General features: G+C 47.9%; 3 protein-coding genes across 3 annotated transcripts in view; 2 read left to right on the forward strand and 1 right to left on the reverse strand.

Annotated features, from left to right (window-relative positions):
* Positions 1-2,661: 2,661 nt before the first annotated feature.
* Positions 2,662-19,915, reverse strand: LOC120921926 (probable alpha-ketoglutarate-dependent hypophosphite dioxygenase). Its single transcript, XM_040334434.1, has 6 exons — positions 19,505-19,915; positions 13,383-13,599; positions 12,464-12,555; positions 10,902-11,041; positions 10,678-10,782; positions 2,662-3,090 (listed from the first exon to the last, which is right to left on the reverse strand). The coding sequence occupies exons 1-6, from the start codon at positions 19,710-19,712 to the stop codon at positions 2,983-2,985; spliced, it is 870 nt and encodes a 289-aa protein (XP_040190368.1). The 5' UTR covers positions 19,713-19,915; the 3' UTR covers positions 2,662-2,982.
* Positions 19,916-25,390: 5,475 nt separating this feature from the next.
* On the forward strand, positions 25,391-34,337 carry LOC120921928. Its single transcript, XM_040334436.1, has 9 exons — positions 25,391-25,454; positions 25,536-25,649; positions 27,553-29,205; positions 31,130-31,229; positions 32,020-32,168; positions 32,397-32,509; positions 32,749-32,838; positions 33,813-33,935; positions 34,021-34,337. Exons 1-9 carry the CDS (start codon positions 25,397-25,399, stop codon positions 34,210-34,212), a joined length of 2,592 nt encoding a protein of 863 aa, XP_040190370.1. The 5' UTR covers positions 25,391-25,396; the 3' UTR covers positions 34,213-34,337.
* A 33,457-nt stretch (positions 34,338-67,794) lies between these two features.
* LOC120921925 (cis-aconitate decarboxylase-like) overlaps positions 67,795-71,721 on the forward strand; it is an 11,945-nt gene continuing 8,018 nt past the window's right edge. The window contains exon 1 of the mRNA XM_040334432.1: positions 67,795-68,094. Coding sequence (XP_040190366.1) covers positions 68,074-68,094 — 21 coding nt within the window. The 5' untranslated portion in view covers positions 67,795-68,073. The remainder of the gene's footprint in view (positions 68,095-71,721) is intronic.

The following is a 71,721-nucleotide window of genomic DNA, read 5'->3' on the forward strand; positions in this document are numbered from 1 at the left end:
GGAAAATGTTAAGAGGTGGGAAAAGGGTGGAAACAAGGAACGGTGCTGAGAGGTAGGTAAGGGGTGAAACCAAGGAACGGTGCTCGGAGGTGGGTAGGGGGTGGAACAAAGGAACGGTGCTCAGAGGTGAGTAGGGGGGTGGAACCAAGGAATGGTGCTCAGAGGTGGAACCAAGGAACAATGCCCGGAGGTGGGTAGGGGGTGGAACCAAGGAACGATGCTTGGAGGTGGGTAGTGATGGAACCAAGGAACGGTGCTTGGAGGTGGGTAGTGGGTGGAACCAAGGAACAGTGCTTGGAGGTATGTAGCGGGTGGATCCAAGGGAGGGGTGCTTGGAGGTGGGTAGTGGGTGGAACCGAGGAACATGTTAAGAGGTGGGTAAAGGGTGGAAACAAGGAACGGTGCTGAGAGGTAGGTAAGGGGTGGAACCAAGGAACGGTGCTCGGAGGTGGGTAGTGATGGAACCAAGAAACGGTGCTTGGAGGTGGGTAGTCGGTGGAACCAAGGAACGGTGAGTGGAGGTGGGTAGTGATGGAACGCAGGAACGGTGCTTGGAGGTGGGTAGTGATGGAACCCAGGAACGGTGCTTGGAGGTGGGTAGTGATGGAACCAAGGAACGGTGCTCGGAGTTGGGTAGTGATGGAACCAAGGAACGGTGCTTGGAGGTGGGTAGTGGGTGGAACCAAGGAACGGTGCTCGGAGGTGGGTAGTGGGTGGAACCAAGGAACATGTTAAGAGGTGGGTAAAGGGTGGAAACAGGGAAGGGTGCTGAGAGGTAGGTAAGGGGTGGAACCAAGGAACGGTGCTGAGAGGTAGGTAAGGGGTGGAACCAAGGAACGGTGCTCGGAGGTGGGTAGTGATGGAACCAAAAAACGGTGCTTGGAGGTGGGTAGGGGGTGGAACCAAGGAACGGTGCTTGGAGGAACCAAGGAACGATGCTCGGAGGTGGGTGGTGATGGAACCAAGGAACGGTGCTCGGAGGTGGGTAGTGATAGAACCCAGGAACGGTGCTTGGAGGTGGGTAGTGATGGAACCCAGGAACGGTGCTTGGAGGTGGGTAGTGATGGAACCAAGGAACGGTGCTCGGAGGTGGGTACTGATGGAACCCAGGAACGGTGCTTGGAGGTGGGTAGGGGGTGGAACCAAGGAACGATGCTTGGAGGTGGGTAGTGATGGAACCAAGGAACGGTGCTTGGAGGTGGGTAGTGGGTGGAATCAAGGAACAGTGCTTGGAGGTGGGTAGCGGGTGGATCCAAGGGAAGGGTGCTTGGAGGTGGGTAGTGGGTGGAACCAAGGAGCGATGCTCAGAGGTGGGTAGTGGGTGGAACCGAGGAACATGTTAAGAGGTGGGTAAAGGGTGGAAACAAGGAACGGTGCTGAGAGGTAGGTAAGGGGTGGAACCAAGGAACAGTGCTCGGAGGTGGGTAGTGGGTGGAACCAAGGAACGGTGCTTGGAGGTGGGTAGTGGGTGGAACCAAGGAACGGTGCTTGGAGGTGGGTAGTGGGTGGAACCAAGGAACGGTGCTTGGAGGTGGGTAGTGATGGAACCTAGGAACGGTGCTCAGAGGTGGGTAGTGGGTGGAACCAAGGAACGGTGCTCAGAGGTGGGTAGTGGGTGGAACCAAGGAACGGTGCTTGGAGGTGGGTAGTGGGTGGAACCAAGGAACGGTGCTTGGAGGTGGGTAGTGATGGAACCCAGGAACGGTGCTCGGAGGTGGGTAGTGATGGAACCCAGGAACGGTGCTTGGAGGTGGGTAGGGGGTGGAACCAAGGAACGGTGCTTGGAGGTGGGTAGTGATGGAACCAAGGAACGGTGCTTGGAGGTGGGTAGTGATGGAACCCAGGAACGGTGCTCGGAGGTGGGTAGTGATGGAACCCAGGAACGGTGAGTGGAGGTGGGTAGTGATGGAACCCAGGAATGGTGCTCGGAGGAGGTAGGGGGTGGAACCAAGGAATGGTGCTTGGAGGTGGGTAGTGATGGAACCAAGGGACGGTGCTTGGAGGTGGGTAGGGGGTGGAACCAAGGAATGGTGCTTGGAGGTGGGTAGTGATGGAACCAAGGGACGGTGCTTGGAGGTGGGTAGGGGGTGGAACCCAGGAACGGTGCTCGGAGGTGGGTAGTGATGGAACCCAGGAAAGGTGAGTGGAGGTGGGTAGTGATGGAACCCAGGAATGGTGCTCGGAGGAGGTAGGGGGTGGAACCAAGGAACGGTGCTTGGAGGTGGGTAGTGATGGAACCCAGGAACGGTGCTCGGAGGTGGGTAGTGGGTGGAACCAAGGAACGGTGCTCGGAGGTGGGTAGTGATGGAACCCAGGAAAGGTGAGTGGAGGTGGGTAGTGATGGAACCCAGGAATGGTGCTCGGAGGAGGTAGGGGGTGGAACCAAGGAACGGTGCTTGGAGGTGGGTAGTGATGGAACCCAGTAACGGTGCTCGGAGGTGGGTAGTGGGTGGAACCAAGGAACGGTGCTTGGAGGTGGGTAGTGGGTGGAACCAAGGAACGGTGCTTGGAGGTGGGTAGTGGGTGGAACCATGGAACGGTGCTTGGAGGTGGGTAGTGGGTGGAACCAAGGAACGGTGCTTGGAGGTGGGTAGTGGGTGGAACCAAGGAACGGTGCTTGGAGGTGGGTAGTGGGTGGAACCAAGGAACACACACAGTTCATGTTTATAGAAAAAACTTTATTTCACAGACAATCGATTGGTCAGAGAGAAAATGCCGTTCTATAATCATTATGAAGGAGAAGAGTTCGCTCAGCTCCGGGAATGGATGGAAGCCAATCATGTGCCAGGGAATGGACAATACAGCATTTGCCAGCATTTGATTGGCCGGTTGAAGTGAACGCAGCCTCACTATACTTACGAGATACAAATAAATACAACTTGATCAATAAATAATAAATAACACAGAAGACAGAATCGGGATTTTCCATGAAGAAGAAACGATCAGCACTGGGGGGCCCATCGGGTCCTAAAGAGAGACGCATTACAGCGTCTTGGTGAAGAAGTTGGGGGCGTGGTCCTGGAAATGATTGTATTCATTGGTTCCGGCCACCAGGACGGTCGCGGGGAAAGTCCGGGGTCGCTCGGGATCCTGGAATAGAAGGTCACACCATTGTTAGTATGCATAAGAAATCCAACATCTGAATCCGCCCGTCGTGTCTACAGAGGTGTGTGCAGGTATTGGGGGCTCCATAGGTGTGCACCCCAAAACTCAAACACCCGCCTTTCTCTGCAGCCTCAGCTGCACTGCACAGGGAATGAATGGGAGGAGCTCTGTGCTGAGCGGCTTCCTTCATTCACAAACTCAAGCATAGGAAACCTAAGAATGAACACAGTGAGTGAGTGAGACATATTTGTTAGCCACTTCCCCCACTCTCCATCCTGAAACAGCAGCTGGGGGGAGAGGAGGGAGGCCAGCAGCACTGGGAGAAGTCTGGGGAGTAGTGGGAATCGGCACGTAGTGATTAGGGTGTGCCCAGGCACACCTGGCACACCCCTTGCACACACCTACATGGAGCTCCCAGTCAGATCATGTGAGAATCAGGTTTTTACTGCTACCAGGGGCTTCACTAGGGAGGATTCACCTCACTTCCTGTCCTGGTGACAACATATCAACAGACAGGAAGTGAGGGGGAATCTCCAACAGGGACATAGACAGGAAAAGGAATGGGTTTTGTTTAGTGGACTATTTGTGGAATCAGAGCGCTGAACCCCTTGTGACATCATATGTGGTGGGCGGTCCTGAAGGCCCAACAGCCATGGTGACCTGCGGGACCCCAATAAAAAATATAGTTATGTGTAGAAATATTTCTGTTCTTTTCTTTATTATCCTGATTTTGGCCCTGATGAAGTGTGTGGAGTCCCTGAAACGTGGCGGATTTTGTTGCAGAATAAAATGTTATGGACCAGAGTGCGGCTCCCATCGCTTTCATTTTACAGAATGGGACCCCCAACATATCTATAGATCTATGACTTGTGATGTCAAACATACGCTATATTGCCAAAAGTATTGGGACGCCGGCCTTTACACACACATGAACTTTAATGACCCCCCAGTCTTAGTCCGGAGGGTTCAATATTGAGTTGGCTCCGCCCTTTGCAGCTATAACACCTTCACCTCTTCTGGGAAGGCCGTCCACAAGGTTTAGGGGTGTGTCTATGGGAAGGCCGTCCACAAGGTTTAGGGGTGTGTCTATCGGAAGGCCGTCCACAAGGTTTAGGGGTGTGTCTATGGGAAGGCCATCCACAAGGTTTAGGAGGGTGTCTATGGGAAGGCTGTCCACAAGGTTTAGGGGTGTGTCTATGGGAAGGCCGTCCACAAGGTTTAGGGGTGTGTCTATGGGAAGGCCATCCACAAGGTTTAGGGGTGTCTCTATGGGAAGGCAGTCCACAAGGTTTAGGGGTGTGTCTATGGGAAGGCCGTCCACAAGGTTTAGGGGTGTGTCTATGGGAAGGCCGTCCACAAGGTTTAGGGGGGTGTCTATGGAAGGCCGTCCACAAGGTTTAGGGGTGTGTCTATGGGAAGGCCGTCCACAAGGTTTAGGGGTGTGTCTATGGGAAGGCCGTCCACAAGGTTTAGGGGTGTGTCTATGGGAAGGCCATCCACAAGGTTTAGGAGGGTGTCTATGGGAAGGCCGCCCACAAGGTTTAGGGGTGTGTCTATGGGAAGGCCGTCCACAAGGTTTAGGGGTGTGTCTATGGGAAGGCCGTCCACAAGGTTTAGGGGTGTGTCTATCGGAAGGCCGTCCACAAGGTTTAGGGGTGTGTCTATGGGAAGGCCATCCACAAGGTTTAGGAGGGTGTCTATGGGAAGGCTGTCCACAAGGTTTAGGGGTGTGTCTATGGGAAGGCCGTCCACAAGGTTTAGGGGTGTGTCTATGGGAAGGCCATCCACAAGGTTTAGGGGTGTGTCTATGGGAAGGCCGTCCACAAGGTTTAGGGGTGTGTCTATGGGAAGGCCGTCCACAAGGTTTAGGGGTGTGTCTATGGGAAGGAGGTCCACAAGGTTTAGGGGTGTGTCTATGGGAAGGCCGTCCACAAGGTTTAGGGGTGTGTCTATGGGAAGGCCGTCCACAAGGTTTAGGGGGGTGTCTATGGGAAGGCCGTCCACAAGGTTTAGGGGTGTGTCTATGGGAAGGCCGTCCACAAGGTTTAGGGGTGTGTCTATGGGAAGGCCGTCCACAAGGTTTAGGGGTGTGTCTATGGGAAGGCCATCCACAAGGTTTAGGGGGGTGTCTATGGGAAGGCCGCCCACAAGGTTTAGGGGTGTGTCTATGGGAAGGTCTGTCCACAAGGTTTAGGGGTGTGTCTATGGGAAGGCCGCCCACAAGGTTTAGGGGTGCGTCTATGGGAAGGCCGTCCACAAGGTTTAGGGGTGTGTCTATGGGAAGGCCGTCCACAAGGTTTAGGGGTGTGTCTATCGGAAGGCCGTCCACAAGGTTTAGGGGTGTGTCTATGGGAAGGCCATCCACAAGGTTTAGGAGGGTGTCTATGGGAAGGCTGTCCACAAGGTTTAGGGGTGTGTCTATGGGAAGGCCGTCCACAAGGTTTAGGGGTGTGTCTATGGGAAGGCCATCCACAAGGTTTAGGGGTGTGTCTATGGGAAGGCCGTCCACAAGGTTTAGGGGTGTGTCTATGGGAAGGCCGTCCACAAGGTTTAGGGGTGTGTCTATGGGAAGGAGGTCCACAAGGTTTAGGGGTGTGTCTATGGGAAGGCCGTCCACAAGGTTTAGGGGAGTGTCTATGGGAAGGCCATCCACAAGGTTTAGGGGTGTGTCTATCGGAAGGCCGTCCAGAAGGTTTAGGGGTGTGTCTATGGGAAGGCTGTCCACAAGGTTTAGGGGTGTGTCTATGGGAAGGCCATCCACAAGGTTTAGGAGGGTGTCTATGGGAAGGCCGTCCACAAGGTTTAGGGGTGTGTCTATGGGAAGGTCGTCCACAAGGTTTAGGGGTGTGTCTATGAGAAGGCCGTCCACAAGGTTTAGGGGTGTGTCTATGGGAAGGCCGTCCACAAGGTTTAGGGGTGTGTCTATGGGAATGTTTGACCATTCGTCCAGAAGAGCATTTGTGAGGTCAGGCACTGATGTTGGATGAGAAGGCCTGACTCACAGTCTCCGCTGTAATTCATTCCAAAGGTGTTCTATCAGTTTGAGGTCAGGACTCTGTGCAGGCAAGTTTCTTCACCCCAAACTCGCTCCTCCATGTCTTTATGGACCTTGATTTGTGCACTGGTCCAAATCGTTTGGTGGAGGGGGAATTATGGTGTGGGGTGGAGGGGGAATTATGGTGGGGTTTTTTTTTTTAAGGGGCTTTGTTGGCGCCTTTGTTCCAGTGAAGGGAACTCTTAAGGCGTCAGCATACCAAGACATTTTGCATAATTTTATGGGATGTCATTAAGGTTCATGTGCGTGTAAAGGCAGGCGTCCCAATACTTTTGGGAACATTTAAGTGGACCTTGCCAGGATATACATAAAACACGGGGCGACTAGTGACTGTGAATGCAACTATTTGAGCGTACCAACGTCCCGATAACATGGAAATGGAAATGAATCGCGACTAATAAAGTGGACTTTTGGCGGTACCAGTAATTAAAGGGTCACTGAAGGAAATTTTTTTTTTAGCTAAATAGCTTCCTTTACCTTACTGCAGTACTGGTTTCATGTCCTCATTGCTCGTTTTTGCTTTGATGTTGCTGTAATTCTGCTGTAATCTCCACACTTCCTGCTTGTCTGTTTCCTTATAACCATGGTACTGGGAGATTTCTCACGGTGGTCTAAGCTGTGTGTCTAAAACTCCTCAGAACCAATCAGATTCATTTTAAAAACAAAACACTGCCCTGGATTTGTTTGTTTTTGTTCTGTGTGTCTCTTTACTTCACAGAAACATGAAACCAGTTTAAAACCGAAAGTGAAACTAGAGGCACATTATATGATTGAATTTAAAGCGGGAGTTCACCCATAAATGCCGTTTTTACTCTTTTACCCTTAGTCTGAGGCTCGTTTTCTCTAGGGGAATCGGCTAGTTGTTTTAAAATATGAGCAGTACTTACCCGTTTTCGAGCTGCATCTTCTCCGCCACTTCCGGGTATGGGTCTTCCAACAGGCTTCCGAGAGGCTTCCGACGGTCGCATCCATCGCGTCACGAGTAGCCGAAAGAAGCCGAACGTCGGTGCGGCCCTATACTGCGCCTGCGCACCGACGTTCGGCTTCTTTCGGCTACGAGTGACGCGATGGATGCGACCGTCGGAAGCCTGTTGGAAGACTGTCAATCAAGAAGGAACGCCCGCTCCCGAAGACCCATACCCGGAAGTGGTAGAGAAGATCGCCCTCTACAACGGTAAGTAATGCTCGGATTTTAAAACAACTAGCCGATTCCCCTAGACTAAATGAGCCTCCATCTGAGGCCCCGTACACACGAGAGGATCCATCCGCTGGAATTGATCCGCGGACCGGCTCCAGCGGATAGATCCCCTGGTGTGTACAATCCAGCGGATCTGTTTCCGCGGATATTTCTCCCCTGGGATGGATTCCAGCAGATCGAATATTCGCTGACATGCTAAACAAATCTATCTGCTGGAATCCATCCCAACGGATGGATCCGCTGGTCTGTATAGACTCACCGGATCCATCCGTCCGAAGGGATCCCCCGCATGCGTCGTAATGATTCGACGCATGCGTGGAATTCCTTATATGACAGCGTCGCGCACGTCGCCGCGTCATAATCGCGGCAACGGCGCGACACATCATCGCCAGAGGATTTCGGCGCGGATTTCGATCCTATGGTGAGTACACTCCATCGGATCCAAATCCGTGGAAATCCTCGAGAGGATTTATCCGCGGAAACGGTCCGTTGGACCGTATCCGCGGATAAATCCTCTCGTGTGTACTAGGCCTAAGGGTAAAAACAGCATTTTAGCGGCGAACCTCCGCTTTAATCTATTTTTAATCATTTTTAAAAGGAATCAGTTAACTTTTATGTCTCTATACCCTGTAAACAGTCATTTCAGCAAAAAAAAAATTTCCTTTAGTGACCCTTTGATGTAAAAGATCTATAAATATTTATCCATAAAAAAGGCATATATGAAGGAAATTGTATACATAACTGTGAGAAAAGAGTATAGTATCAGCATATGATCTCCGTACATATTACATAGAAAAGCTTATGCAGATATACTCATAACATGAGAACCTATAGCATCAGAGAGTGTATAGAAACATGAGAACCTACAGCATCAGAGAGTGTATAGAAACATGAGAACCTATAGCATCAGAGAGTGTATAGAAACATGAGAACCTACAGCATCAGAGAGTGTATAGAAACATGAGAACCTACAGCATCAGAGAGTGTATAGAAACATGAGAACCTATAGCATCAGAGAGTGTATAGAAACATGAGAACGTATAGCATCAGAGAGTGTATAGAAACATGAGAACCTACAGCATCAGAGAGTGTATAGAAACATGAGAACCTATAGCATCAGAGAGTGTATAGAAACATGAGAACGTATAGCATCAGAGAGTGTATAGAAACATGAGAACCTATAGCATCAGAGAGTGTATAGAAACATGAGAACCTATAGCATCAGAGAGTGTATAGAAACATGAGAACCTATAGCATCAGAGAGTGTATAGAAACATGAGAACCTATAGCATCAGAGAGTGTATAGAAACATGAGAACCTATAGCATCAGAGAGTGTATAGAAACATGAGAACCTACAGCATCAGAGAGTGTATAGAAACATGAGAACCTATAGCATCAGAGAGTGTATAGAAACATGAGAACCTACAGCATCAGAGAGTGTATAGAAACATGAGAACCTATAGCATCAGAGAGTGTATAGAAACATGAGAACCTATAGCATCAGAGAGTGTATAGAAACATGAGAACCTATAGCATCAGAGAGTGTATAGAAACATGAGAACCTACAGCATCAGAGAGTGTATAGAAACATGAGAACCTACAGCATCAGAGAGTGTATAGAAACATGAGAACCTATAGCATCAGAGAGTGTATAGAAACATGAGAACGTATAGCATCAGAGAGTGTATAGAAACATGAGAACCTACAGCATCAGAGAGTGTATAGAAACATGAGAACCTATAGCATCAGAGAGTGTATAGAAACATGAGAACCTATAGCATCAGAGAGTGTATAGAAACATGAGAACCTACAGCATCAGAGAGTGTATAGAAACATGAGAACCTACAGCATCAGAGAGTGTATAGAAACATGAGAACCTATAGCATCAGAGAGTGTATAGAAACATGAGAACCTATAGCATCAGAGAGTGTATAGAAACATGAGAACGTATAGCATCAGAGAGTGTATAGAAACATGAGAACCTATAGCATCAGAGAGTGTATAGAAACATGAGAACCTATAGCATCAGAGAGTGTATAGAAACATGAGAACCTATAGCATCAGAGAGTGTATAGAAACTTTTAATTCTTGAAACTGAGTTCCATATGCGAAATGGTAGATCTTCATGAGGACAACAGGTAACAGCGCTGTATATACCCTACTTTACTATTAATGGTCTGATCCACATACTTTTGCGGAGACCTGATTAATCTGTACGTGGAAAACCGACTTTACGTCTTATCTGTTGAAATGTTTTTTCTCTCGCTATTCTCTAAATAGATTAGAAAAGTTTGCGTGTTTTATGTATAAACTGGTTTAACTAATTGACATCTTTTGATGTTCCTTGTCCGTGTTATGTATGTTTGTCATTAGACCTCTATGCTCCTGATGAAGCGTCCTGTACGCGAAACAAGTCGAGAGTAAAAGCAAGATCTACCATTTCGCATATGTAACTCAGTTTCAAGAATTAAAAGTTTCTATACACTCTCTGATGCTATAGGTTCTCATGTTTCTATACACTCTCTGATGCTATAGGTTCTCATGTTTCTATACACTCTCTGATGCTATAGGTTCTCATGTTTCTATACACTCTCTGATGCTATAGGTTCTCATGTTTCTATACACTCTCTGATGCTGTAGGTTCTCATGTTTCTATACACTCTCTGATGCTATAGGTTCTCATGTTTCTATACACTCTCTGATGCTATAGGTTCTCATGTTTCTATACACTCTCTGATGCTATAGGTTCTCATGTTTCTATACACTCTCTGATGCTATACGTTCTCATGTTTCTATACACTCTCTGATGCTATAGGTTCTCATGTTTCTATACACTCTCTGATGCTATAGGTTCTCATGTTTCTATACACTCTCTGATGCTATACGTTCTCATGTTTCTATACACTCTCTGATGCTATAGGTTCTCATGTTTCTATACACTCTCTGATGCTGTAGGTTCTCATGTTTCTATACACTCTCTGATGCTATAGGTTCTCATGTTTCTATACACTCTCTGATGCTATAGGTTCTCATGTTTCTATACACTCTCTGATGCTATAGGTTCTCATGTTTCTATACACTCTCTGATGCTATAGGTTCTCATGTTATGAGTATATCTGCATAGTATAAGCTTTATTTGAAGCATTCTATGTAATATGTACGGAGATCATATGCTGATACTATACTCTTTTCTCACAGTTATGTATACAATTTTCTTCATATATGCCTTTTTTATGGATAAATATTTATAGATCTTTTACATGAATTACCTGTACCGCCAAAAGTCCACTTTATGAGTCGAGATTTGGTGTCACTGACCTGTACTGGGTAAGCCGTAGTGGGAACATAGCGGATGACGAATCCGCAGCGCCTTCTGTCGGACATGTTTGGCTCGCTGGCGTGAACTGTCAGTCCGTCATGAACCTGCCAATAGAAAGAAGAGGGCAGTGAGGACTCGGCGCCGGGACGGATCGATATCTTTGGTATGATCTGGATCTTTCATGTGATATGATCAGATTACCCCGCAGGAGGATTTCACTTACCGACATTTGTCCGGCTTTCAGCGGACACTCCACCAGATCCTCCGCGTTCACCAGGTGCTTCGGAATCTCCTGATTGGCTGTCAGCATATTCCCGGGAACTTCCGCCACTCTGTGCTCCAGGATCCCCTGCTTGTGGCTCCCTGGAAGGGGAACAATCATCAGCATACTAATAAACTCAGAATAATAATATAATAATAACAATAATAAGGATACAAATAATAAGAAAATAGTAATAATCATAATAAAATAATAATTAGAAATAATAATAAAAAAAACAATAATAATAACAGCAATAGTGATAATAATAATAATAATAAAACAATTATAATAATCATATTAAAAATATTAATAATAACAATAACTAACCATACTAATAATAATAATAATAATAATAATAATAATAATAATAAAAATAATAAAATAATAATAATATACTACTAATAATAATAGTTATACAAATAATAATAAAACGGTAATAATCATAATAAAATAATAATTAGAAATAACAATCATAAAAAAAACAATAATAATAACAGCAATAGTGATAATAATAATAATAATAATAATAATAATAATAATAATAATACAACAATTATAATAATCATATTAAAAATATTAATAATAACAATAACTAACCATACTAATAATAATAATAATAATAATAGTGATAATAATAATAATAATAATAATAAAAAAATAAATAATAATAATAATAATATTAACAATAACTAACCCTACTACTACTACCTACTACTAATAATAATAATAATAATAATAATAATAATAATAATAATAATAATAATAATAATAAAAGTGATAATAATAATAATAATAATAATAAAAAAATAAATAATAATAATATTAACAATAACTAACCCTACTACTACTACTACTACTACTACTACTACTAATAATAATAATAATAATAATAATAATAATAATAAAAGTGATAATAATAATACAACAATTATAATAATCATATTAAAAATATTAATAATAACGATAACTAACCATACTAATAATAATAATAATAATAATAATAGTGATAATAATAATAATAATAATAATAATAATAAAAAAAATAATAATAATAATAATAATATTAACAATAACTAACCCTACTACTACTACCTACTACTAATAATAATAATAATAATAATAATAATAATAATAATAATAATAATAAAAGTGATAATAATAATAATAATAATAATAATAATAAAAAAATAAATAATAATAATATTAACAATAACTAACCCTACTACTACTACTACTACTACTAATAATAATAATAATAATAATAATAATAATAAAAGTGATAATAATAATAATAATAATAATAATAACAATAAATAACAATGCTAATAAAAATATTAACAGAAATAGTGATAATAATGTTGCTAATAATAATAATAATAATAATAATAATAATAATAATAAGAGCAGCAATAGTGATAATAATGTTTTAGTCATAATATAATAATAATATGAATGATAATAATAATCACAGTGTGTGGGAATGTGTATACAATGTAACATTGCGGACACAGCGGTGAGATTACCTGGAATAATTTGCAGAACTCCATTTTCGGCGTCCACGTCATCGAATGCCAACCACACTGAGGCCACGGGACCGCCCTCGAATCCCCAATATCTGCAAAGGACACCATTGTTGTAAAGATCATTCGTCAATCTTTGGAGGGGATTTACTAAAACCAGAGAATTCAAAATCTGGGGAAGCTCTGCATAGAAACCAATCAGCTTCATTGAAGAAGCTGAAGTTAGAAGCTGATTGGCTGCCATGCAGAGCTGCCCCAGATTGATCTTCAAATATAAATTATTCATCAATTACAATGCGTGGATTATTCATTGATTATTATGTATTGATCCTTCATCAATCTACATGTATTGATAATTTATTGATCGTTTGTTGATCATTATGTATTGATCATTCATCGATCCCTATATACTGATCATCAATCATTATGTATTGATCATTCATCGATTTTCATATACGGATCATTCATCAATCATTATGCATTGATCATTCATCGATCTCTATAAGCTGATTCATCATCAATCATTATGTATTGATTATCCATCGATCTCTATATACTGATCATTCATCAATCATTATGTATTGATCATTCATCGATCTCTATAAGCTGATCATTCATCAATCATTATGTATTGATTATCCATCGATCTTTATATACTGATCATTCATCAATCATTATGTATTGATCATTCATCGATCTCTATATACTGATCATTCATCAATCATTATGTATTGATTATCCATCGATCTCTATATACTGATCATTCATCAATCATTATGTATTGATCATTTATCGATCTCTATATACTGATCATTCATCAATCATTATGTATTGATCATTCATCGATCTCTATATACTGATCATTCATCAATCATTACGTATTGATTATCCATCGATCATTGACACATCCTTCTCCACTTACTTTATGTCTTGATGCCAGGCCACATATGGTGCCGTATCCTCTTTGTGAGGGACATCCCTGGCGGGATACTTGCAGATAAACCTGGAGTCCAGGAGGATGACGTTGGGGCCCAGCACAGCGGTGATGGCTTCCAGCAGATTGGGGTGGGTGGTTAGGTTCATCACCCATTCATACTCCAAGTGGACGTTGTGTAGACTGTACTGAGTGTACTCCTTCCCTGAAAGATAAATGCCGGTTTGTACAAATCAAAAGGGATAAAAATGGCTGCACTTTGAAGAAAATTTAAACACGGGTAACTTTATTCATCCGGACAACTTGGACAGAGTCCCTGCCTGGGACCTCCCCCCCCCGGGGCGCTCAGTCATAGAGTCTCTCTGTCTGCGAAGGACGGGCACCTGAATCATAACAACAGGTTCTCTTTACTGCCCCTCCCCGAGGCACACACATTTCCATCCCCCGTGGTGGTTGGAGTTCCCCCTGGTGGTGACAGATGACCTCCTCAGGTAACATGGTGACTCGGGCCCCTGTGTATCATGGGCCCCAAGTGTTTGGATTGACGCTGGGATCTCTGACCTGAACCAGGAGTAAAACACGGGCCCTTGTAGGTAGGGGCTCTGGGCACTAAGGGGGCGAAGGACCTGTGACCAGGACGATGAGAGAGATTGGCCGATGAATGGCGCCCCTTGGTGTGGGAGCTTGGTGGAGGAACCAATGAAGTGCCTGAAGATCTGTCTGTAGCCGCCATTGAAAAGGGGGTGTTGTATCCGGCTCACCCTTGCTCGTTGATTTGGGGCGCCCCTTTATCCCTAGATCCTATTTTTAAGCGTCAATGCACGGCCCCAATGGTTTTCACTTTAGCCATCTGGCATAAATGTCTCAAAAGCCACTCCCTTGCCTCACCCTGCCCTCCACATTGGCGAATGTTTTGTTTAACCCAGTTATACCTGATAGCATCTCATTGGGTAGGATATCTCCGTGGCTCGACGTACCTCTATTTCAACTCCGAAACTTAGTGCATCCTGTGACACGGAGATTGTATAGCTTTGATATTTTACGCAAAAAATTCAATATACCCAACCACCTTTTTTATTTTTACCTGCAGGTGAGGCATTTCTTTCAATCCAAATCTTCTACCCTGACTCTCGACAAACCGACGGCTTTTGAGTTTCTATGTGCCCAGGGCCCCCACCAATTACACCTAATATCCTCTATTCACCGTATCCTCCATGGGTCAATCCCTCTTTCTGAAACCACACACCTTTACATGAGAAAGTGGTCCCACCTATTGGGTAAGCCTATTACGGTCCAAAACTGGGATAAGATTTGGTCCTCTACCTTTAAATCCTCTAAATGTGTGATCCATCGGGAAACGTCTATTAAAAGTCTCATGTTTTGGTATAAAACTCCTGATGTAATTCACACATATACGTTCCCTCAGTTCTGCCGCATTGTTGGTGTTGTGGAAATGATATTGGCTCTTTGTTTCATATTTTTTGGAGATGTTCCCTGGTTCAACCCTTCTGGCAGGAGGTGAGGGTGCTGGTACAGGAGGTGATAGAAGTTTCTCTTCCATTTGATCCATTGAACTTTCTTTTGGGCCTCCCATTCCCAGGTCTAACCAAAAAAGCTAACCGCTGGCCGCCTATATTCTATTGGCCGCCAAGAGGCTCGTACCGTTGTGTTGGTTGTCTAGTGCTCCGCCTCCATGGCCCAGATTTCTCCACCTGGTGGCTGAAATTCGGAGGATGGAATATTTGACGGCCTCTGTTAACGATTCCATACCACAATTTGATAAAGTCTGGGAACCTTGGGATCTCTCGAGATACGGGACCCCTGTGTCACTGCCCTCACCTTAGTATATGCTTTCCCCTTGTGTTTTTTTTTTTTTCTCTGTTTGTACCTCTAATGTATACCTGAGAGTTGTTTTATATGATCCTGTAGATTCATGCAGATCACTTCTGTGTTCTGCGTTCCTGGACACTATGTATATGTCATTTACTTTCATGTTCTTTTTTTTCTCTTTGTACAATTTCTGTATCATCATTGTGTTGAACGTTTCAATACTTTGTACTTTGATACTGTGATGTCTTACTTGTTTTTATAACCCAATAAAAATACAATTTTGCAAAAAAAAGATCTGTCTGTAGGGGGGGCACTGCATGGGCAGGGGCCTGGACGTGTATGGACAGAGCAGCCTGTCTACACGCTCAGTGACACAGTCATGTGGCCAATCAGCTCTGTTATACAGAAAGTCTTTGTCCAATGGAAGACTCTGCTGACCCTCAGGAGCCCTCCGTCCTGATGCTCATGGGAGGAGTTATGCAAATATCAAAATGCGAGGAGGGAAGTGCTCATAGGTGTGCGCAGCCTATGGCATAAGGGTGTGCACCCTAAAGCTCAAACACACGCTACAGATCACTCACAATGTTCATTCAGAAAGGGAAGGGGTTGGTAAATTATATATTTACTGGCCCTTTCCCCCACTCATCCTAAAACATCCTGCAGCAACAGCTGGCCGGAGAGGAGGGAAGCCAGCAGTGCTTCGGGGGTGAGCCAGGTCAGGAGGGGGAACCTCTACCACACAGGGTGATTAGGGTGTGCCTGGGCACACCTGGCACACCCTGTGCACACGCCTATGAAAGTGCTAGATGACAATGGATGTCCTACAACCAGAAATTGAGGCGGGGCTCTATCTGACTTACTGCAGCTTCTAATGCACTTTGTGAGAAGCTCACAGTGTGCAGTAAAATCAAAGGAAGGTATTTCAGTCCAGGAGAGGAGGCGGTACACCTGTGCAAGACTGAAGAGGAGGCTGGGGGTCAGATATAAGACTGAAGGGGAGGCGGGGGGATAGCTATACGACTGAAGGGGGAACTTGGGGGTCAGATATAAGACTGAAGGGGGGCTGGGGTCAGATATAAGACTGAAGGGGGGCTGGGGGTCAGATATAAGACTGAAGGGGAGGCTGGGGGATAGCTATAAGACTGAAGGGGGGCTGGGGTCAGATATAAGACTGAAGGGGGGCTGGGGGTCAGATATAAGACTGAAGAGGAGGCTGGGGGTCAGATATAAGACTGAAGGGGGGCTGGGGGTCAGATATAAGACTGAAGAGGAGGCTGGGGGTCAGATATAAGACTGAAGGGGGGCTGGGGTCAGATATAAGACTGAAGGGGAGGCTGGAGGTCAGATATAAGACTGAAGAGGAGGCTGGGGGTCAGATATAAGACTGAAGGGGGGCTGGGGTCAGATATAAGACTGAAGGGGGGCTGGAGGTCAGATATAAGACTGAAGGGGGGCTGGGGGTCAGATATAAGACTGAAGGGGGGCTGGGGGTCAGATATAAGACTGAAGGGGGGCTGGAGGTCAGATATAAGACTGAAGAGGAGGCTGGGGGTCAGATATAAGACTGAAGGGGGGCAGGGGGTCAGATATAAGACTGAAGGGGAGGCTGGGGGATAGCTATAAGACTGAAGGGGGGCTGGGGTCAGATATAAGACTGAAGGGGGGCTGGGGGTCAGATATAAGACTGAAGAGGAGGCTGGGGGTCAGATATAAGACTGAAGGGGGGCTGGGGTCAGATATAAGACTGAAGGGGAGGCTGGAGGTCAGATATAAGACTGAAGAGGAGGCTGGGGGTCAGATATAAGACTGAAGGGGGGCTGGGGTCAGATATAAGACTGAAGGGGGGCTGGAGGTCAGATATAAGACTGAAGGGGGGCTGGAGGTCAGATATAAGACTGAAGAGGAGGCTGGGGGTCAGATATAAGACTGAAGGGGGGCTGGGGGTCAGATATAAGACTGAAGGGGGGCTGGGGGTCAGATATAAGACCGAAGGGGGGCTGGAGGTCAGATATAAGACTGAAGGGGGGCTGGGGGTCAGATATAAGACTGAAGGGGGGCTGGAGGTCAGATATAAGACTGAAGAGGAGGCTGGGGGTCAGATATAAGACTGAAGGGGGGCAGGGGGTCAGATATAAGACTGAAGGGGAGGCTGGGGGATAGCTATAAGACTGAAGGGGGGCTGGGGTCAGATATAAGACTGAAGGGGGGCTGGGGGTCAGATATAAGACTGAAGAGGAGGCTGGGGGTCAGATATAAGACTGAAGGGGGGCTGGGGTCAGATATAAGACTGAAGGGGAGGCTGGAGGTCAGATATAAGACTGAAGAGGAGGCTGGGGGTCAGATATAAGACTGAAGGGGGGCTGGGGTCAGATATAAGACTGAAGGGGGGCTGGAGGTCAGATATAAGACTGAAGGGGGGCTGGAGGTCAGATATAAGACTGAAGAGGAGGCTGGGGGTCAGATATAAGACTGAAGGGGGGCTGGGGGTCAGATATAAGACTGAAGGGGGGCTGGGGGTCAGATATAAGACCGAAGGGGGGCTGGAGGTCAGATATAAGACTGAAGGGGGGCTGGAGGTCAGATATAAGACTGAAGAGGAGGCTGGGGGTCAGATATAAGACTGAAGGGGGGCTGGGGGTCAGATATAAGACTTGAGGGGGGCTGGGGGTCAGATATAAGACTGAAGGGGGGCTGGAGGTCAGATATAAGACTGAAGAGGAGGCTGGGGGTCAGATATAAGACTGAAGGGGGGCTGGGGGTCAGATATAAGACCGAAGGGGGGCTGGAGGTCAGATATAAGACTGAAGGGGGGCTGGGGTCAGATATAAGACTGAAGGGGGGCTGGGGTCATATACAGTGGCGGTGTGTCCATAGGGACGCAGGAGCGCCGCCCCCTCTGGCTCGCTCACAGCCAGTAGAATATACAGATTCATACACTGTATGAATCTGTATATTTTCGCCGCTGCCGCCCACTATTCAGCTGGCCGGATGTTGAGTGCCAGTCAGCTGAATAGCGGCAGCTGACTGGCTGTGTGGAAGTGCATATCAGGGCCAGCCCTGACGCTGTAGTCGGCTTCCTGAAGCTCATCCTCGGGACGTACCGGCCGTACGTCCGAGGATAAGACTGACAGGCGTCTCAGCCAATCAGGTAACCTGATTGGCTGAAGCGTCATCGAGGGCGGGACGAGGGACATCGAGGGACGTAGAAGCCATAAAGGTAAGTGCCAGGGGGGGTACTGAGCACAGTGGCTACAAGTGGGGGCATAGTGGCTACAAGTGGGGGCACAGTGGCAACAAGTGGGGGCACAGTGGCTACAATTGGGGGCACAGTGGTGACAATTGGGGGCACAGTGGCAACAATTGGGGGCACAGTGGCGACAATTGGGGGCTGTGTTTGATGGCATAGTGGTGACAATTGATGGCACAGTAGCTGCGTTTGATGGTATGGCACAGTGGCTGTGTTTTGATGGCATGGCACGGTGGCTGCGTTTTGATGGCATGGCACAGTGGCTGCGTTTTGATGGCACAGTGGCTGCGTTTTGATGGCATGGCACAGTGGCTGCGTTTTGATGGCATGGCACAGTGGCTGCGTTTTGATGGCACAGTGGCTGCGTTTTGATGGCATGGCACGGTGGCTGCGTTTTGATGGCATGGCACAGTGGCTGCGTTTTGATGGCACAGTGGTTGCGTTTTGATGGCACAGTGACTGCATTTGATGGCATGGCACAGTGGTGACAATTGATAGGTACAGTGAGGCTGCAATTGTTTTTTTTTCGTTTGCGCCCCCCCAAAAATTTTGAGCACCAGCCGCCACTGGTCAGATATAAGACTGAAGGGGAGGCTGGGGGATAGCTATAAGACAGAAGGGGGGACTTGGGGGTCAGATATAAGACTGGAGGGGGGCTGGGGGTCAGATATAAGACCGAAGGGGGGCTGGAGGTCAGATATAAGACTGAAGGGGGGCTGGGGGTCAGATATAAGACTGAAGGGGGGCTGGAGGTCAGATATAAGACTGAAGGGGGGCTGGAGGTCAGATATAAGACTGAAGGGGGCTGGGGTCAGATATAAGACTGAAGGGGGGCTGGGGGTCAGATATAAGACCGAAGGGGGGCTGGAGGTCAGATATAAGACTGAAGGGGGGGCTTTGGTCAGATATAAGACTGAAGGGGGGCTGGGGGTCAGATAAAAGACTGAAGGGGGGCCATAGGGAAGATTTAATTTACTTCTAAAATTATCTTCAACACCTTCAACACACCAAGCCAAGTAAAGTCTGCACTCACCAAACTTCTCCTCCAGCTTTGCATACTCTTGGAGGGCATGGAGAAGCTGTTCCTCCAGGAGGACGTCTACGGAGGTCAGGTACCCATTGTCATCATAGAGGGTCTTCATCTGGGTGGAGTCAGCCTTCATCTGGGTGGAGTCAGCCTTCATCTGGGTGGAGTCAGCCTTCATCTGGGTGGAGTCAGTCTTCATTTGGTTGGTCTTCATTGTTGAGTTTGATGGAGATGAATGGAGGAATATAACTGTCTGGGTTGAGTGATGACTTATATACAAAATCTGAGAGTGAAGCTCCGCCCCATCTTCTATTTTTAGGAGCAATTCCCTTGGAAAGGAAATTTTCTTTCTTAAATATCCATTTCCTGGGTGTCTCGGTAATAAGAGACGGAGGTTCCTCGGAAAGTTTTCTGTAATAAGAGATAACAGTTTTAAAAGAAAAGGATTTCCTGGTTTCAGTCTGACTGTACAGAGATCACCAGACAACGTGGTGACGTCATCAGAGTGGCCGGGAATTCCACTTCATCTCAGGAAAATAAACAACAACATTTTATAACTTTGTTCATAAAATATAATTTTGTATTATAAATCTGACACCTGAGTGACCAGGAAATATGGAAACAAAATTAAAATGTTGCATCTCTTTGTTATATTTTATTCAATTTTCTCTTTCTACATTCATAAATAATTATTTTTTATTGGGTGAGGGGTGAGAGGTGAGGGGTGAAGGGTGAGGGGTGAAGGTGAGGGGTGAGAGGTGAGAGGTGAGGGGTGAGAGGTGAGGGGTGAGGGGTGAGAGGTGAGGGGTGAAGGTGAGGATGAGGGGTGAAGATGAGGGGTGAGGGGTGAGAGGTGAGGGGTGAGGGGTGAGAGGTGAGGGGTGAGAGGTGAGGGGTGAAGGTGAGAGGTGAGGGGTGAAGGTGAGGGGTAAAGGTGAGGGGTAAAGGTGAGAGGTGAGGAGTGAAGGTGAGGGGTGAGAGGTGAGGGGTGGGGGTGAGGGGTGAAGGGTGAGGGGTGGGGGGTGAGAGGTGAGGGGTGAAGGTGAGGGGTGAGGGGTGAGAGGTGAGGGGTGAAGGTGAGGGGTGAAGGTGAGAGGTGAGGGGTGAGGGGTGAGAGGTGAGGCGTGGGGGGTGAGAGGTGAGGGGTGAGGGGTGAAGGTGAGGGGTGGGGGGTGAGAGGTGAGGGGTGAAGGGTAAGGGGTGAAGGTGATGGGTGAAGGTGAGGGGTGAGAGGTGAGGGGTGGGGTGAGGGGTGAAGGTGAGGGGTGAGGGGTGAGGGGTGAAGGTGAGAGGTGAGGGGTGGGGGGCGAGAGGTGAGGGGTGAAGGGTAAGGGGTGAAGGTGAGGGGTGAAGGTGAGGGGTGAAGGTGAGGGGTGAGAGGTGAGGGGTGGGGTGAGGGGTGAAGGTGAGGGGTGAGGGGTGAAGGTGAGAGGTGAGGGTTGAAGGTGAGGGGTGAGAGGTGAGGGGTGGGGTGAAGGTGAGGGGTGAAGGTGAGGGGTGAGAGGTGAGGGGTGAAAGGTGAGAGGTGAGAGGTGAGGGGTGAAGGTGAGAGGTGAGGGGTGAGGGGTGAAGGTGAGGGGTGAGAGGTGAGGGGTGAAGGTGAGAGGTGAGGGGTGAAGGTGAGGGGTGAGAGGTGAGGGGTGAAGGTGAGAGGTGAGGGGTGAAGTTGAGGGGTGAGGGGTGAGGGGTGAGAGGTGAGGGGTGACGGTGGGGGGTGAAGGTGAGGGGTGAGAGGTGAGGGGTGAAGGTGAGAGGTGAGGGGTGAAGTTGAGGGGTGAGGGGTGAGGGGTGAGAGGTGAGGGGTGAGGGGTGAAGGTGAGGGGTGGGGGGTGAGAGGTGAGGGGTGAAGGGTAAGGGGTGAAGGTGATGGGTGAAGGTGAGGGGTGAGAGGTGAGGGGTGGGGTGAGGGGTGAAGGTGAGGGGTGAGGGGTGAGGGGTGAAGGTGAGAGGTGAGGGGTGGGGGGTGAGAGGTGAGGGGTGAAGGGTAAGGGGTGAAGGTGAGGGGTGAAGGTGAGGGGTGAAGGTGAGGGGTGAGAGGTGAGGGGTGGGGTGAGGGGTGAAGGTGAGGGGTGAGGGGTGAAGGTGAGAGGTGAGGGGTGAAGGTGAGGGGTGAGAGGTGAGGGGTGGGGTGAAGGTGAGGGGTGAGAGGTGAGGGGTGAAAGGTGAGGGGTGAAGGTGAGGGGTGAGAGGTGAGGGGTGAAGGTGAGAGGTGAGGGGTGAAGGTGAGGGGTGAGAGGTGAGGGGTGAAGGTGAGAGGTGAGGGGTGAGGGGTGAAGTTGAGGGGTGAGGGGTGAAGGGTGAGAGGTGAGGGGTGACGGTGGGGGGTGAAGGTGAGGGGTGAGAGGTGAGGGGTGAAGGTGAGAGGTGAGGGGTGAAGGTGAGGGGTGAGAGGTGAGGGGTGAAGGTGAGAGGTGAGGAGTGAAGTTGAGGGGTGAGGGGTGAGGGGTGAGAGGTGAGGGGTGACGGTGGGGGGTGAAGGTGAGGGGTGAGAGGTGAGGGGTGAAGGTGAGAGGTGAGGGGTGAAGTATGAGGGGTGAGGGGAGAAGGGTGAGAGGTGAGGGGTGACGGTGGGGGGTGAAGGTGAGGGGTGAGAGGTGAGGGGTGAAGGTGAGAGGTGAGGGGTGAAGTTGAGGGGTGAGGGGTGAGGGGTGAGAGGTGAGGGGTGACGGTGGGGGGTGAAGGTGAGGGAGGCCCAGGAATCCCACCTCTTCTCAGGAAATAAAACAGAACTTTGTATCTCTTGTTTCTTTTTTATGAAACTTTATTTCTCTGTAATTCTGAATTGATAATTTGTATCGGACATCGGAGGAGATCGGGAATTCCAGGAGATGAAATAGAACTTTGTATCACTTTCTTTCTTTTTATTGGATTTTGGGTTTATAAAATATGAGCTTTGATTGGATATCGGGGGGACCGCTGTGCCCCGGGAATTCTGGGAGATAAAATTACGACTTTGTATCTCGTTGTTATATAGGGGGCCAGATTCTCAGAAGAGTTACGATGGTGTATCTCTGTTTTTTGGCCCCGGGTATCTATGCGAGTGATTCCTAGAATCATTTTCGCATAGATACGGCGTAGATCCGACAGGTGTAAGTCACTTACACCGTCGGATCTTAGATGTAATTCCACGCTGGCCGCTAGGTGGCGTTTACGTTCAGGTCTCATTTGACTATGCAAATGAGCCTGATACGCCGATTCCCGAACGAATTTGCGCCGCGTCGTCGTCATTTACGTCGTTTCCGTAAGCGTAAGGTTACCCCTGCTATATGAGGGGTAACCTTACGCCAGTCCACCGTATGCCATGTTAAGTATGGCGTCGGGTCAGCGTCGTCTTTTTCCGTCGGTTACGTCGTTTTCCTAAGTCGTCCGCGAATACGACTTTACGTCAATGACGCTCACGTCGGCGTCATTGACATTTTTCGTCGTGAGCTGGAGCATGCGCACTGGGCTATTTTTCCGCCCGGCGCATGCGCAGTTCGATCGGCGCGGGGGCGTGCTTAATTTGAATACAAGCCGCCCCCTTTGAATTACGCGGCCATACGCCGGGCCATTTACACTACGCTGCCGCAAATTACGGAGCAAGTGCTTGGCGAATGCGGCACTTGCTCCAGTAAGCTGCGGTGGCGTAGTGTAAATGGCTTACACTACGCCGCCGCGGATTCTATGAGAATCTGGCCCATTGTGTTTAGATTTATCATTTTCTGTTCATTAAATATGAATTTTTAGGTAGATTCAGGTAGAGTTAGGCCGGCGCATCAGTAGATAAGCCGACCTAACTCAGAATCTACGCGACTTATGTTTAAGTGTATTCTCAAACAGAGATACGCTTAAACATATCTAAGATACGACGGCTTGCGCCGTCCTATCTTAGATTGCAATATTTTGGATGGCCGCTAGGTGGCGCTTCCATTGCGGTCGGCGTAGAATATGTAAATGAGGAGATACTTATTGGGATTTTATGTGAGAGACACAAAGCGTCACATAATTGTGAAGTGGAAGGAAAATGATACAAATAAATCTGTGAAAAGTGTGGGGGAGGGGCATTTGTATGGCGCCTCCTTTACTCTGATAACTAAAATCTAGGGGAACCAATCACCTTCAGAAGTCACCTAATTAGTAAATAGAGTCCCCCTGTGTGTCATGTAATCTCAGTATAAATACAGCTGTTCTGTGAAGCCCTCCGAGGTTTGTTAGAGAACCTTAGTGAACAAAACAGCATCATGAAGGCAGAGAAACACACCAGACAGGTCAGGGATAAAGTTGTGGAGAAGTATAAAGCAGGGGGAGGTTATAAGATCTCCCAAGCTTTGAAGATCTCACAGAGATTCTGTTCAATCCATCATCGGAAAATGGAAAGAGTACGGCACAACCGCAAACCTACCAAGACATGGCCGTCCCCTAAACTGACCGGGCCGGGCAAGGAGAGCATTCATCAGAGAAGCAGCCAAGAGGCCCCATGGTAACTCTGGAGGAGCTGCACAGCTCAGGGGGGAGAATCTGTCCACAGGACAACTATTAGTGGTCTCTCCACACATCTGCCCTTTATGGAAGAGTGACAAGAAGAAAGACATTGGAGAAAGAAATACATGTGGGGGAGGGACATGTGGGGGAGGGGACACAGCAAACATGTGGGGGAGGGGACACAGCAAACATGTGGGGGAGGGGACACAGCAAACATGTGGGGGAGGGGACACAGCAAACATGTGGAAGAAGGTGCTCTGGTCACATGACACTAAAATTCTACTTTTCCACTATGTGTGGGGAAAACTAACACTGCCCATCCCCCGGAACACACCATCCCCACTGTGAAACATGGTGGTGGCAGCATCATGTGGTGGGGATGCTTTTCTTCAGCAGGGACAGGGAAGCTGGTCAGAGTTGATGGGAAGATGGATGGAGACAAATACAGGACAATCTTAGAAGAAAGGACTTGAGACCGGGGGGGGGGGGGGTTCACCTTCCAGCAGGACAACGACCCTAAAGTACAGCCAGAGCTACAATGGAATGGATTAGATCAAAGCCTATTCATGTGTTAGAATGGCCCAGTCACAGTCCAGACCTAAATCACATTGAGAATCTGTGGCAAGACTTGAAAATTGCTGATCACAGACGCTCTCCATCCAATCTGACAGAGACAGAGATATTTTACAGAGAAGAAGAATGGAGGAGAAATGTCCCTCTCTAGATGTGCAAAGCTGGTAGAGACACCCCCAAAAAGACTTGTAGAGAAAGGGTGTTCTACAAAGTATTGACTCCGGGGGGCACCATACAAATGCCCCTCCCCCACACAAACTTTCACAGATTTATTTGTATCATTTTCCTTCCACTTCACAATCATGTGACACTTTGTGTCTCTCACATAAAATCCCAATAAAATACATTTATGTTTTTAATTGTAACAAAATCTGGGAAATTTAAAGGGGTATGAATACTTTTTCATGGCGCTGTATATAGAGGGGTGTGAACACTTTTTCCAGGCTCTGTCTATAGAGGGGTATGAATACTTTTTCCTGTCTCTGTATATAGAGGGGTATGAATACTTTTTCCTGTCTCTGTATATAGAGGGGTGTGAATACTTTTTCCTGTCTCTGTGTATAGAGGGGTATGAATACTTTTCCCTGTCTCTGTGTATAGAGGGGTGTGAATACTTTTTCCTGTCTCTGTGTATAGAGGGGTGTGAATACTTTTTCCTGTCTCTGTATATAGAGGGGTATGAATACTTTTTCCTGTCTCTGTATACAGAGGGGTGTGAATACTTTTTCCTGTATCTCTGCTTAGTAATCCTGGATAGTCCCAGTGATGAGTGAGGAGGAGGAGGAGGAAATGTGAGGAGGAGGACGGGGAGGGTGTGAGCACACAGGGACTGATATAAGGAGAACACTGAGGGACTCACTGGTGATGATCACTATGAAGGAGTCCTTGTATCGGAGTGTCGGGATCCTCGCTGTCAGTGCCGGTACTTACCTCCCGATAGTAACCCTTCACCTCCCGGCACGCCCTCCAGGAAACAATGTAACATTTTCTCATATCTTTGCAGGAAGTTTACTTTTGGCTTCACAGCACTACAGCTCAGCCGCAGCTTCGCCCGCCATCCCTGCGTCCGCCCTGGGCGCCCTGCTCCTCATCCTCGCCGCCATCTTGGCCTATGCAGGTAAGTGCGCACACACCCCCCCATATTTAACAATTTACTAAAGGAGTGTATTTTATATACATTATATTACATTATTACATATTATTTTATATGCATTTTATTATATTGTATTGTATTTTTACTCTATTTTATATACAGTGGCCCGGATTCAAGAAGCAATTGCGCCCGTGTAACCATAAGTTACGCAGCGCAATTGCTGACTTGCCCCGGCGTAACGAATGCTCCCGATTCAGGAACATCGTAACGCCGACTGCAGCCTAAAATCTGCGTGGCATAAGGCTCTTATGCCACGCGTATCTTAGGCTGCATTCTTGCGTTGGCCGCTAGGTGGCGCTCCCATTGTGCTCAGTGTATAGTATGCAAATTGCATACTAACACCGATTCACAACGTTACGCGAGCCCTGCGTACGCAGTTTACGTCGTTTCCGTACGGCGTGTTTAGCGCAAGGCTGCCCCTTCTAATAGCAGGGGCAGCCAATGCTAAAGTATACCCGTGGTTCCCGCGTCGCGACGTTCGATTTTTACGTAATTTGCGTAAGCGATTCATGAATGGCGCTGGACGCCATTCACGTTCACTTTGAAGCAAATGACGTCCTTGCGACGTCGTTTGCCGCAACGCACGTTGGGAAAGTTTCCAGACGGAGCATGCGCTCTACGCTCGGCGCTCGTTTACACAGCGCACACGCAATTTGAATGAAAATGAATCGCGGGTAGCGCAGGAGATTTGCGGGGGCGCAGGGTAAAAACGCTGCCCTGCGCCTCCGTAACTAAGGGGCAAATCTACCTGAATCCGGGCCATTATATTGTATTTTTACAAATTATTTTATATACATTTTATTATATTGTAGTGTTACTTTATTTTATATACATTATGGGCCAGATTCACAGAAGAAGTACGCCAGCGTGTCTGCTGATATCTGCTGATACTCCGGCGTACTTTCAAATTTGGCGCGTCGTATCTTTATTTGTAATTCTCAAACAAAGATACGACGGCTTCTGGCATCGATCCGACAGGTGTACGCCTTCGGATCTTAGGATTCAATACTTCGGCCGCCGCTGGGTGGAGTTTGCGTCGTTTTCCGCGTCGGGTATGCTAATTAGCTGATCCACGAAGGTACGCGCGTTCGTCGCATTCTCTTACGTCGTCGCTAGTCGGCTTTTCCCGTCGTAAAGTTGCGAGTGCTATTTAGGTGGTGTAAAAATAGACAGGCCATGTTAAAGTATGGCCGTCGTTCCTGCGTCGAATTTAAATTTTTTTTTTTTTTGCGTAAGACGTCCGGGAATAGGAAAGGACGTAACGTACGTCGCGGGTTAAAAAAAAATGGCGTCGGTGCGACGTAATTTCGCGCAAAAAGCACGGCGGGAAATGTCAAAACTGAGCATTTCGCAGTACGTTCGGTGTGGGAACGCGCCTAATTTAAATGATACACGCCCCATTTGAATTAGGCAGGGCTTGCGCCGGACGGCTTTGCGCTACGCCGCCGCAAGTTTACAGGCAAGTGCTTTGTGAATCAGGCACTTGCGCTGAAAACTTGCGGCGGTGTAACGTAAATGACATACGTTACGCCGCCGCAGATGTATGTGAATCTGGCCCTATAATTTTATTGTATTATTACATAATTTTATATTATATTATATTGTATTATATTATTATATTATTGTATTATAAAATGACATCATCCAGTATTTGTGGTTATTTTATATACATTGTAATTTTATTGTATTATTACATTATATGATATTGTATTATATTATATTGTATTGTATTATTACATTATTTTATATGCATTATATTATATTGTATTATTACATATTTTTATATTATATTGTATTATATTATTGTATTATTATATTGTATTATATTATGACATCATCCAGTATCTGTGGTTATTTTGTCTTTCAGGGGTGCGGAAGTTGGGCGGGAACGCTCCGCTGTGGGTCTCCTTCTATTGGACGGTGTCGGCCATGTGGTGCTCCTCCGGGGTGAACCTTCTCCTGGAAGGGAATGACGTCCTCTCTGCCCCCCACATGAAGGACGCCATGGTCCCCGGCCTCTTGGCGTTCCTCGTAGCGCTGCTCATCATCGGTGTGGTGGGGATCCTCCAGCAGGAGGCGCTCTTGGCTTTGATGGCGGGCGCACTTTCTCTGTCCGCCATTCACGAGGTGGTGACTTTCTATGACAAGGGGGTCGGTTCTTCCGCTATTGCATGCAATTATCTGATTGTTTCCCTGATTGGTCTATACTTTCTAGGTGGGCGGTTCCTGTATAGTACAAGGCAGGTGAGCTTACCTGGTATGAAGGAGGCGGGCCCTGCCCCGGGGTCCCCCATCGCGCCCCTTACGGCCGTGTCTTTCATCCTCAATATGGCGGCCTCCAGTGTCTTTGCCTGTAGACTGCTGGGGATTATTGATCAGCTGTTTGTTGGTCAGGTGGCATGGCTTTGGATGGCGGCGGTCTATCAGACGGGTATCTGCGTTCTGTCGTACCGCTCCTATTGTGCGCTGGACGCCATGCATTTCGCATTCTTCTCCATTCTGAGATATACAGAAGGGTTCTCGTTGTTGTATCAGATCCTGACCCCGGGGGAGGGGTTCAGCTTCCCTTTGCCCTTTCTGGTGGTCTTCGCCATTCTCTTTGGTGTCCTCGCCCTCTTCACGTGTCTTCAGAGTCTCGCCCAGTCCGTCTATCTACTTTTCTATGTTGCCTATTGCATTGCCCTGGCCTGTAGCCCACTTGGATTCTTCCATGGAGGAGCCCAAGGGGTCAATGTCGCCATATACGTGGTATCGGCCGTTATGTTGCTGATCTACTTATTCAATTCAAAGTCCTCGGCAAAGATCCCCACCGGAGACGGCGCCGCCCAGAGGCTCTTCACAAGCAATACAAGTGTGAGGCTTCGTCAGTATAAAGACCAGCCCTTCCTGGGGCATTCCAAGTATGGCGACGCCGAAGCCTTGGCCTACGCCTCCAGCATATTGGCTGTTTTTGCCATGACAGTGCCGGGCAATGCCGAGGACCCCTTGGTCACGGTGGTCTTGCCATGGGTCGTAGCTGCGGGTGGGATTTATAATCTGATTTGTGGCGCGGTGGCTTTTTCCCGCGGTAAGACGCTGGAAAGCAGCGCCTTCATCCTCTATGGGGTCATGTGGGTTATTTGGGGTATCGCCAGGTATAGCGGCATCTACATCACCAGCAGAGGCTTCAACACATCCGTGGGCATCGTATGCTTCCTTCTCTTCAACACTTTCATCATTTTCAGCTCCTTCTTCCTGTCTAAAGCCTGGCTGCTCTATTCCCTCGCCTTCCAACTCATCCTCATCAGCTTCCTCCTCCATTCCATCAATCTTCTCCCGGTGGGCTATGACATCACAGTCACCATTCTCTTCGGTCTTGTTGGTTTCTACTGCTTTATCGCAACTCTCTTTAACAGCGCCATGGAGGCTCCCCAGATGCCAGTTGGCAGCCCATTTATTAAGATTGGCGGCTTTTCCAACGACGGATCAAAGTGCCCCCACCTGAGCGCCTCCAGGACCAGCTCTGTCAGACAAATCGCAGGTAAGACAATAGAAGGGACTAACAAGTGGGGGGGGGGGCACTGGAATATTATATTAAAAGTACACTTTACCAAAAAGGAAATAATTACCTGGGAAATGTTCTACCCGTTCCCTACTCCACCCAAAACTCTACAAGGTCTCGGCTTCAGATGCCGTCTCTCTGAGTTGCTGTCACATGATAGTTCTTGTGGTCACACTTGGTCTTTGTAGGCCTGGCATTTTTTTGGGGGGTGAAGGAGGCGGCGGGTTCCAGTGTTGCCTACCTACCAGATTGGAATTTACTGACACAACACCCAAAACTTACTGGCACAGACAAGTTTTTACTGACATTTCCAAAAGTTACAAAATGAAGTGTAAATTCGAGTATTTATAGCCGGATTCACGTAGATGGGCCTAACGTTAGGCAGGCGTAGCGTATCTCATATACGCTACGCCACCGTAAGTTAGAGAGGCAAGTGCTGTATTCACAAAGCACTTGCGTCCTAAGTTACGGCGGCGTAGAGTAAATGTGCCGGTGTAAGCGCGCCTAATTCAAATTGTGAAGAGGTGGGCGTGTTTTATGCTAATGAATCGTGACCCGACGTGATTGACGTTTTGAACGAACGGCGCATGCGCCGTCCGTGGACATATCCTAGTGCACATGCTCCAAATTACGCCGCAAAGACTTATCGGTTTTCGACGTGAACGTAAATTACGCCCAGCCCCATTCACGGACGACTTACACAAACGTCGTAAAAATTAAAAAATTTGACGCGGTTCCGACATCCATACTTAACATTGGCTGCGCCATCTTTTTGGTGGAATAACTTTAGGCCTGAAAACGCCTTACGTAAACGGCGTATCTTTACTGCGACGGGCAAGCGTACGTTCGTGAATAGGCTTATCTCGCTGATTTACGCATTCTAGGCGTACACGCCCCTAGCGGCCGGCCTAAATAGACAGCTAAGGTACGATGGCGCCCGCGGCGGCTCATCGTAGTAGAGGACGTCACCGTGTTCTTGCCATTCAACAGAACGGCGGTTCTTTTGAATGGCCGTCTGTATGCACGGCTTTGCAAGAAAAGCTTGCCAGGAATCCCGTCAGGAAAACCAACGTTTTTTTCCTGACGGGATTCCCGGCCGTGTGTACAGGGCTTTACTGGCATTTACTGGCAGGAGAAAATTGCCTGTTTTTTACTGGCTGCCAGTAAAAAATACTGGCGGTTGGCGGTTCCATCAAACACTGGGTTTGGTATTATTTTTGGGGAATCCAGCAGCCAGATCCACGAACCTCAGTACTTCGCTCTGCCCAACTTTTACAGGACTTCAAAGAATCCCGCACTCTCTTTATGGAATCCCATTGTAATGACATACGCCATGGGCGGGGAGTTGTTTTGTAATGATGGCGGTCATAGGGCAGCTAATAGGATATAGATGTAGCGTCTGTGTACTTCCGATCAGCGGGTCAACGTTTCGCCAATTCTGGCTTCCTCAGGACCCAATACAATAGAAGGGCCCTACATCTACGTCCTATTTGCTGATTATGCATAGACCGCCAGCATCTGTAGTAGGGCAATTACCCCAAATTTTCACCATCACTTGGATCTTATTCGGACATTTTATGTTGGGATTTGAATCCATGTATGTTAATATATATAAATATATTATTAGGTTTTATAACCATACTGAGCCTATAAAGGCTGGTGTTAGGTGTTGGTTGAGTTAGTCAGCCCGCATTTTATGATGAATGACTTGGCAAAACAAAGTCCTTTTTTCCATAGACAGAAGTTCCTCGTCAGTCGATGTGCCCGGGTCATCTCACCTCTATGGGTAGAGTGACAGGAAGGTCTTACATATGTCTGAGATTCTCCACGTCTGGAGCTGCAGAAATCACATATTTTACGTCAGAAATAAAAATCTTGTTTCTTCTATTTTTGCCGTCCCCAGAAATCATGAAAAATGGAGGAATTTGTGGCGTTCCAACGGACACGGTCTACGTCCTGGTAGCAGCGTGCAATCAGCCTGAAGCAGTAGAGCGAGCGTACAAGTACGTCCTGCAATGTAACCTTGTGTATCAATCTCCACTGAATTTCTGCCCACCACATAGCATGTTGGCTGTGTTGTTGGCTGCCCATAAGACGTTCCCACCATATGTGGGTCATGTCACCAGCCTGGCATTGCCAACAGTCACCTGGCACAGAGGAGTACAAAGTATATAGGAGACCTCGGCATGGTATACCAGAGGGTGAGGATATTACAGTTGTTCCCCCAGGCCTTGCTTGGTGTAGATAGTTTAAGAGAAGGAATGAAAGCCTTGTCCTAATATTCCGCCTCTAGGGAAGTCCCGATCTCTCTTTCCCAAATTGTAGTGTCCTTAGGACTGGAGTTGGGCTTTAAAGGCTTTACACCCCCCCCCCCCCCCACCATGACACATTCCTTCTCATATCACTTGGAGATGTTCCTCATACAGTGTGGGGGTGTTGGTTGCTTTCCATACCCCCCGCCCCTCCACACCATGACACCTTCCTTCTCGTATCACTTGGAGATGTTCCTCATACAGTGCAGGGATGTTGGTGGATTTCCACCCTTCCACCGCCCCCCCACCCCAGGCTCCCCCATGACACCTTCCTTCTCGTATCACTTGGAGATGTTCCTCATACAGTGGCGCTGATGTTGGTGGATTTCCACCCTTGGGGAGATCTGTAGAATCCAAGAAAGAAGCTTATTGTTTGCTTTTGACCCAACTTAATTGGAGACCGACTCCCAGAGGAGGAATCGTTCTTTGAAGTTTGTTGAACATCGACACCCCCCAACATTTTCTGCCCTTCTTTCCGCAGGACGAAACGCCAGGCTCAGGACCGGCCCATGTCTCTATGGATTTCCAGCTTACGGCAGTTAGAAGCAGCCAAGCATTTGTTCAGTCCTTTGTTATGGGACTTCATGGAGGCGGCTTGGCCCTCATCCATCAGCCTGGTGATCCCAAGAGGTAAGGGGCTTTTCTACAGTTCAGTCCACACCATACGGCTAAAGAAAACGTTGGCCATGCTTGTAGATTACAAGGTATCCCTCCCCCATGCCTTTGTATTTATTTCATCTTATTAAGTATAATAAAGTAGAATGTGATGTGTAATATAGGAACACTTTATATATAAAAGATAATAAAAGTCTATGAAGATGATAAATCCCAACCTCGAATGATCCGTTTCCCTTCCAGGACCGTGGTTGGATGTCTTGGGTGCTAAGGACTCTTCAAAGTACATCGGAACCCCCCAGAGCATCGCCATACGAATCCCGGACTGTACGGTGACCACCCACCTCATCGACATGGTAGGAAAAATCTTACAAATCAGATAAAAAGATTGGAGAAAAGAATTCTTCTGGACTAATTTTTACATTTGATGTTCGGATTTTATTTTTTGTGGACGATGTGAAATGTAGATAAAGGAGAATTTTTCTTATAGAAGTAAAATAGAAAACTAAGAAAATAGTGACTGACCGGGAGAAATCTCTGAATGTTGGAATCTTACATTTATATCGGATAATTCCAGACTTTGATTGTATTTTAGGTGGGCCCAATCGCAGTGACTTCAGCTAATCCATCAGGAGAGGCGGATACTACACACCACAACCAAGTCTACGCCAAGCTAGGAGATAAGGTGAGCAGTAGAGTCGTGTGTCCCATCATTTACACCACAGACAGAGGGACAGAGAGACAGACAGACAGAGGGACAGAGGGACAGACAGACAGACAGACAGAGGGACAGAGAGACAGACAGAGAGACAGACGGAGAGAGAGACAGACAGAGGGACAGAGAGAGGCAGACAGACAGACAGACAGAGAGACAGACAGTCAGAGGGACAGAGGTACAGAGGAACAGACAGACAGAGAGACAGAGAGAGGGACAGAGAGACAGATGGACAGACAGACAGACAGAGAGACAGACGGAGAGAGAGACAGAGAGACAGAGAGACAGACAGAGAGACAGAGGGACAGAGAGACAGAGAGACAGAGGGACAGAGAGACAGAGGGACAGAGAGACAGAGAGACCAGAGAGACAGACAGACAGAGAGACAGACAGACAGAGAGACAGACAGACAGAGGGACAGAGGTACAGAGGAACAGACAGACAGAGAGACAGAGAGAGGGACAGAGAGACAGACAGACAGAGGGACAGAGAGACGGACAGACAGAGGGACAGAGGTACAAAGAGACAGACAGAGAGACAGACAGAGAGACAGACAGACAGAGAGACAGACAGAGAGACAGACAGACAGAGGGACAGAGAGACAGACAGAGGGACAGAGAGACGGACAGACAGAGGGACAGAGACACAGACAGAGAGACAGACAGAGAGACAGACAGACAGACAGAGAGACAAAGAGACAGACAGAGAGACAGACAGACAGACAGAGAGACAGAGAGACAGACAGAGAGACAGACAGAGAGACAGACAGAGAGACAGACAGACAGAGAGACAGACAGACAGAGAGACAGACAGAGGGACAGAGAGACAGACAGACAGACAGACAGACAGACAGAGAGACAGAAAGACAGAGAGACAAAGAGACAGACAGACAGACAGACAGACAGACGGAGACAGACGGATAGTAAAAACATTTGTGATTTCAGGTTGATGGAGTCTTGTGTGATGGAGCGTCCCCGGAAAATATCGCCTCCACCGTTGTGAATTGCACCAAACTGGAATCTGGGGACGTTGCGTTCTTCAGAGTCGGGATCGTCCCCAAGTCACAGGTAAATGTCAGAAGACAGATCGATGGAGTGGGGGGAGGGGGGGCTGCCACCTTATTAAATGTTTTCCTTGGTTCTCTGTTTTCAGGTTTTGGAGATCTTGGGCCGCGTCCAGGAGAAGCACCGGCGGGGTCACATCAATGGCGGCTTCAGTCCTTCTATAGAAGATCTCACAGGACAGTCAATGGAACCCAATGGGCAGCCTGGAGAGAAAACAAAGCGTCAAGATGGCGGCCGGCGGTCACATGTCAATGGCGGCTTTACGATGGATAAAGAATGAAGAATTATTCGTATTTTTTATAATAAAGTGAATTCTATGGCTGGATTGTTCTGTAAATATACAATGTATATATATTTATTTATGGCATTTCGTTTTCAGATTAATAAATTATTTTCATTTCTTAATTCCTTATTTTTCTTTATCAGTCCTGGGTATCGGGGGGGGGGGGGGATTAGAAGGGCAGGTTTAGCTTTCCGATCATGGGACAGCCAATCACAGCAGTCACATGATCATAAACCCCGCCCCTGGCATCTGAAACCCCTTAAAGGGCAGGGAGGCACCAGCGCCAAGGAATTAACAATAGACGTCATGGTGGAGCTCTTGGTCTGAAGAAAGGAACGGAGGGGGCCTGAAATCTACATTAAAGAGGAAAACCTGGGGGGTCCCCCGAGTAATCGGAAGAATGTACAAAAAGAATGAAGAGAGAATGAAGAAGAGCTTCACAAGTCTGATCAAGGCCCAAAAAGGTCAGAAGAGAACGCCAGCGCGTTTCGGGGGTCAGACGTCCCCTTCATCAGGGCTTTAGAATAAACATAACATCAAGTAATTTTAGATTTTTTTTATGGTTGGTAAGGTTGAACACCTGTGTGTAAAAAAAATCATTTCCCATATCCCTGTATATTGTTTTCACTAAGATGCCTTTCCAACAGTCTTTTAAAACTATCCCTACTTTCTGCCGACACCACCAATTGTGGAAGAGAGTTCCACATCCTTACCGCCCTGACAGTGAAAACCCCCTACACAGCTCAAGGTTAAACCTTTTCTCTTCCAGTCTCATCCTGTGGCCCCCCCCCTGTGTCCTCTTACACCCCCCGAGACTGAAACGTTTTATACTTATAGAAGGTATAACTAGAGCATTAAACATATCAGTATATTTGTGTATAAATACTTACATACATACATACATGGAATCTTGTGTGGTAATAACATTCCCCCACCCGGGTCACCCTGTGCCCCTCCCCCTTCTGTACCTGGCAATACCTGAACCCATGTAGGGGTTAATAATCCCTGTTACAGCCCCCTTGATGTCCAGGTGTCCTGAACTCTTCCTGAACCCCTGAGACGTGACATACCTGTACATATTCTGCCTGGTCTCATCCTGGAATCCGTATGTCACCCATGACAGCTTCTATCCATGCATTCAGGGGGCCGCTGTTAGGAATCATGGGGCCCTGTACAGCCTACCTGACGCCCCCACACACACAAACACCTGACGGTATTCTAAACAATAATTTCACACAAAAATACATTATTAATGGACACAAATTCCACTTCAATTCCCCCTCCTAGTACAAATCTCCCCTGCCTGCACAATTCCCCCAATCCCTCCTATTAGCCCCGAATTCCCTCGTCGGCTCCTGGTACACAATCACCCGCATCTCCCCTTCCAGCACAAATCTTCTTTCTTCAATCCCTCTCCTAGTACACATTCCCACAAATCCCTCCTCCTAGCACAACCCCCTCTCGGGGCAGGAGAAGAAGCTCAGCGGGGGCTGGCCAGGTTCATTATCCCTCTATGTCTCTCACCCAGCAGCTAAAAGCCGAGGGGAGGGACAAGGGGAGAAACCTGGGTGAGAGAAAAGGAGAGCATTGTTCTCCACCAACCCTCCTGCTGTCTGGGCCCCTCTGTGTGCCGGGGCCCCCTACAGGAGGGCTGGTGGTCCCCCCCTATCAGCGGCCCTGCATGCGTTAGCCTGCGATAAAAGCACAGACCCCACCAAGCCCTCCCAGGCACCCCTCCAGTCCACACCTTATAACATAAAATATATGCAGACACAGCACAGGTGTAATTCAGACCCCCTCCTGACAAACCTATAGGAAGGCATCTCCCCTCCCCCTTTCCCTCCTGTCCTCTCCCTGGTGGGGTCCAGGGATTAGCCGGACTGTAGACAGGAGGCCACGGCCAGGTGGTGGAGAACCATGCGTCTAAAGAAACATAAATACTGCCTGGTATACTGTCGCCCCCATTCATCCAATTGCTGGGTCCATTCTCCTCTGAATGTCTTGGGGCTGATATGAGTAGAGACCGGCAACCAGAAGGATTGGGGGTGATATGAGTAGAGACCAGCAACCAGAAGGATTGGGGGTGATATGAGTAGAGACCAGCAACCAGAAGGATTGGGGGTGATATGAGTAGAGACCAGCAACCAGAAGGATTGGGGGTGATATGAGTAGAGACCAGCAACCAGAAGGATTGGAGCTGATATGAGTAGAGACCAGCAACCAGAAGGATTGGGGGTGATACTAGTAGAGACCAGCAACCAGAAGGATTGGGGGTGATATGAGTAGAGACCAGCAACCAGAAGGATTGGGGGTGATATGTGTATAGACCGGCAACCAGAAGGATTGGGGGTGATATGAGTAGAGACCAGCAACCAGAAGGATTGGGGGTGATATGAGTAGAGACCAGCAACCAGAAGGATTGGGGGTGATATGAGTAGAGACCAGCAACCAGAAGGATTGGGGGTGATATGAGTAGAGACCAGCAACCAGAAGGATTGGGGCTGATATGAGTAGAGACCAGCAACCAGAAGGATTGGGGGTGATACTAGTAGAGACCAGCAACCAGAAGGATTGGGGGTGATATGAGTAGAGACCAGCAACCAGAAGGATTGGGGGTGATATGAGTAGAGACCAGCAACCAGAAGGATAGGGGGTGATATGAGTAGAGACCAGCAACCAGAAGGATTGGGGGTGATACTAGTAGAGACCAGCAACCAGAAGGATTGGGGGTGATATGAGTAGAGACCAGCAACCAGAAGAATTGGGGGTGATATGAGTAGAGACCAGTAACCAGAAGGACTGGGGGTGATATGAGTAGAGACCAGCAGCCAGAAGGATTGGGGGTGATATGTGTAGAGACCAGCAACCAGAAGGATTGGGGCTTCAGCACACATGTTCTCTAGGCACAGGACCTGACTTGGGTGTATTTTTACAAAGACTGGGCAGCGCTGGGACGGGGCACAGTGGAGAATTTGGGGGGCAGAGCAGGAGGTATTTCAGTATACAAGTAACACAGAGGGCAGAATATTTCATGTATTTTCTCAGATCTCTTCCATGGCATTCTATCCTCTTTTTCTTTTTCTGACTTCTTTGAATTTCTGCATTTCTCAAAGCAACTGCTACATGACTGCAACCTCACCCCAAATACCAAAGGGGTTGACGCCGTTTAGGATATTCCCTTTCCAAACACAAAGCAGCTACCGACACGCCACAGTCAGGCGAACGAGACCCATAAGAATAATTCCCCCCAATTTAACGAGACACACGGCTCTGTTTGAGGTTCAAGCAGGAAAGAATGACTTTATTGGAAGGAGACAGTCCCGTTTTTATACACTTGAGAATAATGAACAATGACCCGGATCCACCCACAACATCACACAATGGTTACCTAACGAGCCCCCCAATACACATCATCCTCAATACATCTCTTAGCAAATGACTCAGAGACCTGACCTATTTTACATGAGCTAATTAACTACAGCTGATGACTCAGACACATGACCTTTACGTTTCTCAGACTGACTGTCTGCTAAATTACAATACACATTATCACAGGACTCCTTCACACAATACAGGGTCAATTAGCACAAGCACAATGAAAGATCCTCAGAAGCCATCCTAGATTCATTTACATCACAACAGACAGACAGGTGGGCTGGAGTTGGTGACTGTAACGGCTACCCACTGGTGAGAGGGTCTCAGCCGTTGGAGACGTCCTTTTCCCTGGCAAGCTGCGATATGCCAGTACCGCCGGTATATCCCATCGAACGCCCTTCCAAGAAACGAGACGGGCTACGTTTGAAGGGTCAAGCAGACTGACTTTATTTGGCATATTTCACCTGCTTATATCTGCTTACAACTGTTACAAGAACAATGACAGTTTCCGCCCCCCCCCCTTCACCCAGTAGGGGGCTTCAACACAGACCCCCTGAAACAATGACATCTCCTTGAATTAATCACTTGACCAGTCTCTAGACGCTTCGGCACCGCAAACCACTAACATTTTCTGGCCAGGCACATTCCTTTCTCAATAGAATTCAATTAACCTTTAAAACAATTATCACTCACACATAATCCCCCTCAGCAGACACCTCACAGGGGGGCTGTTACCTACACAAGAGAGAGTTCATTAGCTATGCGAAGGGAACATTAGCATTCAGCAATGAAAGAGACTTGTCCAATTAACCCTTTGAGCTCAGAATACACTGTGGTACATCCAATTGTGACAAGCCATGCAGTTCCTTGTAGTCCTCCCTGCATGAAGATTATCGATGTCCCGGCAGCATGCATATGTCCGTTACAGTGACATTAGCATCTAACAGTCTGTGTCCCCACATTATGAACGAGTCACTCTTCTAATATGGCAAATATCCTGCGAGAAATTGGGGATAAACATTACAGAACCATTTTAAAGCAATCCAAGACATATTCTGAATGTCCATTATTTTCTGGCTCACACTTTCTAAGAGCTTCTGGGTTCCACGGGCCCTCCCGTTACAATGACATATCGGATAGAATTTGTCATTGTTCATGTCTTCCTCTGGTCATTAATGAGTGTGTGATCTTACATTGGTCGTGTCTTCCTCTGGTCATTAACCACTTAAGGACCAGCCCATGTACATATACGTCCACAATATGGCACGTACAGGCACATGGGCGTATAGGTACGTCCTCGCCTATTAGCGGGTGGGGGGTCCGATCGGGACCCCCCCCCCCGCTACATGCGGAGGTCGGGTCCGCTCGGGGAGCGATCCGGGACGATGGCGCGGCTATTTGTTTATAGCCGCTCCGTCGCGATCGCTCCCCGGAGCTGAAGAACGAGGAGAGCCGTGTGTAAACACGGCTTCCCCGTCCTTCACTATGGCGGCGCATCGATCGCGTCATTCCCTTTATAGGGAAGACACGATCGATGACGTCATTCCTACAGCCACACCCCCAAACAGTTGTAAACACATACTAGGTGCACCCTAACTCCTACAGCGCCACCTGTGGTTAACTCCCAAACTGCAACTGTCATTTTCACAATAAAGAATGCAATTTAAATGCATTTTTTGCTGTGAAAATGACAATGGTCCCAAAAATGTGTCAAAATTGTCCGAAGTGTCCGCCATAATGTCGCAGTCACGAAAAAAATTGCTGATCGCCGCCATTAGTAGTAAAAAAAAAATAAAAAATAAAAATGCAATAAAACTATCCCCTATTTTGTAAACACTATAAATTTTGCGCAAACCAATCGATAAACGCTTATTGCGTTTTTTTTTACTAAAAATAGGTAGAAGAATACGTATCGGCCTAAACTGAGGAAAAAAAATGTTTTTATATATGTTTTTGGGGGATATTTATTACAGCAAAAAGTAAAAAATATTGCTTTTTTTTCAAAATTGTCGCTCTATTTTTGTTTATAGCGCAAAAACTAAAAACCGCAGATGTGATCAAATACCACCAAAAGAAAGCTCTATTTGTGGGGAAAAAAGGACGCCAATTTTGTTTGGGAGCCACGTCGCACGACCGCGCAATTGTCTGTTAAAGCGACGCAGTCCCGAACTGTAAAAACACCTTGGGTCTTTAGGCTGCATATTGGTCCGGGGCTTAAGTGGTTAAAGTAAACCACGTACGACGGCACTATAAAGGGGAAGGCCAAAGCCTTTGGCGCCACCCTTGCCTCTGCTTTTGCTAATTCCGTGTTACCGCATGTTAGTGAAAGTTTGGTTAGAGGCGATTCGCGCTTTTCAGTCTCTGTGCTTTGCAGATCGTATTCTCGGGTTCAGTTTGTTCTTGTGGGTTCGTATTTGGCATTCAGTGCTTGCGGTCGGGTCGTTTCTGCTTTGCAGTGCCTTCCTGTCCGCTTTTTTTCAGTGCGTTCTTTACAGGTATTGCTGGATTTGGGGGGCTTTCTGTTTTAAGTGCGTTCTGACCTGGCGGGGGGGGGGGGGGGGGGGGTTTATTCTGTGCACAACTTGCGCATTTTCGAATTTTTCAGGAAAAAAAATACAAACTTTTTTGGGGTTGTACAAAAACCAGGCTTTTTTCAAACAAGCAAATATCTACAAACAATGGAACTTACAAAGTTCAACCTTATTAGAAATACATGTGATGGGGTGATGTCACCCCGGAAGAAGCCAAAACTTGAAGATGCACACATTGTGAGCGGCAAAATGGGGATTTCTATCCTGATCCATGCCAAATGTCAACATGTGCTATCTGCCATCATGGGTGATCAATGGATGTGTTTTGGGGGTGCAAACTTTTCCTCTCACCTACTTGAGTAGCGAGGAAGGGGTTGCACCCACAAAGCACAGACAATCGATATCCTGTGATGGCAGATAGCACATGTTGACACACTGTGTGCATCTTCAAATTTTAGCTTGTGGATTATTATTTTGGGGGGGGGGGGGGTCAGTCTACTATACGGCCCATTATGTCAATGATGTTTTTATATTTTTGTTCTATGACATTCATCCTCTTCCTCATAATGTCCATTTCACTACTGCATTCCACTATTTCTTGTATCACGATTTTAGCACTGGGGAAAGGTGTCCCAGCAGATGCTGTGATACCACCTAAAAAATACAAAAGGGTTTATTAGAAATGTGCAGGTCTACCTACATCTCTTTATCCCTGTGAAGCTGTGGTGACAGACACTTACCTGTTGTGCTGATAATCTCCACCTCTCCATCTTCCACAACTCCTTCTTCCACCTCTCTTTCTTCCATCTCTCTTTCTTCCACCTCTCTTTCTTCCATCTCTCCTTCTTCCACCTCTCCTTCTTCCACCTCTCCATCTTCCACAACTCCTTCTTCCACCTCTCTTTCTTCCATCTCTCCTTCTTCCATCTCTCCTTCTTCCACCTCTCCATCTTCCACAACTCCTTCTTCCACCTCTCTTTCTTCCACCTCTCCTTCTTCCATCTCTCCTTCTTCCACCTCTCCTTCTTCCATCTCTCCTTCTTCCATCTCTCTTTCTTCCATCTCTCCTTCTTCCACCTCTCCTTCTTCCATCTCTCTTTCTTCCACCTCTCTTTCTTCCATCTCTCCTTCTTCCATCTCTCCTTCTTCCATCTCTCTTTCTTCCACAACTCCTTCTTCTACCTCTCTTTCTTCCACAACTCCTTCTTCCACCTCTCTTTCTTCCACCTCTCCATCTTCCACAACTCCTTCTTCTACCTCTCTTTCTTCCACCTCTCTTTCTTCCACATCTCTTTCTTCCACAACTCCTTCTTCCACCTCTCTTTCTTCCACCTCTCTTTCTTCCACAACTCCTTCTTCTACCTCTCTTTCTTCCATCTCTCCTTCTTCCACCTCTCTTTCTTCCATCTCTCCTTCTTCTACCTCTCTTTCTTCCACAACTCCTTCTTCCACCTCTCTTTCTTCCATCTCTCCTTCTTCCATCTCTCTTTCTTCATCTCTCCTTCTTCCACCTCTCTTTCTTCCACCTCTCTTTCTTCCATCTCTCCTTCTTCCATCTCTCTTTCTTCCACCTCTCCTTCTTCCACCTCTCTTTCTTCCATCTCTCCTTCTTCCATCTCTCTTTCTTCCATCTCTCCTTCTTCCATCTCTCTTTCTTCCACCTCTCTTTCTTCCATCTCTCTTTCTTCCACAACTCCTTCTTCCATCTCTCTTTCTTCCATCTCTCCTTCTTCCATCTCTCTTTCTTCCACATCTCTTTCTTCCACAACTTCTTCTTCCACCTCTCTTTCTTCCATCTCTCCTTCTTCCATCTCTCTTTCTTCCACCTCTCCTTCTTCCACTTCTCCTTCTTCTACCTCTCTTTCTTCCACAACTCCTTCTTCCACCTCTCTTTCTTCCACCTCTCTTTCTTCCACCTCTCCTTCTTCCACCTCTCTTTCTTCCACAACTCCTTCTTCCACCTCTCTTTCTTCCACCTCTCTTTCTTCCACAACTCCTTCTTCCACCTTTCTTTCTTCCACAACTCCTTCTTCCACCTCTCTTTCTTCCACGTTTCTTTCTTCCACCTCTCTTTCTTCCACCTTTCTTTCTTCCACCTCTCTTTCTTCCACAACTCCTTCTTCCACCTTTCTTTCTTCCACAACTCCTTCTTCCATCTCTCCTTCTTCCATCTCTCTTTCTTCCAGAACTCCTTCTTTCACCTCTCTTTCTTCCACCTCTATTTCTTCCACAACTCCTTCTTCCACCTCTCTTTCTTCCACCTCTCTTTCTTCCACCTTTCTTTCTTCCACCTCTCTTTCTTCCACAACTCCTTCTTCCACCTCTCTTTCTTCCACTTTTCTTTCTTCCACCTCTCTTTCTTCCACCTCTCTTTCTTCCACAACTCCTTCTTCCACCTCTCTTTCTTCCACCTCTCTTTCTTCCACCTCTCTTTCTTCCACCTCTCTTTCTTCCACCTTTCTTTCTTTCTTTCTTTCACCTCTCTTTCTTCCACAACTCCTTCTTCCACCTCTCTTTCTTCCACCTCTCTTTCTTCCACCTCTCTTTCTTCCACCTCTCTTTCTTCCACCTCTCCTTCTTCCACCTCTCTTTCTTCCACCTTTCTTTCTTCCACCTCTCCTTCTTCCACAACTCCTTCTTCCACCTCTCCTTCTTCCACAACTCCTTCTTCCACCTCTCTTTCTTCCACCTCTCTTTCTTCCACAACTCCTTCTTCCACCTCTCTTTCTTCCACCTCTCTTTCTTCCACCTCTCTTTCTTCCACCTCTCTTTCTTCCACCTTTCTTTCTTTCTTTCTTTCACCTCTCTTTCTTCCACAACTCCTTCTTCCACCTCTCTTTCTTCCACCTCTCTTTCTTCCACCTCTCTTTCTTCCACCTCTCTTTCTTCCACCTCTCCTTCTTCCACCTCTCTTTCTTCCACCTTTCTTTCTTCCACCTCTCCTTCTTCCACAACTCCTTCTTCCACCTCTCCTTCTTCCACAACTCCTTCTTCCACCTCTCTTTCTTCCACCTCTCTTTCTTCCACCTCTCTTTCTTCCACCTCTCTTTCTTCCACATCTCCTTCTTCCACCTCTCTTTCTTCCACCTCTCTTTCTTCCACCTCTCTTTCTTCCACCTTTCTTTCTTCCACCTCTCTTTCTTCCACATCTCCTTCTTCCACCTCTCCTTCTTCCACAACTCCTTCTTCCACCTCTCTTTCTTCCACCTCTCCTTCTTCCACAACTCCTTCTTCCACTTTCTTTCTTCCACCTCTCTTTCTTCCACCTCTCCTTCTTCCACAACTCCTTCTTCCACCTCTCTTTCTTCCACCTCTCCTTCTTCCACAACTCCTTCTTCCACTTTCTTTCTTCCACCTCTCTTTCTTCCACCTCTCTTTCTTCCACCTCTCTTTCTTCCACCTCTCTTTCTTCCACAACTCCTTCTTCCACCTCTCTTTCTTCCACCTCTCTTTCTTCCACCTCTCTTTCTTCCACCTCTCTTTCTTCCACCTTTCTTTCTTTCTTTCTTTCACCTCTCTTTCTTCCACAACTCATTCTTCCACCTCTCTTTCTTCCACCTCTCTTTCTTCCACCTCTCTTTCTTCCACCTCTCTTTCTTCCACCTCTCCTTCTTCCACATCTCTTTCTTCCACAACTCCTCCTTCCACCTCTCCTTCTTCCACCTCTCTTTCTTCCACCTTTCTTTCTTCCACCTCTCTTTCTTCCACCTCTCCTTCTTCCACAACTCCTTCTTCCACCTCTCCTTCTTCCACAACTCCTTCTTCCACCTCTCTTTCTTCCACCTCTCTTTCTTCCACCTCTCTTTCTTCCACCTCTCTTTCTTCCACATCTCCTTCTTCCACCTCTCTTTCTTCCACCTCTCTTTCTTCCACCTCTCTTTCTTCCACCTCTCTTTCTTCCACCTCTCTTTCTTCCACATCTCCTTCTTCCACCTCTCTTTCTTCCACCTCTCTTTCTTCCACCTCTCTTTCTTCCACCTTTCTTTCTTCCACCTCTCTTTCTTCCACATCTCCTTCTTCCACCTCTCCTTCTTCCACAACTCCTTCTTCCACCTCTCTTTCTTCCACCTTTCTTTCTTCCACCTCTCTTTCTTCCACATCTCTTTCTTCCACATCCACCTCCTAGACATGCTGAGGTTGGTGGGGGTTTTTCTGGTCTGGGCCTCCTTGCCTCCTTAGAATGGTGTCCTCTTCTTTGCCCTAATAAAATGAAACAAAAGGTTTACTCAGCACACAGATATTGGAGGGCAGAAATAAATAGCAAACATTGCTTAGAAGTGGGGTACAATTGTCTGTTTGGGATCCTTCCTAAAAACATCACTTTTTCTGAGTTACCCCAAGCTGGACTACTGACACTTTTTGGCAAAGTGACACACATGGATGCACCCCGAAAGTATCATTTGTGGGAGACCCTACTAAAAATGCTAGTTATGGGGAACACACAGGTGCTCCTGAGTCCAGATGTGTAAACAGCTGCTATTTATCACTGTGTGAATGAATCATCTTGACAACAGTGTTTATAAACGTTGGTTTACGCCAAATAGGCATGACCACGCGTGCTTTTCCTGGATCTGCGGAAAGCATCGGATTTGGGAGGAACGATGTTTACTACGAACGGAAAATACTACACCTTGCCAACTTTGAACCAGAAATTTGCCATGTTCAAAAGTACAACCAGGCCAAACAAGCACATGGAGAAAAACATGGCAAAAAATAATAAAGACAATTGCACCAAATACATGAAAACTTCCTACTTTTGTCAATAATTTTCTTGATCTTCTGATCTTGCTCTGGCTCCCGCAATTTCAAGTCAGACCACCTTTTTCGGAGCTGCTCCTTGGACCTCCTGACCCCAAAATACTCATAAAGTCTCCTCGCCACTTTGTCCATTATTTGGGCCTTCCTCCGATTAGGGGTGTGGTATGGGCCATGATCTCCATCATAATCTTTCCTCCGGAGTATGTCCACCATCTCCACCGTCTCTTCAAGTGACATATTCGTGGCTTTGTAGCGTCTGGGCCTGGATCGTGACGTTCCCGCCTCCGGGCTTTCCTCGTCAGGACAGGGTATACCACGCACCTGTGACACCGCCATATTGTCGTTTCACACTGATTAGGGGCGTGGAATAGAGGAAAAGGTCCGTCATGGGCGGGCGAAGAGGGCGGCGTTTCACCAGAATAAATGGTGATTTCATTTAAGTTAAATACCTGTCTATTGTGTTTTTCTGGTGAATAGCCATCAAACATTTAGGAAATACAAGGGCCCGGATTCAGATAGATATACGCCGGCGTATCTCCTGATACGCCGTCGTATCTTTGAGTTCCGTCGGTCGGATCTATGCGACTGATTCATAGAATCAGTTACGCATAGATCTCTCTAAGATCCGACAGATGTAAGTGACTTACACCGTCGGATCTTAGGCTGCAATCTCCCGCTGGCCGCTAGGTGGCGTTTCGTTTTTTACACGCGCCGAATATGGAAATGAGGATTTCCGCCGATTCAGAAACGAACGCCCGCCCGGCGCTTTTTTTTTTACGTCGCTTGCGTTTGCTTTTTTCCGGCGTATAGTTACCCCTGCTATGTGAGGGGTATCCTATGTTAAGTATGGCCGTCGTTCCCGCGCCGAGTTTTGAATTTTTACGTCGTTTGTGTAAGTCGATTCAGAAAAGAGCTGGACGCAAGTTACGCTCACGCCAAAACCAATGACGTCCTAGCGACGTCATTTGGAGCAATGCACGCTGGGAAAATTTGCGGACGGCGCAAGCGCTGTTCGATCGGCGCGGGGACGTGCCTGATTTAAATTGTAGACGCCCCCTAGCCGCGGAATTTTAATTCCGCCGGGGGATTTACGATACGCCGCCGCAAGTTTTGAGGTAAGTGCTTTCTGAATTAAGCACTTGCCTCAAACGATCGGTTTGGACTGATGAAAAGGGTCCTTCAGACCGTTGTCCTCTGGCGATCCTATCGTGTGACGCGGCCTTATGGGTGCGTGATCTTACACTCCGATGGAAGACTCATTTCCCGGCACGACTCGTTTTTCCTGAACTGTAAAATATTCTTCCCCAGGGGCCTCCCTGACACTCCATATGTAATTATCTCATAAGAAGAATAACTTGCAGCATGACAGCGGAAGCTCTTCCATTACTTCAGTTTCATTTCCACGTTCGGTCATATGTTACGCTGCGTTGGGAAAGTATACTGTTGGCACATCTCTGGTGGCGTCTCTTAGTAATTTGGGGAAATTCGTCTATTTTTGTTCTTTTTCCCTGTTGCTCGTGCACACAAAGCCGAAGGTGAATGTTGCCTAATTTTCTGACCGCTGGAGTTGTCCACATGACAGCGTCATACTCCGGAGTGACAGGACGCGATTCTCTACCAGACGAGTGAATGAGGAGCGATGGGAGGAGTTTTCACCCCCCGGTGCTGCACATTCCCGGGACGTGTATTCCCGAGTCCTTCTCCACTCCGCAGCCAGTCAGAGGGGCTTTCTATCATCCTTATATTTACTATAATCTAATCCAGTGGCGGCTGGTGCTCAAAATTTTGGGGGGCCATTAAGCCCCCCTTACTTGCACCACCCGCCACCGCCAAAGCCCCACCTCCTCACTTGTGCCGACACCCATATGGCCAGGCAACCACTGATCTAATCTATCCAAGCCATTGTCCTCCTCTACCACCATCCCTGCCTAAATTGCCCCCAGTACATGAATGTGAGTCGGGGACCTTAGATTGTGAGCTCCTCGGGGGCGGGGACTGATGTGAATGTACATTGTGGGCCGGATTCAGATACAATGGCGTATCTGTCCGGCCCGCGTAACGTATCTCCGATACGTTACCCCGCTCTAACTTTGGGCGCAAGTTCTTTATTCAGAAAGAACTTGCGCCCTTAGTTACGGCGGCGTAACGTATGTGTTGCGGCGTAAGGTCGCGTAATTCAAATGAGGATGAGGGGGCGTGTTTTATGTTAATGTGTGTTGACCTGACGTGATTGACGTTTTTTTTACGAACGGCGCATGCGCCGTCCGTGTACATATTCCAGTGTGCATTGCTCTAAATGACGTCGCAAGGAAGTCATTGGTTTCGACGTGAACATAAATTACGTCCAGCCGTATTCGCTTACAACTTACGCAAACAACGTAAAATTTCAAAACTCGGCGCGGGAACGACGGCCATACTTAACATTAGCTACCCCTCATATAGCAGGGGAAACTATACGCCGGAAAAAGCCGAACGCAAACGACATAAAAAAAAAGCGCCGGGCTGGGCGTTCGTTTCTGAATCGGCGTAAATCCTCATTTGCATATTCCTCGCGCCACCTAGCGGCCAGCCTGGAATTCCAGCCTAAGATCCGACGTGTAAAACACTTACACCTGGCGGATCTTAGGGATATCTATGCGGAACCTGATTCTATGAATCAGGCGCATAGATACGACCGTCGGAACTCAGAGATACGACGTCGTATCTCTTTCTGAATCCGGCCCAGAATATGTAAAGCGCTGCGTAAATTGATGGCGCTATATAAGTATCTAAATAATAATAATAATAATCCCGAAATGTCACCAGACAGCTTGGACCTTGAGGGACTTTGAAGGTCCTAAATAGACACGCGGAATTCATAAATCGAAATTCAGGCAACATTTTTGTTATTTGGATGAATTCGAATCTCCGAATCACAACCGTAACGAATTTCAAGTGATCCAAAAGTAAAACCTTACCGACCGCCTCACGTAAGGCCCCATACACACGGGAGAATTTATCCGCGAATACTTTCCAGCGGACCGTTTCCGCGGATAAATCCTCTCGAGGATTTCAGCGGATTTCTCTGCGATGGAGTGTACACACCATCGCATTGAAATCCGCGCCGAAATCCTCTGGCGATGACGTGTCGTGCCGTCGCCGCGATTATGACGCGGCGACGTGCGCGACGCTGTCATATAAGGAATTCCACGCATGCGTCAAATCATTACGACGCATGCGGGGGATCCCTTCGGACGGATGGATCCGGTGAGTCTGTACAGACCAGCGGATCCATCTATTGGGATGGATTCCAGCGGATAGATTTGTTCTGCATGTCAGCAAATATTCGATCTGCTGGAATCCATCCCAGGGGATAAATATCCGCGGAAACAGATCCGCTGGAGTGTACACACCATAGGATCTATCCGCTGAAACCCATTCGCTGGGATTTATCTGCGGATGGATTCTATCGTGTGTATGGGGCCTATGAGTATGGCGGCAGAGTGGCGGGTCACGTACCTAGAAAGTGATCCAGCTCTCTCAGGTAGGGGGAGAAGACAGCAGAAGCCGATCAGCGGGTACCCGCCAACCGATGACCATCGGCACCCGCTGATCGGTGAAGAAGAAGACACAATATAGAAATCTGTCCTGACAACGGGGATGTGCAAAGCATGGGATCCATCACATCCCTTAGTAAATGCACCTCCCCCACACTACACATAAACACTGGCTAGACACACATTTAACCCTGTGATTGCCCCTGATGTTTAACCACTTCCCAGCGTCATTAGTACAGTGACAGTGCATATTTTTAGCACTGATCACTGTATTCGTGTCACTAGTCCCCAAAAAGTGTCAGTTAGTGTCAGATTATCTGCCGCAATTTTGCAGTCCTGTTATAAGTCATTGATCGCTGGCATTACTCGTAAAATAAAATAAAAATAAAATAAAAATTCCAGTGTATATATGCCATAACGTTAGCGTAAACCAATCAATATACACTTATTGGCCCAGATTCTCAAAGACTTACGACGGCGTATCTCCACCGTCGTAAGTCCGAATGTGCGCCGTCGTATCTTTGCGCCTGATTCATAGAATCAGTTACGCATAAATTCTGCCAAGATACGAGCGGCGTAAGTCTCCTACGCCGTCATATCTTGGGGTGCATATTTACGCTGGCCGCAAGGTGGCGCTTCCGTTGATTTCCGCGTCGAATATGTAAATGAGCAAGATACGCCGATTCACGAACGTACGTACGCCCGTCGCAATTAGTTACGCCATTTACGTAAGACATACGGCGGCGTAAAGATAAAGCAGGTCTCTAGGTGGCGCAGCCCATGCAAGGTATGGACGTCGGAACAAGCGTGTCTTTTTACGTCGTTTACGTAAGTCGTACGTGAATGGGGCTGTGCGCAGGTTACGCTCACGTCACAGGCATTGAGCCGGCGTATCTTAGGGCGTAAATTCAACGTGATACTGAGCATGCGCGCGCATGCGCCGTTCGTTCGGCCATGCATCTACATGGGGTCACGCTTAATTCAAATACAACACGCCCACGACCTGCCTACTTTGAAATACGCGGGCTTACGCTGGCCCATTTACGCTACGCCGCCATAACTTAGGACGCAAGTGCTTTGTGAATACGGCACTTGCCTCTCTAAGTTGCGGCGGCGTAGCGTAAATAAGATACGCTACGCCCTACGTAAATCTGAGCCATTGAGATTTTTTTTGCCAAAAATATGTAGCAGAATACACATTGGCCTAAATTGACGAAGAAATTTGTTTATTTTTATTGGATATATTTTATAGCAGAAAGTAAAAAATATTGTTTGTTTGTTTTTTTCAAAAAGTTATTTTTTGTTTTATAGCACAAAAAAAACAAAAACAAAAACGTTAGGTGATCAAATACCACAAAATAAATCTTCCAGGAGGTTTAAGTTCATTCTGACCTTTTTTCGTTTTTTATTTTCTAAATCGGTTCCTTTAATCTTGTGCATTGGGGGTTCACTTACTTTTTCCTTCCATTTCCCTTCTAAATTTTTTTTTTCTCTGTCTGAATTCCTCACTTCCTGTAAGCTTGCCCCCATCACCCCCTGGGGGTTAGTCAGCCAGGACAGCTTACTGAGGAGGAACAGGAAGTGCGAAATTCAGACAAAGAAAAAAAAACATTTAGAAGGGAAATGGAAGGAAAAAGTAAGTGAACCCCAATGCACGAGATTAAGGGAACCGTTTCAGAAAATAAAAAAACAAATCTTGACCCTCTTTCTTACCCCCCCTTTTTTTCCTCTTCTTTCTCTTACTTTTTTCTCTTTCTAGAATTTTCTTATGCAATACAGATGTTTGTATATGGGGCCTGTTGTATACCTTGGGCCAGATTCACAGAAAAAGTACGCCGGAGTATCTGCTGATACTCCGGCGCACTTTCAAATTTGCCGCGTCGTATCTTAATTTGGAATTCTCAAACCAAGATACGACCGCTTCTGGCTTCGATCCGACAAGCGTACGGCTTCATACGCCTTCGGATCGTAGGTATAATTCTCCGGCGCCCGCTGGGTGGAGTTCTCGTCATTTTCCGCGTCGGGTATGCTAATTAGCTGTTTACGGCGATCCACGAAGGTACGCGCGTTCGTCGCATTCTCTTACGTCGTCGCTAGTCGGCTTTTCCCGTCGTAAAGTTACGAGTGCTATTTAGGTGGTGTAAAATTAGACCATCCATGTTAAAGTATGGCCGTCGTTCCCGCGTCAAATTTCTTTTTTTTTGGAAAATGTTTTATTGATTTTCAACATTCACATTCAACAAATAGTAATGTACAAGTGACGCTACAGTATCGCCATAGGATGACTCACAGGTCAAACATTCTTACACAATAAGCCATTACCCCTTCCTGAGATTTAAACACCCCATCCCCTCAACGGAGGGACAACAATCTACGGGGCACCCTAATAGGGCCAACTTTGCCCCACGGTCATAAGTAACCAACAAACACTGGAGATAACGGATAGAACCCCCAACCATGCATACCCCTCCAATCACACACCTCCATACACGCCCACACACCCCTACATCCCATACAGACATCCCTACCCTCCCCTCCCCTTCACCCACTTCCAGACCACACACCGCTCCTCTCTCTCCCCCCTGCGACCATCAGAGCCCCCCACGCCCCCCCCCCCCACCCGCAGCCATTTATGACTGGGATAGCGGGGTGTCCTTCCAGAAGGAGTCCGCTATATCCAGCCAGGGTTGCCAGATCTTGCTGAACTTTTTGTGACAAGCCCTGCCCTTATATATACACTTAAACATGGGTAAAACTTTGTTAACCATACGGTATAGCATTTGGATGTCCGGTGCAGAAGTGCTCTTCCAATGCAACAATATCAACTTTCTGGCATAGAACAATACAATTCTTATCAAAATTCGAGCATGAGTTGTAGGTACAGAGTCATTGAGCACCCCCAGCAGTCCAGTTTCCGGAGTAAGAGAAACCGATACATGTAGATTGTCCTTAAAAAAAGAGAACAAGTCCCTCCAGTACGGTACAACAGCAGGGCATGACCAGAACATGTGTAGGTAATCAGCCTCAGTGGAGTCACACCTGGGACAGGAAGCACTAGACATCAGACCCATGCGGGTCAATCTGGCAGGAGTATAGTGAAGCTGATGGATAAATTTGAACTGTACATACTGATCACTTAATCCCACAAGATCAAGAAAGCACGCCTCCGAGGCCTCCTCCCACCCCTCCTCAGACAGCCCCGGAATGTCCACCTCCCACTTCCGTCTGGCGATCTGAAAGGGTTTAACCCCCGCCGCCTGGAGGCGAGTGTAGAACGTTGTAACCAGTTTCTCGATATCTGAATATGACATGAGCGCCTCTAGAGGCGATTCCGTGAGCTCCAGGTTCAGACCCCCAAATTGAGTCCGCACCGCATGGCGGAGAGACATGTATCTGAACAGACAGCTCTGCTGTAATATAACAGTACGTGCCCTCAGTTCCTCAAAAGAAATAAATTGGCCATGAACAAAAATGTGAGATACACGCGTGACACCCATCCGTGTCCACCACCCCGAGTCCGGATGACCCAGGAGCTCAGGGAAATTAGCATTTTGCCACAGGGGGGCCCTGGGGGACACCCCGTCCAGGTTTGTAAGCACCCCGTTACCCTCGTGCCAAGCCGACCAGCTAACCTCTATCGGGGAGTTACGAGAGCATTTACCGGCCCTTGACCTGAGTAGGTCATCAACCAACATGTCCCTGGAGCCCATCTGAGCGGTCAATAGAGCGGTGGAACAGGACGGGGAGGCCTCCAAAAACCAGTCATAGACATACGTAAGCTGAGACGCTATAAAGTACTGTCTCAGGTTAGGACATGCCAGACCCCCATCCAGCTTCGCAGCCTGGAGAGAGGCCCTAGCAATACGTGGGTTCGACCCCTGCCAAAGAAAGCCAAACAGAATCGCATTAAGTTTCTTAAATAGCTTTTTTAACAAAAAAATTGGGGATGCCCGGAATACATATAAAAATTTGGGTAGGTATATCATCTTAAAAATATTTACACGGCCCATGAGATTTAGCGGTAGAGAAGCCCAGGTCTTAAGCCTGGTCTCCATATGTGTCACAATGGGGGCAATATTGAGAGCTTCAAAGGAAGACAGGTCTGCATTAATATGTATCCCCAGATATTTGAAAGTAGGGTGAATGGACAATTTAGACCTAGAGAGGTATGAGTAATCAAGTGCAGGACCTATAGGAAATGCCACCGACTTTTCCCAGCCCACCCTCAACCCAGAGACCCTCCCGAACTCCTCCACCACTCCCATCAGAGAAACAAAGGACCGCTCAGAGCCATCCAGGTAAATTAGGGCGTCATCTGCATATAAAGAAATCTTTTCAGAAAGGGAACCAAAACAGATGCCACCCACCTCCGCCGTCTGCCGCACCGCCAGAGCCAAGGGCTCAATGGCCAACGCGAACAGGAGTGGCGAGAGCGGGCAGCCCTGCCTGGTACCCCTCTGCAAAGGAAATACTTCAGAAACATCTTTATTAGTGCTGACCCTGGCTCTGGGGCTGGTATACAACAATCGGACCCACTTTATAAATTGAGTGCTAAAGCCCATGCGATGCATGACCTCCCATAAAAATGACCAATTGACTGTGTCAAAGGCTTTTAACACGTCCAGAGACAGCACCAGGCCACCCCGCTTGAGGGCCTCCGCCCCATGGATGTGCAAGTATAGTCGCCGGATGTTGTCGTACGTACTCCTTCCAGGCATGAACCCCGCCTGGTCCCTATGAATGAGGTGCAGAATAACCTTCTGTAGTCTTAGGGCCAGAATTTTGGCGAGCACTTTAACATCACTGTTTAATAGAGATATGGGGCGGTACGACCCGCACAACAACTTATCCCTGTCGGGCTTAGGGAGCACCACAATTAGGGCCTCCCTCATAGAAGAGGGAAGCTCACCCTCCTGCAGAGCACGCCCAAACAGGGAGTGTAACCTTTGTGCCATCTCTTCCGCATAATTTTTGTACCACTCGGCGGGCAAGCCATCCAACCCGGGGGCCTTATTGGGAGGAAGTGAATAAATAGCCTCAGTGACCTCTTCTACCGTAAGGGGTTTATCTAGTATTGTAATATGCGATTCTTCCAGGACTGGAAACTGAAGGGATTCAAGGAATCCCATGGTCTCCCTCTCGTCTGGGGGGGAGGGGCAGTGTACAGGTCCTCATAAAAGGTTCTAAAAGCATGATTTATGGTTAAGGGGTCCGACGTGACAGAGCCGTCCAGCAGCCGGATGTGGGGAATCGTCCGATCCACATACTCCGTGCGTGACAGAAATGCCAACATCTTACCGTTCTTCCCACTATGTTCGAGCAACCTGACAGAGACAACTGCTGTTTCCGCGTTGCATCCACCCTGTGAAGGTCCAAGGCCCTGTGCGCTCCCACCAGGGCCCCATGAGAGTCCGGGGTGGGGAGCGCAGAATATCGGGCCCTGGCATTCTCCAGGGAGGATTCCAAGGCCAAAAGGGCAGCCCGGGAGGATCTCCTATGTTGAGCTATATTAGAAATATACGAGCCCCTTACCGACGCCTTAAAGGCATCCCAAATGAGGCCGAGCCAGCATTGTCCCCCCAATAGTGGGCCATGGCCTGCCGGACCGGCTCCTGAAACTCAGGAGTGGAGACCCAGAAAGGACTGAGCCGCCACACCCGAAAAGAGGGCCTATGTCCTACCACCATGTCCACCGCCAGGGCAGAATGATCAGATAGTGTCTGAGGTATGTGGGAAACCGACTGTATAAAGGGAACCAAATCTGGAGTCCCCAAAGCATAGTCCAACCTGGAGAGAGTACGGTACGTCCTTGACTGGCATGTATATTCCCGAATCCCAGAATGGCTAATCCTCCAGAGATCTACATAGCCAAAGGAGGTACACCACTGGCTAAACAACCTAGATTCGTACTGAATGGGCTTCAGTCGGTCCAGAGCAGGGTCGAGCACCGAGTTGAAGTCCCCCACTATAAGGGCGGCCATCGCAGGGAACGTGGCAAATTGCACACTTAAATCCGTGAAAATGTCCACCGTGACAGGGGGGGGGCATATACCACCACCAACAACAGTGGCGTGGCATGTACCGTGCATTGGAGAAACACGTACCGACCCTTAGGGTCCAACACCACCCGCTCACAAGAAAAAGGGAGACCTTTCCGCACCAACACGGACACCCCCCTTGCATAGCTAGAATAGGTAGAATGGTAACCATACATAACCCAACACTTCTTTAGTGCCATCACCTTTGACCCCAGTAGATGCGTTTCCTGCAGACATAATAAATGGGGATTGTGTGCTTTGAGGCAGTTAAATAATAAAGCTCTCTTAAAATTTGGAGTTTAGCCCCCTGACATTCCAGGAGATACACTTTACCACAGACATGTTAAAGCTTTAAACATACTGAAACACAGAGCAAGTCATTTAGCAGCATCCCAGACTGGGCATACTTGGGGGCAGAGAGAGGGCCACAATCATACACACCCAGACTCACACACGGACACACCACACTCATCACCACAGACAACCAAACAATCAAACCCCAAAACAAACACAGTCTAGGCAACAGCCCAGTAACATTAACCCCTGCCAGGCCCCAAAAACGAGGGGCTGGCCTAGACCCTGAACTGCATGTATCTGCTAGGTACATGGCCCACCGCTAGCAAGCCAGCAGGCAAAATAGGAACAGTCAACGTCCATTGAACTAATGGAAATGAAGTGAGGAAGAAAAAGAAGTAGTCGTTGTTAACATTATAGCAGCACATTCTTCCTATAGAGACCTATGTCCTCTTGCCACAGCAATTAGCTAGAATCTCCTGCCCCAGGAGCACTTCAAATGAAAAAGAACCCGGATGCAGGAACAAATGAAAAACAAAATTGAGCAAAAAAAGAAAAAAAAATAGAAGAATCAAGCATCGGATGCCCTGTCAGATCCACGGCCAGGCTGGTGCAGGGATTCAAACCAGGACAACGCATTAGCAGGGGTTTGGAAAAAATGCACTTGGCCTTGATGCACCACCCTCAGCGTCGCAGGAAATAGCATAGAATACTGGATGGTCTTCTCCCTCAGTTTCTGCTTGACATGCTGGTACTTTGCTCTCGAGGCGCGGACAGCAGGGGAGTAGTCAGGGAAGAGGGACACAGAGGCGTTGTTAATCTTCAGGCTCCCCTTAATTCGGGCAGCACGCAGGATAGAGTCCCGGTCCCTGTAATTAAGGAGACGCATTATCATAGTGCGAGGGGGGCCTCCAGCAGGCAGCGGTCTGCCAGGCACCCTATGGGCCCGCTCCAGGACAAAGCAGGGGGATAGGCAGTCCCCCCCAAACTCCTGGACGAACCAACTCTCCAGGAAAGCCACCGGGTCAGATCCCTCGACCCGTTCAGGAAGGCCCACCAGGCGCAGGTTATTCCTGCGTAAACGGTTTTCCAAATCGTCCATTTTGTCCTCCAGTGAACGAATTTTGGTGCCCTGGGCCTTCACTATAGGATGGATTGGGCCTACAGTGTCCTCCAGATCACTGATGCGGCGTTCCGTCTCGGTGACCCGGTCCCGCATTTTGTGCATGTCCTGGCGCATTATAGTAATGTCCAGCTTAAGCTCCTCCATCTTCCCCATAGTATCAGAATGGTTTACCTTCATAAGTTTGAGGACCGCCAATAGCGTGGGCTCCGGTTCCGGGCCTTCCTCCAGACCATCCTCGCTGGGCGACCCAGGGGGAGGCAGCGCTGGTGTGGTAGAGGTCCCAGGAGAAGGTGGGGGAGATGTCTCAGGGTCCTCAGCAAAGAGCTCCGGTGTGGATGCCAAGGAGGAGAGTGGCGCGACGCTGCGGCGGCCATCATGGCCGGAACGCGTGGTGACATTCATCCTGACCGCGGGTTGTTTCTTTCGCCTTCCCATCCACCAGATTCCTCTCAGAAATATCCCAGGGGCTTCCCCAAGGGAATAGTAAAGTTTTTAGCCGGTTTAGTAGGGCAGGATCACAGGATGGCGCAGGATTGTTCAGAGGGATCTCGGAGCTGCTAGGAAAGACGTCCGCTCACATGCTGCTCCAGGCCACGCCCCCCCCGCGTCAAATTTCAAATTTTTTTTTTTTTTTGCGTATGTCGTCCGGGAATACGAAAGGACGTAACGCACGTCGCCGTTCAAAAAAACACGTCGGGGCGCCGTAATTTTGCGCAAAGCACGGCGGGAACTTTCAAAACGGAGCATGCACAGTCGATTCGGGGCGGGAACGCGCCTAATTTAAATGACACACGCCCCATTTGAATTAGGCGGGCTTGCGCCGGACGGATTTACGCTATGCCGACGCAAGTTTACAGGCAAATGCTTTGTGAATCAAGCACTTGCCCGTAAAACTTGCGGCGGTGTAACGTAAATGACATACGTTACGCCGCCGCAAATGTATGTGAATCTGGCCCCTGGGCCGCAGTTTGGAGACCAATCTGTTCTTGTGCCCCCATCGGCCTCATTATTTTATGTGTTTTGACAAAAAAGAGAAGAACTGACAATGAAAAAAGTAAAATGGAAAAAAAAATCCAAAGTGACGGGACATCAAAAATCATCAATAATCATCAATAATCATCAGAAACATAAACTTTTTTTTTTCTTTTTTGTGGAGGGAAGGAGGGGGGGGGGGGGGAGCGGGAAGGGAATTGGAGGTAGGGAAGGAGGGGGAGGGGGGGGAGCGGGAAGGGAATTGGAGGGAAGGAGGGGAGGGTAGCGGGAAGGGAATTGGAGGGAAGGAGGGGGGGGGGAGCGGGAAGGCAGTGGGAGGTAGGGAAGGAGGGGGGGTAGCGGGAAGGGAATTGGAGGTAGGGAAGTAGGGGGAGGGTAGCGGGAAGGGGATTGGAGGTAGGGAAGTAGGGGAGGGTAGCGGGAAGGCAGTGGGGGGTAGGGAAGGAGGGGGGGGGGTAGTGGGAAGGGAATTGGAGGTAGGGAAGTAGGGGGAGGGTAGCGGGAAGGGGATTGGGGGTAGGGAAGGAGGGGGGGTAGCGGGAAGGCAGTGGGAGGTAGGGAAGGGGGGGGGTAGCAGGAAGGGAATTGGAGGTAAGGAAGGAGGGGGGGGGGTAGCGGGAAGGGGATTGGGGGTAGGGAAGGAGGGGGAGGGGAGGTAGCTGGAAGGGAATTGGAGGGAAGGAGGGGGGGGTAGCGGGAAGGGAATTGGAGGGAAGGAGGGGGGGGTAGCGGGAAGGCAGTGGGAGGTAGGGAAGGAGGGGGGGTAGCGGGAAGGGAATTGGAGGTAGGGAAGTAGGGGGAGGGTAGCGGGAAGGGGATTGGGGGTAGGGAAGGAGGGGGGGTAGCGGGAAGGCAGTGGGAGGTAGGGAAGGGGGGGGTAGCGGGAAGGGAATTGGAGGTAGGGAAGGAGGGGGGGGGTAGCGGGAAGGGAATTGGAGGTAGGGAAGTAGGGGGAGGGTAGCGGGAAGGCAGTGGGGGGTAGGGAAGGAGGGGGAGGGTAGCGGGAAGGGATTTGGAGGTAGGGAAGTAGGGGGAGGGTAGCGGGAAGGCAGTGGGGGGTAGGGAAGGAGGGGGGGGGTAGCGGGAAGGGAATTGGGGGTAGGGAAGGAGGGGGGTAGCGGGAAGGGAATTGGGGGTAGAGAAGGAGGGGGGGTAGCGGGAAGGGAATTGGGGGTAGGGAAGGAGGGGGGGTAGCGGGAAGGGGATTGGAGGTAGGGAGGGGGGGGGAGCGGGAAGGGAATTGGAGGTAGGGAAGGAGGGGGGGGTAGCGGGAAGGGAATTGGAGGTAGGGAAGTAGGGGGAGGGTAGCGGGAAGGGGATTGGGGGTAGGGAAGGAGGGGGAGGGTAGCGGGAAGGGAATTGGAGGTAGGGAAGGAGGGGGGTAGCGGGAAGGCAGTGGGAGGTAGGGAAGGAGGGGGAGGGTAGCGGGAAGGGATTTGGAGGTAGGGAAGTAGGGGGAGGGTAGCGGGAAGGGAATTGGAGGTAGGGAAGTAGGGGGAGGGGGGGTAGCGGGAAGGGAATTGGGGGTAGGGAAGGAAAAGATAACTCACATTGAAGTAATGAACGGAATAGGAGATAAGAGTATATAAGATGATAATATATAGGATGGTGAAATGAGACGGTATAAAAGTGGGGAAAATTAGAATGTGAAAACCATAAACAATAAAGAATTTATAAAAAAAAAACATTAACCCGCCTGGCGGAATTCCCGAGTCTGACTCAGGGTTAGATTTTCATGCTGTGAGCGGTAACCCTGAGTCAGACTCTGGCTCGCCTCGCTGGATCCACAGGGAGTGTTTACTTACCTTGTCCCTGGATCCAGCAATGTCACCGCGCTGTGCGAGCGAGCGGGACCTCCTCGCTCGATTCACACAGCGTCCTCCTGTGCCGCCAATCTCCGTTCCCTGCGACGTTACGACGCACGGGAGCGGAGAACGGCGCCAAATTCAAAAAGGTAAACAAACACATTACATACAGTATACTGTAATCTTATACTGTATGTAAAAAATACACCCCCCCCCCACTTGTCCCTAGTGGTCTCCCCCGTGTCCTACATGTTCTTTTATATAATAAAAACGTTTCTTTCTGCCTGAAAACTGTAGATTGTCCATAGCAACCAAAAGTGTCCCTTTATGTCAAAAATGGTTTTAGATCAGCTAAAAAACAGCGATAATAAATTATAATCACTTGCAGAAATGTGCGATATTTGTGGGGAAATTCGTCATAAAAATAAATAAATAATGACAGCAACAATTCTGCAACTCAGCAAATTTCAGTGATTTTGATTTGATTACATTGAATAATTTTTATTATAATTATATTATTATTTGTTATAAATATTTATAATTATTTATTATATTATAATTTATCATTTTGTTTTTAAAAAAATGTCATACCCGGGATGCCTATTAGACTCTTGTTTGGTCAGATTTAAAGCGGGGGTTCACCCTATCGACGAAAAAAAAAATGTTTTTTTTCTTTTACCATAAAATCAGGCATTGTAGCGCGAGCTACAGTATGCCTGTCCCGAATTTTTTACCCCCGTACTCACCTTGTACGCGTAGATCGAAGATACTGGGGAATGGGCGTGCCTATGGAGACGGAGGATGATTGACGGCCGGCTCTGGCGCGTCACGCTTCTCCGGAAATAGCCGAAATAGGCTTGGTCTTCACGACGCGTGCGCATAGCCTGTGCGCAGGCGCCGTGAAGAGCCGAGACCTACTCCGGCTGTCTTCGGGGAGAGTGACGTGCCAGGGCCGGCCGTCAATCATCCTCCGTCTCCATAGGCACGCCCATTCCCCGCGGGAGCCGAAAAATACGATCTCCGATTACAAGGTGAGTCCGGGGTTAAAAAAATCGGGACAGGCATACTGTAGCTCGCGCTACAATGCCTGTCTCGATGGTAAAATCGTGTCGGGGGGGGTGAACTACCGCTTTAAGTGAGTTATTCCTAAGAATCACAGGCCTACAATATAAAACACCAAATTTCCTTGTAAATAATGGTACCGCTTTCAGCGTCTTTTTTCTGAAAGAATCCAAATACCGCCAGGGAGGTTAAAAAAAAGGACAAAATACGAAGAATATGAAATAAAATAAATGAAACTCCTTCCGTGTTCTTCATGTCTATTTTTATTTCTTATCTTTATTTGTATTGAACACTCACTTTATATCGTCATGTTTGCTGAGAATTGGGAGATTACATCTTTGTTTCTATTATAAAGGATGTTTATTGCGTCAATTAGTCAGGTAACTAGATGGCGGACGCCGTGCAGACGATGAACACAAAGACTTCCTGGCTGGATATGGAGGAAGAGGTTTACTTCAAATACCAAAAGGAAAACCCCAGATAACGCTCCCGGCACATAATACAAATCTATATTACCCCCTACAATGGTAAATGTAAATCACCAACAAACAGTCAGGTCATCTACGGGGCAGGTTTGATTTCTATGTGGTTCAGTAGACCTGATGGTACTGTTGTGGGGTTCAGTAGACCTGATGGTTCTGTTGTGGGGTTCAGTAGACCTGATGGTTCTGTTGTGGGGTTCAGTAGACCTGATGGTTCTGTTGTGGGGTTCAGTAGACCTGATGGTTCTGTTGTGGGGTTCAGTAGACCTGATGGTTCTGTTGTGGGGTTTAGTAGACACAATGGTTCTGTTGTGGGGTTTAGTAGACCTGATGGTTCTGTTGTGGGGTTTAGTAGACTCAATGGTTGAGTTGTGCAGTTCAGTAGACCCCATGTTTGTGTTTTTAGGTTCAATAGACCCCATGGTTGAATTTTAGGGTTCATTAGACTCAATGGTTGAGTTGTGGCATTCAGTAGACTCAATGGTTGTGTTATGGGGTTCAGTAGAACCCATGGTTGTGTTGTGGGATCCAGTTGACCCAACAGTTGAGTTGTGGGGTTCAGTAGACCTGATGGTTCTGTTGTGGGGTTCAGTAGACCCAATGGTTCTGTTGTGGGGTTCAGTAGACCCGATGGTTCTGTTGTGGGGTTTAGTAGACCCCATGTTTGTGTTTTTAGGTTCAATAGACCCCATGGTTAAATTGTAGGGTTTGTTAGACTCAATGGTTAAGTTGTGGCATTCAGTAGACCCGATGGTTCTGTTGTGGGGTTTAGTAGACCTGATGATTCTGTTGTGGGGTTTAGTAGACTCAATGGTTGAGTTGTGCAGTTCAGTAGACCCCATGTTTGTGGTTTTAGGTTCAATAGACCCCATGGTTAAATTGTAGGGTTCGTTAGACTCAATGGTTGAGTTGTGGCATGGGGTTAAGTAGAACCCATGGTTGTGTTGTGGGATCCAGTTGACCCAACAGTTGAGTTGTGGGGTTCAGTAGACCTTGTGGTTAAGTTGTGGGGTTCAGTAGACCCCATGGTTGAGTTGTGTGGTTCAGTAGACCTTGTGGTTAAGTTGTGGGGTTCAGTAGACCCCATGGTTGAGTTGTGAGGTTTAGTAGACTCAATGGCTGTGTTTTGGGGTTGAGTAGACCCAACGGTTGAGCTGTGTGGTTCAGTAGACCTGACAGTTGAGTTGTGGGGTTTCACTAGACGCCCATAGTTGAGTTGTTGGGTTCAGTAGACCAAAGGGTTGAGTTGTGGTGTTCAGTAGACCCCATGTTTGTGTTTTATAGGTTCAGTAGACCCCCATGGTTGAATTTTAGGGTTCATTAGACTCAGTGGTTGAGTTGTGGCATTCAGTAGACTCAATGGTTGTGTTATGGGGTTCAGTAGACCCCATGGTTGTGTTCTGGGATCCAGTTGACCCAACAGTTGAGTTGTGGGGTTCAGTAGACCTTGTGGTTAAGTTGTGTGGTTCAGTAGACCCCATGGTTGAGTTGTGAGGTTTAGTAGACTCTATGGTTGTGTTTTGGGGTTGAGTAGTGTGCTTCTCTAGACCTGACAGTTGAGTTGTGGGGTTTCACTAGACCCCCATAGTTGAGTTGTTGGATTCAGTAGACCAAAGGGTTGAGTTGTGGGGTTCAATAGACCAGATGATGGAGTTGTGGGGTTCAATAGAAGGAATTGGAGGTTCTGGGTCATTGTGTATTGTTGTCTTTTTATTATTGTTTATTGCTATAGCCCATCTAGCTCTGTCTAGCCCATGGTCCGTCCCCTCCGTTGACTGACCAATATTTCAATGTGTAAAATAACACACATTTGTGGACTTTAAAATTTTTTCTTTCTATATAAAAACATATGAACAGCATACATGCAGAACCACACAACTCAACATAATGAACCTCACAACTATCAGGTCTCCTGAGCCCAACAACTCAACCATGGGGTCTACTAAACCCCACAACTCAGCCATCGGGTCTACTAAACCCCACAACTCAGCCATCGGGTCTACTAAACCCCACAACTCAGCCATGGGGTCTACTAAGCCCCACAACTCAGCCATGGGGTCTACTAAACCCCACAACTCAGCCATCGGGTCTACTAAACCCCACAACTCAACCATCGGGAGGGGGAGTTGATGGATCACCACATAGAAATCAATTCTGCCCTGTGTATATGGAGTTTGGAGGATTGAGTATATGGAGGAGTGCGGAGGATTGTGTATATGGAGGATTGTGTATATGGAGGAGTGCGGAGGAATATGGAGGATTGTGTATATGGAGGATTGTGTATATGGAGGATTGTGTATATGGAGGAATATGGAGGATTGTGTATATGGAGGATTGTGAATATGGAGGAGTACGGAGGAATATGGAGGATTGTGTATATGGAGGAGTACGGAGGAATATGGAGGATTGTGTATATGGAGGAGTACAGAGGAATATGGAGGATTGTGTATATGGAGGAGTATGGAGGATTTTGTATATGGAGGATTGTGTATATGGAGGAGTACGGAGGATTGTGTATATGGAGGAGTACGGAGGATTGTGTATATGGAGGAGTGCTGAGGAATATGGAGGATTGTGTATATTCTATACTCGCTGTGTATAGGATGTTGTCGGTGAAGGAGGCGAGTTTCGCTTCCACACCCGGAGACGGGGAAGTGGGGAAATCAGACTCCGGCGGAGTCACTTCTCAGAGGGCGTGGTATCAGGCAGAGTCGCTTCTCAGAGGGCGTGGTATCAGGCAGAGTCGCTTCTCAGAGGGCGTGGTATCAGGCGGAGTCGCTTCTCGGAGGGCGTGGTATCAGGCGGAGTCGCTTCTCGGAGGGCGTGGTATCAGGCGGAGTCGCTTCTCAGAGGGCGTGGTATCAGACGGAGTCGCTTCTCAGAGGGCGTGGTATCGGGCGGAGTCGCTTCTCAGAGGGCGTGGTATCGGGCGGAGTCGCTTCTCAGAGGGCGTGGTATCGGGCGGAGTCGCTTCTCAGAGGGCGTGGTATCGGGCGGAGTTGCTGTTCGGAGGACGTGGTATTGGGTGGAGTCGCTTTTCGGAGGGCGTGGTATCGGTAATAAAACTATAATTACCTGACACACAATTCTTGGCGACTTTGAGGAATTGTCATCATTCCAGGAATGTGGAGATAATGATTTCTTCATCGATCACATTGGGCGTGGCTCTTATAGACGGGTCATCGGAGGTCGGAGGTCACAGAGAAATGAGGACACGATCATTGCGCAGGTTGGCACCAGAGCACAAAGCAAGGTCCATAAAGACATGGAGGAGCGAGTTTGGGGTGGAGGAACTTGACCCGCCTGCACAGAGTCCTGACCTTAACCTTTGGGATGAAGAGGGGAGACTGTGAGCCAGACACAAAGCAAGGTCCATAAATGATGATTAGGGATGAGCTTCGAGTTCGAGTCGAACTCATGTGGAGTGTTTGGGGACCCGGGTCCTGCCCCAGGGGAGTGTTTGGGGACCGGGTCCTGCCCCAGGGGAGTGTTTGGGGACCCGGGTCCTGCCCCAGGGGAGTGTTTGGGGACCCGGGTCCTGCCCCAGGGGGAGTGTTTGGGGACCCGGGTCCTGTCCCAGAGGAGTGTTTGGGGACTCGGGTCCTGTCCCAGGGGAGTGTTTGGGGACCCGGGTCCTGCCCCAGAGGAGTGTTTGGGGACCCGGGTCCTGGCCCAGGGGAGTGTTTGGGGACCCGGGTCCTGCCCCAGGAAACATGTATCAATGCTTTTTTTATTTTTAAAAATGGCCGTTTTTTCAGAAGCAGTGAATTTAATAATGCTAAAAGTGAAACAATAAAAGTGTAATATTCCTTTAAATTTCGTACCTGGGGGGGGGGTGTAAAGTCAGCATGTGAAATAGCGCATGTTTCCCATTCATAGAACTGTCCCTGCACAAAGTGTCATTTCTGAAAGGAAAAAAAGTCATTTAAAACCGGCTTTGCGGCTCTAATGAATTGTCGGCTCTGGCAATTCAGAGAGAATTCATTCATTAAAAAAATGACGTGGGGGTCCCCCCAAATTCCATTACCAGACCCTTCAGATCTGGTGTGGATTTTAAGGGGAACTCCACCCCAATTTTTTTTTTAAATGGCGTGGAAATCCCCCAAAAATCCACACCAGACCCTTATCCGAGCACGTTGACCTGGCCGGCCGCAGAAAAGAGGGGGGGACAAAGAGCGGCCCCCCCTCTCCTGAACCGTACCAGGCCACATGCCCTCAACATGGGGAGGATGTCCCCATGTTGATGGGGACAAGGGCCTCATCCCCACAACCCTTGCCCGGTGGTTGTGGGGGTCTGCGGGCGGGGGGCTTATCAGAATCTGGAAGACCCCTTTAACAAAGGGGACCCCCAGATCCTGGCCCCCCCTATGTGAATTGGTAATGGGGTACATTGTACCTCTACCATTTCATGAAGGAAGTGTAAGAAGTTGTAAAAAACACACACACCGTAGAAAAAAGTCCTTTATTAATAAAAAAATAAATAAAAAAATCCAGCGGTGATAATCCACTCGGTCCCGGCTCCCCGCTCCATAGTTGTCTGTATCCAGCGACGGGTGATCTCCGGTCCAGCGATGAGAAGATCTTCAAAGCGCAGCATCGCCGACCTCCTCTCTCTGCCGGACACAGCAGAGCGAATGACCCTGCTGAAGCTGTGACATTTCTTTTATAGGTGAGGCGGGGCCACCCGTCACGTGACCCCGCCCCCTCTGACGCAAGGGGGAAGCCAGGCTTCCCCAGTGACGTAGCAGAGGGTGCGTCAGAGGGGGCGGTGTCACGTGACGGGTGGCCCCGCCTCAAAAATATAAGAACTGTCAAAGCTCCAGCCGCGTCATTCGCGTGTCCAGCGATGAGAGGAGGTCGGCGATGCTGAGCTCTGGATCCCGGATGATCTTCTCATCGCTGGACCGGAGATCACCCGTCGCTGGATACAGACAACGTTGGAGTGGGGAGCGAGAGTCGATTACCATCGCTGGATTTTTTTCTTTTTTTTTATTAATAAAGGACTTTTTTCTACGGTGTGTGTTTTACAATTATTTACACTTCCTTCGTGAAATGGTAGAGGTACCCCATTACCAATTCACATGGGGGGGCCAGGATCTGGGGGTCCCCTTTGTTAAAGGGGTCTTCCAGATTCTGATAAGCCTCCCGCCCGCAGACCCCCACAACCACCGGGCAAGGGTTGTGGGGATGAGGCCCTTGTCCCCATTAACATGGGGACATCCTCCCCATGTTGAGGGCATGTGGCCTGGTACGGTTCAGGAGAGGGGGGGGCGCATTTGGTCCCCCCCTCTTTTCTGCGGCCGGCCAGGTTAACGTGCTCGGATAAGGGGTCTGGTGTGGATTTTTGGGGGAACTCCACGCCATTAAAAAAAAAAATGGGGGTGGAGTTCCCCTTAAAATCCACACCAGATCTGAAGGGTCTGGAATGGATATTTGGGGGGAACCCCACGTCATTTTTTTTTAAATTGACAGCGGGGTTCCCCTTAATATCCATTCCAGACCTGAAGGGCCTGGTAATAGAATTTGGGGGGACCCCCACGCTATTTTTTTATTTTATGAATGAATTCTCTTTGAATTGCCGGGAGCCGACAATTCATTATAGCCGCAAGTCTGGTTTTAAAATACTGTTTTTCCTTTCAGAAATGACACTTTGTGCAGGGACAGTTCTATGTATGGGAAACATGCGCTATTTCACAGGCTGACTTTACACCCCCCCCTAGGTACGAAATTTAAAGGAATATTTCACTTTTATTGTTTCACTTTTAGCATTATTAAATTCACTGCTCCCGAAAAAACGGCCATTTTTAAAACTTTTTTTGCATTGATACATGTCCCCTGGTGCAGGACCCAGGTCCCCAAACACTCCCCCTGGGGCAGGACCCGGGTCCCCAAACACTCCCCTGGGGAAGGACCCGGGTCCCCAAACACTCCCCTGGGGCAGGACCCGGGTCCTCAAACACTCCCCTGGGGCAGGACTCGGGTCCTCAAACACTCCCCTGGGGCAGGACCCAGGTCCCCAAACACTCCCCTGGGACAGGACCCAGGTCTCCAAACACTCCCCCTGGGGCAGGACCCGGGTCCCCAAACACTCCCCCTGGGGCAGGACCCTGGTCCCTCAAACACTCCCCTGGGACAGGACCCAGGTCTCCAAACACTCCCCCTGGGGCAGGACCCGGGTCCCCAAACACTCCCCCTGGGGCAGGACCCTGGTCCCTCAAACACTCCCCCTGGGGCAGGACCGGGTCCCCAAACACTCCCCTGGGACAGGACCCGGGTCCCCAAACACTCCCCTGGGGCAGGACCCGGGTCCCCAAACACTCCCCTGGGGCAGGAGCCAGGTCCCCAAACACTCCCCTGGGGCAGGACCCGGGTCCCCAAACACTCCCCTGGGACAGGACCCGGGTCCCCAAACACTCCCCTGGGACAGGACCCAGGTCTCCAAACACTCCCCCTGGGGCAGGATCCGGGTCCCCAAACACTCCCCCTGGGACAGGACCCGGGTCTCCAAACACTCCCCTGGGGCAGGACCCGGGTCCCCAAACACTCCCCCTGGGGCAGGACCCGGGTCCCCAAACACTCCCCCTGGGGCAGGACCCGGGTCCCCAAACACTCCCCTGGGACAGGACCCGGGTCCCCAAACACTCCCCTGAGACAGGACCCGGGTCCCCAAACACTCCCCTGGGACAGGACCTGGGTCCCCAAACACTCCCCTGGGGCAGGACCCGGGTCCCCAAACACTCCCCTGAGACAGGACCCGGGTCCCCAAACACTCCCCTGGGGCAGGACCCGGGTCCCCAAACACTTTTTAGGACAATAACTTGCATATTAGCCTTTTAATTAGCACTTTAGATTTCAAATGTTCGAGTCCCATAGACTTTAACAGGTTCTAAAGTTCACACGAACGTTTGGGGTGTTCGCAGGTTCTGGTGCGAACCGAACGGGGGGTGTTCAGCTCATCCCTAGTGATGATTCCAATCAATGGGCCCAGGATAGCAGTAATGTGGCCCTCGCTCTGGTCTATGGGGGGAGGGGGGACAGGTGGAGGACCTTGAGGGATTTAATCATCTTCTGAAATTCCCGGGACTCCCCCGGGAAGAATATCCAATCATTTCCTTCTGGATGATCGATCGATACTCCGGGGTCAGATCCGTCCACCTTCACGATATAATCTTTTCCTAATGAAACATTTACAGATCAGATGAAATCTACAAAGTTTCTTCACCCAGAAAAATGTGATGACGACTTTTCACTGCCAATTTCCGAGGAATTCCCATCCCCCGCCCTCCTCTGTAATGGACTGTAAAATGTAAATGTCAAAGTTTCCGGGACATAAAAAGATTTGATTGTTAGAAGAAGAAAAGAGGGCGTGGCCCTTTAAATGAGGAGAGATGAGTCAATGTAACAAGAGAAGTTTTAATTATCACAATAAAAATCATGACAAAGCAAAATATCATTATTGTTACCGAGAGCCAAAAATTCCCGACAAATATCCCGAGTTTGTTTCCTGGGTGTCAGAGGACCGCCCACTTCCTGCGTCCTGAGGATGATGTCAGGACTGCCAAATAAATATTCCCTCGTCTGACCCAGACAGCCAACAATCATCTGAGCGATCGTTCGCGACACCGATCACTCCATACACACCGATCACTCGGATCACACCGATCACTCCATACACACTGATCACACCGATCACTCCATACACACCGATCACTCGGATCACACCGATCACTCCGATCACTCCATACACACTGATCACACCGATCACTCCATACACACCGATCACTCGGATCACACTGATCACTCGGATCACACCATACACACTGATAACTCCGATCACTCCGATCACTCCGATCACACCATGTTCTCCACTGCCATACAGGTGACTTCTATTATTCCAGTCTGTAGGAGATTGGATTCATATATTATTTTTATTATTATTTACTATTATTTGTAGTATTTTTCTTCTTTGTTATTATTAATATTGTTGTTAGTGGTGGTGGTATTTTTTTATATTTGTGTTATTATTATCAATATTTGTATTATTATTATTAGTAGTGGTCATTTTTATTGTTGAGATTATTATTTGTTGTTATGATTCTTCTTCTCATTATTGTTAGTTGCGTTCCATTCAATGGAGCCGTTCTAATGGGAGCGACTCAAGTCACTTGGTCTTAGGGAAAGGTCGCTGCACCATTTGGGGGCGACTTCAGAGCGACTTGCATTGACTTCTATTAGGCCCCTTTCAGACTGGGGCGGGAGCTGCGGTGGCGGTATAACGCCGCTAAAAATAGCTGCGCTATACCGCCGGGATTGCCGCGGGAATCAGCCGCTAGCGGTGCGGTATTAACCCCCGCTAGCGGCCGATAAAGGGTTAATACCGCCCGCAATGCGCCTCTATAGAGGCGCATTGCGGGCGGTATTGCCGCGGTTTCCCATTGTTTTCAATGGGAAGGAGCGGTGAAGGAGCGGTATACACGCCGCTCCTCTCACCGCTCCAAAGATGCCGCTGACAGGAGATTTTTTTGTCTCCCGCCAGCGCATCGCCTCAGTGTGAAAGCCCTTGGGGTCCCACATTGAGTCTGCAGTAAAGGAGTTTTTCAGGCGAGATAGCAGCGCTATTTTTAGCGCTGTACCGCCTGAAAAACTCCTCAATGTGAAAGGGGCCTAACAGAGGTCGTTTGTAAGCTGCGCTGAAGTCCCGCTGTAAGGGGCGGGTTCAGAGTCGGGTGACTTTGAAGCCGCACAAGTGTGAATCGAGACTTATTGTTGTTATCATTATTTGTAGTATTGTTATTATTGTTTTTAATATGATTTGTAGTACAAGTGGAACCTCGGATTACAAGTATAATCTGTTCCAGGAAAGCACTCTCATATCAAAGCGAGTTTCCCCATAGAAGTCAATGGAAAGGAAAATAATTAGTTCTGCATTGACTTCTATTGCATGCAATACCGCATGGGGTCAGAGGTGGAGGTGGGGAGCCGGAGAGCCTCGGAAATACTCGGGACAGCTCGGCTGAACTCAGAAACCCTTGGGAACTGAGTATTTTTGAGTATTTCCGAATATCTCCAAGTATTTCTGATCGGCTCCACTTAGCTCCGAACCTCTGACCAAATGCGGTACTGCACACGGCTGTGGCTTGAATCCTGCTTGTTTTCTGAGACAACACTCGCAAACCGAGTCAGGATTTAAAAAAATAAAAAATGCTTGTGTTGTGAAACACATCCGCGTTACACGCAATCCGATGTTTCACTGTTTTGTTATTATTAGTAGTATTATTATTATTGTTTTTAATATGATTTGTAGTATGGTTATTATTATTTATATTTTTGTTATTATTCCTATTAGCTTACATAGTTAGTCAGGTCGAAAAAAAAGACACAAGTCCCTCCACTACCAACCAACATCTTCTATTCATTTGTAAAATACAAACTCGGATCCATTCAATGTATCACAAAAGTCATTACAAATGGGCATTTTCAGAGAAAGAAGAAATTTGATAGAAAAAAATATATATATATTAATCAATGAAATGAAGTCGCATGTTTTTGTTTTGTACATAAAACTTCAAAATCTATAAAAAAAAAACCTCTCTGACCTTTTTTAGGCCGGTGGTTGGACTTTAATAAGGCGATATAGAAAACTTCCGCGCCTCGGGCAGTCCCAAAACTTTTAAATGAAATGCGAAGTTTATGGGAAGAATGGAATAAGTGGGACATTTATTGAGGGAACTTCAGTGATTTCACATTGATGACATTTTACCCAAATTCTTGACAATAATGTTGTGAATTTATAGAAAATAAAATAAAACGAAGGAACCTTTAAGGCTGGAATGAGATTTAATGTTTCAGAGGAAAATAAAACAAAAGCACAAAAAAGGAACTTGAAACGTTTAAAGAGACTGATGGCCAGATTCAGAAAGAGTTAAGCCGGCGTATCAGAGTAGAGTATCAGAAGATACGCCGCCGTAACTCTGAATCTGCGCCGTCGTATCTTTAAGTGTATTCTCAAAATGGGATACACTTAAATCTAGCTAAGATACGATGGCCTGCGCCGTCGTATCTTAGCTTTCTATTTAGGCCGGCCGCTAGGGGCGTTGAACGGTGATTTACGCCTAGAATGCGTAAATCAGCGAGATACGCCTATTCACGAACGTACGCTTGCCCGTAGCAGTAAAGATACGCCGTTTACGTAAGGCGTTTTCAGGCGTAAAGTTAGTCCACCAAAAAGCTGGCCCAGCCAATGTTAAGTATGGGCGTCGGACCCGCGTCGAATTTTGAAATTTTTACGTCGTTTGCGTAAGTCGTCAGTTAATGGGGCTGGGCGTCATTTACGTTCACGTCAAAACCAATGAGTCTTTGCGGCGTAATTTGGAGCATGCGCACTGGGATACGTCCACGGACGGCGCATGCGCCGTTCGTTCAAAACGTCATTTACGTGGGGTCATGCTTTATTTACATAAAACACGCCCACCTCTTCACAATTTGAATTAGGCGCGCTTACGCCGGGACATTTACGCTACGCCGCGGTAACTTAGGACGCAAGTGCTTTGTGAATACAGCACTTGCCTCTCTAACTTACGGCGGCGTAGCGTATATGAGACACGCTACGCCTGCCTAACGTTAGGCATAGGTACGTGAATCTGGCTATGAATGTTTTTTGTGTTTTTTTTCCAGTGTACTTTATTGTTATGTGATATCATTTAATAACAGTAACTTACACAAAAAAACTGAGAGGGAAAAAATGACAACTGGTTGTGTATTGTGTCACATTGATGTCATTTTAGTTATTATTCCTTTTTTATTTTTTTATTTTATCACTTAAAAAAAAAAAAAAAATAACAAAATTTACCAAAATATATTAAAAAACACGGAAAGAATATTTCTATATTTTCTTTTCCTGATGGTGATTATGTTGCAGTGTTGAACGGCGAAATTAAAGGCCAATTTTACCAAAATTCGGGCAAATGTGAAATCTGTCGTTTCGCCTGGAAATCTCTGAAATGCGTCGCTGATTCTTGCAACCCAGAAACAAGTTCGACAATCTGCCTTCCCCTGTTTGTTTTTTTCTTCATGCAAATAATAATCAGTCTCCTGGCCAAAGAAAAGTCATAATATCGGCATGAAAGGGATAAGAAAAGCTTTAGAAATACAAACTCGTTATTGATTACCGATAAATGTGATCAGATTGATGTCAAGAATTTCTCTCTGGAAGTTTTTTCCTTCCAATGAAGTCACAAAGTGGAGAACGCAAAGCTGAGCGCAGGAGGCAGGGCCGGATACGGGTGGAGAGGTCGGAGCGCCCTCTAGTGGAAGTATTGAGCACTACAACCAGCTCATTGATCCAAATCCGTACCATTGCTGTAGATCAGATCATTTCCATCAGTAAAAAGGCAGAATTGATCAGATTCACCCCGATGCCGATCAGCAGAATGCCTTACTTCTTCCTGGAATCCTAATTCTTTATAAATATAGAACAATGCGGAAAGGCTTCTTTACAGTCAGGCCC

Source organism: Rana temporaria (assembly GCF_905171775.1).
Source record: "Rana temporaria chromosome 9 unlocalized genomic scaffold, aRanTem1.1 chr9e, whole genome shotgun sequence".
In the NCBI taxonomy this organism is placed as follows: Eukaryota; Metazoa; Chordata; class Amphibia; order Anura; family Ranidae; genus Rana; species Rana temporaria.

Coding starts and splice junctions, on each gene's coding strand:
- LOC120921926 (XM_040334434.1), bottom strand. CDS start 19,712: ATGAAGACCAACCAAATGAAGACTGACTCCACCCAGATGAAGGCTGAC. Junction 12,556..13,382: donor GCCTGGCATCAAGACATAAA/GTAAGTGGAGAA, acceptor TGTCCTTTGCAG/ATATTGGGGATTCGAGGGCG. Junction 11,042..12,463: donor AGTTCTGCAAATTATTCCAG/GTAATCTCACCG, acceptor TTCCCCTTCCAG/GGAGCCACAAGCAGGGGATC.
- LOC120921928 (XM_040334436.1), top strand. CDS start 25,397: ATGATCACTATGAAGGAGTCCTTGTATCGGAGTGTCGGGATCCTCGCT. Junction 29,206..31,129: donor CTCTGTCAGACAAATCGCAG/GTAAGACAATAG, acceptor TGCCGTCCCCAG/AAATCATGAAAAATGGAGGA. Junction 31,230..32,019: donor GCAGTAGAGCGAGCGTACAA/GTACGTCCTGCA, acceptor TTCTTTCCGCAG/GACGAAACGCCAGGCTCAGG.